Below are 71,512 nucleotides of genomic sequence, written 5' to 3' on the forward strand. Positions count from 1 at the left end.
GGTGTCAGTCCTGCTTGAGTATCTGGCTTTCACTCCGATTTTTCCGGTGCGCATTTCATGCCAGCCTCTCGAGAAAAGTGTTCCACTCACTCAATCGTCTTCTCCAGTGTGTCCTCTTTCCCCGTATGAGCCTCTGGTTGCCCATAGTGGGATATCGTCTGCATATATGACGAGCCCTTGGCCTCGGTCCTCCCCGAGAGCTGGTGCCAATTTCTGCATTCCTATATTGAGGAGGAGTGGGGATAGGACGGCGCCTTGTGGAGGTCCTTTATTGGTTAGTGTGGTGTGTGCGGATCTCTTTGACCCTGTCGTTGCTGTTTTGTGCGATAAGAAAGAGCTCATGATTTGTTTGTTCGTTCTTCACATTGTTTTCTCAAGTTCCTCGAGAATAGTTAGATGGGAGATAGTATCGAAAGCTCTTTTGATGTATAGTGCTAGGAATATACTGACACGTGTACTTGTTTGTCTTTATCGGGCAACACGCTTCGCTGCCTAACAAATGTTAGCGCACAGCGCAGGACGCGCCTACATGTATCGAAAGTTTCTGGAATGTTATCGATGCTTCCATCCGCTGTCTGTGACCGAACCTTGTGTAATCTGATCGCGTGTGTGCGGGACGCGAATAATGTAGTACTTTGTGGAGGGCACGCGGGTCCCAGCGATTACTCTGGAACATTCAACGACTGTTGTATAAAAGCCGACGCGCTTGACCCGCTGATAAGATTTTGACGACCGCCGATCGTGTTCGGCGCTACCGTTGTTCTTTGAGTGTAGCCTGTTTTTGAGGACACAAGTACGCCCAATAAAACGCTAATTTCATTAATCACAGTTTTACTGCCTTCTTAACCGCCACTACCACGTAACAATACTATCCTCGCCTCCGTTTGATGGGTTGAGTGCTTTTTCCTTTAAGAGTAGGAAGACGTCTTGCTCTGAAATGTGTAGTTGAAAGCCGAACATGGAATGTGGAAAGACTCCCCAATCTTTAATATGCCTGCTAAGGCGCGTTTAGATCACCTTCTCGAAAAGCTTTCCTATGCATGAAGTGAGTGATGTAGTCTTAGATTTTGGATGTTTTTGGGTTTTGCTGGTTTCGGTATGAGAATCATGATTTAGCGTTCATGATTTGATCACTACCTGGGGCGCTGTTCTTTTTGAATGACTTCCGCTACATAAACCTCTGCCACCTTTACGGGGCTACCAAGTTTGTCATTTTTGCTGCCCCAATATGTCCGTTACGCGGCGTCCTTGTGTGATGTCCGTTCTGTGAGTCTTCTTGAAGTGTTGTACGAGTTCCCCGTCTGTTCCCTGTAACTTATTGCTTGTTTGTTGGAGGGTGGTGTTCACTACCATTTTGGTGTTTGTGAAGCCCATCCCGCTTCTCAAGAGAGCCCATGTTTTATGGTGTGGAAGGTGCCTTGTATAGAGTCACAGAACTAAAGCAAAAAAACTAGTAAACAGAAAAATATCTGGAGAGTAATCCGAGCTAAAGAAAAGTGTACTTTTGTGTAAACCGCAATTCTTTTCCAACAAATGCAGCTGGTGTAGTTGTCCTCTTCCCTTTTAATGTAAGACCTCCAATATTTTCATTGTGTTCTGGTTGGCTGACTAAATAAAAGCAGTATGTCGCAGTTTAGATGGCATTCACATTTCCTCTTATGCACTGGCAGTTGGCCCAAAAGCATTCAAGGATGATAAGTGCTTCTTTAACTGCGCATTAAAGCAATGACCAATTTGGTCAACATACACAAGTCCACAAGACATTGGCCGCCGTAAAAGATGCCTGTTGAAAATTGCCAAACATGAAAATTGCCTAACCTCTTGGGACACAGAATGAAACCTGTATTAGGACATTGTCTTCTTTGCACGGCAAGACAAATTCGAACCAGAAAGTTTCTTCAGAGAAATTATAACCATATGCACGCTCAGTGCCGTCACTTGGCTTCCCGGCACCCGGTACGGTTGCTCAACCTGCCCCTCCCCTGTTGAAATAGAAATTAAAATCAAATTTATTGCGCAACAAAAAAGAATGTTGCGAGGAGGCCAGGCAAACAGCTGTGAAAACAGCTTGAGGAGTCATGACCTCCCAGCACACAGAGCAACACAGTGGTGTTCGGCGAAGGCGATACAGATTTATACAGTAGTTGGCTCATCTTCAATAAAAAACAGGCCATAGTCATACAAACATGGCAGGCAATCGGGTTGATGAAATTGTGAATATGTCGTAATTTGTTTCTATAAAAGTGTGATTTAGAACCATCGGCAATGAATATTTTAACATTTGTTTCCCGTAGTTTGTTCGGTATTTGGTGACGTACCAGTGTTCTAAATAACGTACGTTATAGGTGGTGGTGTTTTTCTGTAATCGGGCTAGGTTAGCTAATGAATCATTATTTTTTTAATATTCGTGTTTATAAACGCGGCAATGTTTGTAATTGTACAATGATGTAATAAGAACGGTACTGTGTTTTTTGAATAGGTCTGCCGTATGGAAACGATATGGAACTTACGGACAGGGCGTAAGTCTTTTTTCTGCAAAATTCACTATTTGCTAATATTTTCAGCTGTTGTTCTGGACAATACTAAAAGGCATAGTTCAGTGCAGAAGAAAATAAAGAGTTAAGTTATATAAAAGTATATTAACTGGGGTAGGAAAATAACAGTGGCGGCGAATCGTGCCATAAATCCTTGATAACATGTTAACTATATATTTCACGGGTTCATCCCATCTCATATTTTCTGAAAAGTATGCACCTAGTGGTTTAAAGGTCTTTACTGCTTCGATATTGGTGTTGTCTAACACAATGTGCGGCAGTCAGATTTGTCTGTGATGGGGGGCAAATAGGACAGCTTTTGCTTTGTGATGGTTAAGTGCTAAGCAATTTTTTTTAGCTCATGTATATATTTTAGACAACGCACTAGTGGCTTGATTAGCTAAATTTTCGGATGAATTCTTTGAAAAGAATAAACTGGTGTCATCCGCATAGATTATATAGTGCGCACTTTCATCAAGGTGTACTATTTAATTTACATACAGGATAAACAGAAAGGGACTGAGAGTACTACCCTGCGGGGCACCTGTTTTTATTGATTGTACTGAAGAATATTCTCTTCCAATTACTACGAACTGAGAACTATGTTGTAAATAGGATGCGATTAATTCCTGTGCTACACCCCTAATGCCGTAATGTTCAAGTTTTTTAATGCGAATTCTGTGATTGATAAGATCAAAAGCTTTTGAAAAGTCCAGAAAAGTCAGGGCACCATATTTTTGCGCTCGAAATTCTCCAGAATGAATTCCTTTTGAGCCAATAGTGCCAGCTCTGTCAACTTGTTCTTTCGAAACCCATATTAGGCTGAGCATATAAGGTTATGACCGTCAGCTTTCTCTTGCCACTCCCTCATATTTTTAATGCACATATGGTAGAGTAAATATTATTACGTAAATACAACTAACTTAAAAAGGCAACACTCTAATTCTTGCCTGCAATTCAGCATTTATATTTATCTTTTATGCCCCACTGACAATTCAACTTGCGGTTTTACTGCCGACTTTATTGCGGAATTTTTCGTTTTCTGCAGTTTCAGAAATTAAACTGCAACACTGATTAGCACTGCTGCGCATCTTGCTTTGCATATTTCGGTAGGAGCTAAATGATTGGGACCCCTTGCTTTATGGCTTGCCCCTAATTTCCAAGATCTTTTGCACCTGTTGTATGAAACAACTGATAAATTATATTCAGTCATCAATCACGTAGACTTCACTAACTACAGTGAACATTTTCCTTTATACATTATCGTACATTATATGGCCCACTATTTATACCTTTGAGAATGGAGTAGCAATTTTTCAGAACGTTAGTAATGAACAAACCCTTCGAGCTTTCTTGTCTTCAAGACATCTCTCCTCATAGGAGCGCGATGTTGAGCATGTGTGTGCAATAATTAGTGACAGACTGACCAGATTGAAACAGAAAAAAATACATTTGACGGTCAGCGTCGCTTTATTCCAAAAGTAGGTGACAAGAGAGTGTTAGATTTGTAATTTCTGTTTACCAGATGATCTTGTTTATCATAACCTGCCCAGGGTGATGTCATTTTTCAGCGGCAATACTGATGTCACTCAAACTGATTTTCAATATTTTAAACAATAGTGGCCAGCCCAACACAATACAAGAAGAGCGAAATAATAAATGGACAAAATGTGCATATTGGGAAGAGTGGTTGCTTACAATCGGGGGAGGGGGACATCTCTTAAACAAGTTGTGCTCTTGGTCATTTAAAAATTATCTTATAAATTCCAACAAAACTAAAGCCACACTTTTTAGACCTAAAATCACGCTCTTTTTTGAGCACTATATGAGTGGGCATGGAAGTGCAGAGTGGGAATGGAAGTGCAGAGTGGGCATGGAAGTGCAAGGACAATGCAGACCATGCCAACACCTTTCCGTTTTTTGATGCAGATGCTGATTGTTGGATCCATTTGGGATCTATCGTCCGGCTTCGTCAGTGCGCACCTGTGCCAGTCGCAATGCGCAATCCAGGGCGCCGAAAACTGCCACCGCCTGCCGACGGTGAACTCACCTCCTTGTCAAGCGCCAGCGCTGTTTTCGTTTGCGGTACATCAGCCGGAACTCGACGACTTGCTCTCCGCCGCCTCGAAAGCTACATCAGCAACGCACTTTTTAAGCGACCGCTTTCCCGTGGATTTCTTCAGTGGGCATGGAAGTGCAAGGAGAATGTAGACCATGCCAACACCTTTCCGTTTTTTGATGCAGATGCTGATTGTTGGATCCATTTGGGATCTATCGTCCGGCTTCGTCAGTGCGCACCTGTGCCAGTCGCAATGCGCAATCCAGGGCGCCGAAAACTGCCACCGCCTGCCGACGGTGAACTCACCTCCTTGTCAAGCGCCAGCGCTGTTTTCGTTTGCGGTACATCAGCCGGAACTCGACGACTTGCTCTCCGCCGCCTCGAAAGCTACATCAGCAACGCACTTTTTAAGCGACCGCTTTCCCGTGGATTTCTTCAGTGGGCATGGAAGTGCAAGGAGAATGTAGACCATGCCAACACCTTTCCGTTTTTTGATGCAGATGTTGATTGTTGGATCCATTTGGGATCTATCGTCCGGCTTCGTCAGTGCGCACCTGTGCCAGTCGCAATGCGCAATCCAGGGCGCCGAAAACTGCCACCGCCTGCCGACGGTGAACTCACCTCCTTGTCAAGCGCCAGCGCTGTTTTCGTTTGCGGTACATCAGCCGGAACTCGACGACTTGCTCTCCGCCGCCTCGAAAGCTACATCAGCAACGCACTTTTTAAGCGACCGCTTTCCCGTGGATTTCTTCAGTGGGCATGGAAGTGCAAGGAGAATGCAGACCATGCCAACACCTTTCCGTTTTTTGATGCAGATGCTGATTGTTGGATCCATTTGGGATCTATCGTCCGGCTTCGTCAGTGCGCACCTGTGCCAGTCGCAATGCGCAATCCAGGGCGCCGAAAACTGCCACCGCCTGCCGACGGTGAACTCACCTCCTTGTCAAGCGCCAGCGCTGTTTTCGTTTGCGGTACATCAGCCGGAACTCGACGACTTGCTCTCCGCCGCCTCGAAAGCTACATCAGCAACGCACTTTTTAAGCGACCGCTTTCCCGTGGATTTCTTCAGTGGGCATGGAAGTGCAAGGAGAATGTAGACCATGCCAACACCTTTCCGTTTTTTGATGCAGATGCTGATTGTTGGATCCATTTGGGATCTATCGTCCGGCTTCGTCAGTGCGCACCTGTGCCAGTCGCAATGCGCAATCCAGGGCGCCGAAAACTGCCACCGCCTGCCGACGGTGAACTCACCTCCTTGTCAAGCGCCAGCGCTGTTTTCGTTTGCGGTACATCAGCCGGAACTCGACGACTTGCTCTCCGCCGCCTCGAAAGCTACATCAGCAACGCACTTTTTAAGCGACCGCTTTCCCGTGGATTTCTTCAGTGGGCATGGAAGTGCAAGGAGAATGTAGACCATGCCAACACCTTTCCGTTTTTTGATGCAGATGCTGATTGTTGGATCCATTTGGGATCTATCGTCCGGCTTCGTCAGTGCGCACCTGTGCCAGTCGCAATGCGCAATCCAGGGCGCCGAAAACTGCCACCGCCTGCCGACGGTGAACTCACCTCCTTGTCAAGCGCCAGCGCTGTTTTCGTTTGCGGTACATCAGCCGGAACTCGACGACTTGCTCTCCGCCGCCTCGAAAGCTACATCAGCAACGCACTTTTTAAGCGACCGCTTTCCCGTGGATTTCTTCAGTGGGCATGGAAGTGCAAGGAGAATGTAGACCATGCCAACACCTTTCCGTTTTTTGATGCAGATGCTGATTGTTGGATCCATTTGGGATCTATCGTCCGGCTTCGTCAGTGCGCACCTGTGCCAGTCGCAATGCGCAATCCAGGGCGCCGAAAACTGCCACCGCCTGCCGACGGTGAACTCACCTCCTTGTCAAGCGCCAGCGCTGTTTTCGTTTGCGGTACATCAGCCGGAACTCGACGACTTGCTCTCCGCCGCCTCGAAAGCTACATCAGCAACGCACTTTTTAAGCGACCGCTTTCCCGTGGATTTCTTCAGTGGGCATGGAAGTGCAAGGAGAATGTAGACCATGCCAACACCTTTCCGTTTTTTGATGCAGATGCTGATTGTTGGATCCATTTGGGATCTATCGTCCGGTTTCGTCAGTGCGCACCTGTGCCAGTCGCAATGCGCAATCCAGGGCGCCGAAAACTGCCACCGCCTGCCGACGGTGAACTCACCTCCTTGTCAAGCGCCAGCGCTGTTTTCGTTTGCGGTACATCAGCCGGAACTCGACGCCTTGCTCTCCGCCGCCTCGAAAGCTACATCAGCAACGCACTTTTTAAGCGACCGCTTTCCCGTGGATTTCTTCAGTGGGCATGGAAGTGCAAGGACAATGTAGACCATGCCAACACCTTTCCGTTTTTTGATGCAGATGCTGATTGTTGGATCCATTTGGGATCTATCGTCCGGCTTCGTCAGTGCGCACCTGTGCCAGTCGCAATGCGCAATCCAGGGCGCCGAAAACTGCCACCGCCTGCCGACGGTGAACTCACCTCCTTGTCAAGCGCCAGCGCTGTTTTCGTTTGCGGTACATCAGCCGGAACTCGACGCCTTGCTCTCCGCCGCCTCGAAAGCTACATCAGCAACGCACTTTTTAAGCGACCGCTTTCCCGTGGATTTCTTCAGTGGGCATGGAAGTGCAAGGACAATGTAGACAATGCCAACACCTTCCCGCTTTTTGATGCAGATGCTGATTGTTGGATCCATTTGGGATCTATCATCCGGCTTCGTCAGTGCGCACCTGTGCCAGTCGCAATGCGCAATCCAGGGCGCCGAAAACTGCCACCGCCTGCCGACGGTGAACTCACCTCCTTGTCAAGCGCCAGCGCTGTTTTCGTTTGCGGTACATCAGCCGGAACTCGACGCCTTGCTCTCCGCCGCCTCGAAAGCTACATCAGCAACGCGCTTTTTAAGCGACCGCTTTCCCGTGGATTTCTTCAGTGGGCATGGAAGTGCAAGGACAATGTAGACCATGCCAACACCTTTCCGTTTTTTGATGCAGATGCTGATTGTTGGATCCATTTGGGATCTATCGTCCGGCTTCGTCAGTGCGCACCTGTGCCAGTCGCAATGCGCAATCCAGGGCGCCGAAAACTGCCACCGCCTGCCGACGGTGAACTCACCTCCTTGTCAAGCGCCAGCGCTGTTTTCGTTTGCGGTACATCAGCCGGAACTCGACGCCTTGCTCTCCGCCGCCTCGAAAGCTACATCAGCAACGCACTTTTTAAGCGACCGCTTTCCCGTGGATTTCTTCAGTGGGCATGGAAGTGCAAGGACAATGTAGACCATGCCAACACCTTTCCGTTTTTTGATGCAGATGCTGATTGTTGGATCCATTTGGGATCTATCGTCCGGCTTCGTCAGTGCGCACCTGTGCCAGTCGCAATGCGCAATCCAGGGCGCCGAAAACTGCCACCGCCTGCCGACGGTGAACTCACCTCCTTGTCAAGCGCCAGCGCTGTTTTCGTTTGCGGTACATCAGCCGGAACTCGACGCCTTGCTCTCCGCCGCCTCGAAAGCTACATCAGCAACGCGCTTTTTAAGCGACCGCTTTCCCGTGGATTTCTTCAGTGGGCATGGAAGTGCAAGGACAATGTAGACCATGCCAACACCTTTCCATTTTTTTATGCATGTTCGTCGCCCCTTTCACTTTACTGTAGAAAGTCAAACGACCTTTGCTTACTTGTACTTCCATGCCCAAATGTTTTGTTCGCTTTATTCTGCGAGTGCATTCACGTTGCTAAGCTGTTGTTTATGTCTGGTGATATTGAGTTAAATCCAGGGCCACCTAGGGAAGATCCCTCTGGTCAACAATAGAGCCAGCTTGTTGCACTCATGAAATCGCTGCATGAAAAAATGAATACAAAACATGATGAACCCATGAGTGCCCTTAACGAGCTGAAAGAGGCTCAGCAATCACTTGAGGGGCGTCTTCCCAACATAGACAGCAGGCTTCTCGCCGTTAAAACTAGGTTATCATCGGCCGAAACCCCAGTCGGACAAAGCTCAGCAGCCGAAGTAGTCGCTTTTAACCAACGACTTGATGATTTTGAGGACCGCTCCCGCAGGGTTAACCTTATATTTTACGGCATTACTGACACCGGCGCGGAAACATGGGCTCAGTCAGAAGGCAAGATTGTTTCCCTTCTGGATGCCCCTGTGAATCTAAACTTAAATTGCAGTGTCGACCGCCTGTCTTGTGCGCACCGACTCGGCAAATACGTCCCTGGGAAATGCTGACCTGTTATTGTTAAATTTATTTCACTGAAACTTCGGGACAGTATTCTGGCGGCAAAGCGTAATCTGAAGAAATCTGGAGTGGATGTGACTGAAGACTTCTGCAGAGCGACAAGAGCTATAAGGAAAAAATTGTTTGATTATGGCAAATCTTCTCGAAAGCAATTTTCCATCCGGCATAATAAGCTTTAAATCGGGAAAAAGTGCTACGTTTGCTGTTCAGCTACCGACCGTGTTTGAGTCCTTGAATCTGGTAATGGTGCTTCCGTTTTGACAGATGCATCACCTGCATCGACGTCGGCTTCTGACAATCAGTTGTTATCCTAACTGAAAGCCTCGCTACTCACCGTGATGTATATTTTATATTCACCAATATTAGAAGCATTGTCAATAAACGTAAGGCACTGTCATCAGTCTTGGACGCATGCTCCGCCGATGTAGTTCTACTTACTGAAACCTGGTTCTGAAACCTTCTTGATCTTATCTGAACAACAGCACCTGGACTTGTGCACTCGATTTCATACGTGCCTGGTATAAGCGACCACAGCCTTATTCATTTCGTTATGACAACTTGCAACACGCGCCAGCCTTCGACAACAAAAACGTTTAGAAATTACAAAAAGGCAGATTATGTCTCAATAAATACGGAGCTTGAACTATTCTTGGATGGCTACATTCCAACATTTTTCGATCGTACAATGGAAGAAAACTGGATTTCCTTTAAAAAAAGAGTTGCAAGTCTCATTAACAAACACATACCGTTACAAAAAATTTCAGGTAAACAACGGGCACCTTGGTTTAACACAACGTTAAAGAGGCTACTGTACAAAAAAAGCGTCTTTTTCGTTAACGAAGTCTACAAACAGTCTTGCTCGCTGGCGTGTATATCGTGATAGTGTGTTCTCCTATCGCATTGCTATCAAACAGGCAAAAGATTTTTTTTTCTGGAGAGCACACTCCCTTCTCTTCTTTCCACCAACCCTTCGAAATTCTGGAACTTTCTTAAACCTGCACAAAGCCGTGTCATTTCTCTTCTTGACTCTGCCGGGCACCTGCTGCGCAATGAGGAATGTTGTACTGTCCTGAATGACGTCTTCGAGGGTGTGTTTACAAAGGCAACTGCGGTTGTCACGCCGCAGCTGCATAATCGCGATTTCTTTCCCATGGATGCAATTGTAGTCAACTTTCAGAAAATAGCTAAATTCACTGAGAAACTAAAGCTTTCGTCTTCGTGTGGCGATGATGAAATTAATGCGAAGTTTCTGAAGAACACGAAAGCTTACTCTTCAGTTTTCCTATCATACCTCTTCACACCGTCCATTGAATCTAGTACGCTGCCATCAGATCGGAAGGTCGGGAAAGTGGTGCCACTTTTTAAATACGGGAACACGCATTCTCCTCTCAATTATCGATCAATTTCTTTAACCAGTATCCTGTGCAAACTTCTAGAACATGTAATTTACTCTAATCTAGTCTCATGTCTTGAATCAAATGACTTTTTTACCTCCTGCCAACATGGATTCCGGAAAAACTATTCCTGTGAAGCACAGCTTCTGTTATTTACTAATCACATCGCAGCAGCTCTAGACCGAGGCTCCTTTCTGCAGTGTTTTTTCTTGACTTTTCTAAGGCTTTCGACAATGTACCTCATCAACTCCTTCTATAAAAATTAGCACTTTGAAAATTGACCCAAACATCTTCAACTGGATCGAATGCTTTTTATCTAACCGAACCCAATAGGTTATCGCTAACAGTCACGTTTCCTCTGCGTGTCCTGTTGAATCTGGCGTCCCTCAAGGTTCCGGTTTAGGTCCACTACTATTCCTGATCTACATAAATGATCTTTCAGATAACATTAACTCTAGTATAAAGCTATTTGCAGACGACTGCGTTATCTATCGCGAAATAAATAACCCTGATGATACACTTGTCCTTCAATATGACCTAAATAAAGTATCTGACTGGCGCAATAAATGGTTAATGACCCTTAACATCAGTAAATGCAAGCACATGACATTTTCGCGAAGCACTAATGCCTCAATGTCTTCAGAATACAGAATTAATGGCATCGGTCTGGAGCGCGTGTCTGCATACAAGTATCTCGGTGTCTACATATCTGATGACTTGTCATGGGATACTCACATTGACTACATCATAGGTTGTGCAAATCGCACTCGGTTATTTCCGACGCAATTTTTTAAAAGCTCCACAGCGCCTAAAATTATTGCTTTATCAAGCTTTCGATCGTCCGAAACTCGAATACGAGTGTGCAGTTTGGGATCCGGCACACCGCACTCTCATTCAATCCATAGAATCCCTTCAGAATCGATCAGCCGGTTTTATTATGTCGAACTATTCACGTACCGCTAGTGTCTCAGAGATGAAATCGTCACTTACCCTTCTTAACCTTCAAACTCGGCGCAACATCTTGCGCCTTTGTTTATTCCATAAAGTGTTCCATCACCGTTCATTGAATCAGCAACTCATTTCGCAGCCAGTGTACTTATCCTCCCGTATCGATCACAGCAATAAGGTAGCTGTTCCTCTTTGTCGCACTTACGCGTTCCTGCATTCTTTTATGCCGAAAACCTGTTTTGAGTGGAACCGCCTTCCCTCTTCTATCGCCACCTTAGGCGATGCGTCATCATTCAAGACCGCTGTGACACATCTTTTAAAATGACTCGAATTTTGCTGTTTTTTTTTTCCTTTTATTTTGCTGCTCTTACTGTCTGTTTATGTTGTCCTTGTCCGTATAGGCTTGAATGCTTTTTTGTTTTAAACCATGTACCCACCCCCTCTGTAATGCCCATGAAACCCTGAGGGTATGATATAAATAGATAGATAGATTACCTTAGGAGGAAATGCCATAGAAATTACAAGTACAATCAAAATGCTGGGAGCACATTTCAATGAATTTATGTTATGGGATGCTAACACTGAGCACCTGCAATGTGAGCTTGCCCATGTAGTGGGAACCATGCGAAAATTTCAGTATTGATTACCTGTAAAAGCAAAGCTTGCGTTGTACCATGCATTATTTGAACTGCAATTCAAATACTGCATTTTGACATGAGGCAGTACAGCACAGACAAGTATCATGAATGTCTCAGTTATACAGTAGAGTGCGCTTAGATCAATTTCTGCTGTGCCTAACAGAACACGTTCTTAACCATTGTTCCCCACCTATCGCATTGTGCGCTTATCCAGCATGTACTGTTACCATATTTTACAGTTACACAAATCACAAATTGGATACGGCATATTATTTTCATCCGAAGCTGCTAACCTCCAGACCAACGTTCACTACTACCCTACACGACACCATGAATAATGGTCTGTGTCTCACCCACGTATGAACTGCGATTTTCAAACTCTAAAACATATTTTGCCTTCTTTACTAAACAGGTTTGACTTATCTTACACCTCCAGCTATGAAATTTATTGTAATTACCTTTGAGACGTCTTTCGTTAATTTTGTTCTCTTGTGCATTGCCCTACCACTATTTATCTCTTATTTGGATGAAATGTCCACAAGGATATGTTATTGTATCTGTGGTATGGTTCATTTTATGCTGCACCGCGTGTTCATTGTATTTGAGTCTTCCTTGTAAAAATATATGTGCCCTGTGCTGCCTGTTTCGGTGCATACTACTATACCAATGTGCACATGAGGGAAGGGAACAGTGTCAAGCTGTGAATCAGTGGCTTTTTTCCCCTTCTACTCAGCCATGTACCTATGTACGCATGTCTGGAATAAAGGCTTAGACTCTGAGGAAATGACGCGCGAAACAATGCAATAAACATTTTCTTTTTCAAACTTTGTGAGTGCTCGCAACAGCATTCTAGCTACATTATCACCAGGATCAGCAGGTCATCAGCGGCAAATGATAAAGAAATCCTGACATTATAGCAGCAAATAACTCGCTTGCTCAAGGTGAACAACTATTTCATGGTGAGAGTGATTGGAAGCTTACTTCAATACTAACTGAACCAAATGCTATTTTGTTTGAGTGACCTAGAAAGAATTAGCATTAGTGGGCTTTGTCTTTTGGTGAAAACGAGTGTTTTCTGGTAAATTACTGGCGATGCTTTTGCCCATTTAGAATCAAAACAGCGGAAACTAACGGGACATTGAAGAGATACTTCAGCATTATAGTGGTTGTTGCAATTATGATGGGCACGGCAGCTACCCTAGCATTCCTGTGCTGCTTATTGTTTCAAATTTAGCTTGCTGCCTTGGTTTAAACATTTTGCTCTAGCCCCATATTCGACCTCACGTTATGTGTTCTTGATGCCCCTGCTTTGAACACCACTGTTTCCGTGAGTATACTTTGCCACACACAAAATAAATATTAAGTCACAAATCAGTGCCATAAGTTGGATTGTTTTCGTTCTAGAATACCTTGTAGGAACTAAGCCAAGAACAAGAAAGTCTTTTGCAAATACCCTATTATTATTTGTGATGCACAGCCCAGTTTGTCAGTCTACCAAATTTTATAACCTTTTGAACATTCTGCTTAAATGCTTCAATAATTTCGGTATTTTGTGCTCTTCTACAGGTCAGCACCACTACATATTTCATCTGAATAAATGTTACTATGCAGAAAGTGTTCATTGTTCTACTTGAAGACAAAGCAATTTAAGGGATTATGCATGTCCTCACAACGACATGCATATTCACTTAAAGGGCCACTAAAGTGAAAAACGATTTCTTCTGCGTGAGTAAATTACCGTTCTACAACACCAAAAACACCACTCTTACAACGATAGGACGTTTGGTAAGCCAGAAAAAGCGCAAGAATGAAATACGGGTGGTGACGACTACTTAAGTTCCCGCACCTGGTGGCTGTGACGTTTTGAATTTTGATGGCATGTACTAGGGCCTACTAATTATATATAGTGGTACAGATTGACTACATTGTGTTCTAAAGGAACCAAATATTAAGCATGGTAACTTTCGGGAACCTTTACTCAGCCAACGCGGCCCAAATGCGCAAACATACTTTGGAATCCCTGACGTCACGCTGACGTGCCGGCGCTGGGGTTTCGGCTCGAAATTCATATACTGATACTTGGACCTTCATTTTCTCTTCTAATAATCAAACTATTTTTTTGAAATGACTGCCTGCAGGGTTCTCAAACAATCCTTCATTAGTCTAAACTGATTTATTGTTTCGCTTTATTGTCCCTTTAAAGCTACTAAAAATTACTAAAAAAAGTCACTAAAAGTTACTAAGGTTACCTAAAGTTACTAAAAAGTGACTAAACATATTTTTCAAAGAGAGGTTATATATACACACACAATATACTATAGCTAATAACTGCATCAATCTGCGTGCCACTGCTATAGGTCCCATGAGCAATGTGGTTTGCCTTTTCTGAGCACTAGAGGCTGTGTACAATTGTGAAATGAGCCAACCTTTAGTCGGTCGAGTCTGCGTTCCTGTTGCCTTCATGTGTGCAAACCAGAAAGCTTTCTACAGTTTTATGCTGAAGATTATGAAAGGTTGCCCGACACTGGCTTACAATGTTCATAGGCACCTGGCTTACCAGAAGACACCATTTCTGTTAGCAAAAGTAGGTGAAAGGTAAAAAAAAAACACATTCAGACATTGCTTTACAGGCCTTTACCTTCGCTACAATATGCAATATTAGGATGGCTTCCCAAATGGACGTAGCCAGTGCCATGTGCATACGCATTGCTCACCAGCTGCAGTGGTTTCACATTGACACAGGCGATGTGTAAAGACATCTGTGTGCTTGAAGACAGGTGCATGTAAAGCACAACAATCCAATAAAATGGATCTTCCTGTATACATAAATAACATCATTGCAGCCCCTACAAGGGTGATATGATGAGCCGGGATGCCATCATCCATCCCATATATAAATTGTCTGAATTCAAATAGTGCGAGACTTGACATAACTTTGATGTGCTAGCCATTTCCTTGTTTGGATAAGCTGTTCAGTTTGTGCATGTTATAGTGCAAGCATACCACCAATGGGGTTGAGCTTTGTAAAAATAAAATGCACTGCATTGTATATTTAAGCATGCTAACTTATGTGCGAAACTATTTTTTTTTTTGATCGAGAGCTTTTGCTTTATATGGGGACCTGCAGTGTAAAAGTAAGTAAAGGTCTAGGCTTATTCTACGATGTGCAGAAATGCACTTTTCTTCGGTAATGAAGATCGCTAAAGAACGTTGCATCACCCAGAAGGTTACACTTGGTATAGCAGGCAGAGAGTTGGTGCACGCACATTTATTGGTGCGCAAGGGCAGGCGTGACTTTGATGCCGGGAGGGACTAAAATCAGGAACTCGCATGCCAACTTTACTGCTTTGTCTAAGTGCATCAATACAGTGGAAATATGTCATACGTTCCTGGCACAGTGCTGTATGGCATGAAAGGAAGCAATTGTCATCATGTCCTTTTGCTCAAACGAATCTGTGATGCGCCAAGTGTTTGTGCCAACTGTGAGCCTCAAATGAATTGTTCTGGCACTTGCCACTGCACGGGGATACACATACACAGAAACAAGTGCAGTAGCTGCGGGAGAATGGACTAGTAGCAAGAGTGAGCAGAAGCAGGAGTTAAGTGTCTTATAAAAATAGTTGAATTCTCAGTTCCCACCTGCACTGAACCACGTGTATTATCCTGCGATTCTGGAACTGTGTCGGCTACCTTGAGGTGAAATATACCATTAAATCTGATGGAGGACAAAATCTGGCGCACATGCATTCTGCCAAATATTCGAGATTTAGAAAAGACAATGACCAGGGGAAAGCTTGCAAAAGTACAAAATGGCAACCTTTGATAAATCAAAGGTTTTTTTCTAGTAAAGAAGCACCTGCACCGACAAAAGATGTAAGCTGCAGTAAACGTTAGACTAAAGAAAGGGAGTGCACTGACGTTACACACATAATAAACGCGATTTCACTACACAGAGTAAGGCAGTGCTTCATCATCTTAAACCATCGTTCTCACCTTCTGCTCTCCCATTCACCACATAAGCGCTGTGCATTAAGACATCGTGTCAAAGTTTAGTGCGATGCCTTTGTCACTGGATAACTAATAAAGATATGTATATACCAGCATTAGAGTGTCCTTTTGAGCTCCTACTTTCAGACTCATGAGCCCACTCTGTTTCCGTAGGGCCGGATCGAGCTCCGCAGGGTTACCACTGAACTGCATAAATAAATTTTTTTACACACTGCAGGTGCCCAGAGTTCTTATCAATCTTTTACTCACGGACGCATGCGTACGTTATCCTTTTCATTCAATAAAGATCGACGAAGAGCTATCGAATGTGTTTGTGTTTGCGATCCGCAATCACTGAGAAGGCTTGAGCGCTGCACTGTGCCAGTTCCCTACTGTTAGCTTTTCCGCATCACATTTGTGTTACGCGGTCAAGCATACGCAAGTACTGCGGTGAAGTATACCAATAGTGTAACAGGGCCACTGTCACTGGATATAGTGTGATACTGGTGGCGCTCGCCGTCACGTCTCCTGTCACGGCAAAAACACAGCGGCGCCTAATAAATGTACTGGTAGGCTTTGAGAGATATTTTGGACCTAGCTGTGGTGATTTGAGCCCTTGTTTCGCAAACTTAGCGTGCTCTGTATACAAGATTTTAACGGAAATTCGGTACGCACTCCTTAATTATATAGGAGCGCGTACCTTAATTATATATTATATATAGGCACACACGGGCCTCAGAGTAACTACGAATCTGTACGACGTACACGATCAGTGTTGCTGTACAGCTTTGACAAGAATCTATATGCAGCTATGAAACATTGCATGGCGACGTCTGTTTTTCGCACTTCAACGTACAGGATACGAAATGTGCTCCTATTCATCAAAGCCACGGCGCGGCTTAATGCTTTGCCAGTGTTGCTGAACAGCTGTCACAATTATCTAGGGCTAATAAAGTAGTTCGCGACATTCATTTTTTTTTTCTTTTTTACTTTCCCATACAAACAGTTGAACTCATCAACTGTTTCCCTTCGGGCGCAAATCTCCTTAAGTGTGCGGTACCCTCAACAACACAATGAACAATGCATCGGCACGATGCAATGCTTTGCCATTAAAGTCACCCGCGAAGACTCCTGACTTACAAACGTGCCCCCTGCGGCTATCAGAATTTAATGTACTACCGTCGCAAAAAAAACGCAGCAAATCACTTCTGGCACGGCTTCCTTGCCACGCATTCGGTTGATTCTGTGCTGCTAGGCCGGCTATGGACGAACGGAGCACACAACGTTCTTCCTCGTCGTCCCTAGGAGAAGACAAATCTCAATGTTCGAAAGTCCCCATATTTCCCTCTCGCAACCAGTGGTCCTCACGCATGCGCAGAAAGAGCGGTTAATTTGAATTTTGATGTGCTCCTGGCTGAAACGTTCGGAATTTCTCGCGGGCTCCCGAGGTATCTCGAAAGAGGGCGAGAACTCTCGCCAGCCCGCCGCTCTCCGCGACAGCGAACACGTAGTGGTGTGGTCTTATGCCCCACTGGCACGCGTCGGAAATCTTCGGCACGCGCCGAAGCGTCAAAAGCGTCATAGACGACTGCACGCCAAGTTTCATCCTAGACGCCAGCGCTCGTTTCTCCCTGGCGGAACGATTTCATCTCCAACGGGTGTAGGTTTCCGCCGCCGCTTCCCTTAGCGGTCGCGCCCGCGTTCAGTTCGCGCTGCGCGCGAAACGTCTCTTGTTTGCGAGGGCGCCTCTTCGGATGACCGGAAATTATTATTGTGTTGTTAACTGTCACGACAGCAATGTAAACACGAAATGGTTGATGCCACCAGTGAAATTCTGCCGATTCACAAGAAAATGGTACGAAAAAAGCAGACGACACACAAGGATTACTGCGGTGCGCCGAGCGAACTAAACAACTGGCAAACGAAGCGAGCACGTTCATTGATCACTCCTGAGTGTATGACGGTTTTTATATGTAACCCACATGAGTTTAATTATTACTCGGTACATAATCCTTTTATTCATATAAAAACTTTTGTTCGACGAGCGCTTGTCCTGTCTTCTTTCTCGTGTTTCGTTTATGTGTGCGCTGCCCAAGAATGGAAACCATTTCTGTTGTATGCGCTAGCAGTGGCCAAAGTTCACGCGTGCCGAGAAAGTGAATATGTGCACGATGCATTGAACATGACCGGAGTTCATTCCCGCTTCACCACTGCACCGATCGATCGAGTTACTGGACGATACACGGCCCGCGTCTTGGTCGCGCCGACATTGCTGAAGCAGGAATGATTAGTAATACGTTCAACTTCCGTCTCTTGAGCACTGTTAAAAAATGGCCGAGCTGTCTACATTGCTGCTTCTATTCCATATTGTAGGGGACGCACTAGTTAAAGTTGTGTGCGCATGTCGTACTTGTGCTATGCAGCGATATATATTGTTTATTTCCGCACAGTGTCGATGGAAGACCGTTGTCGCCATCAGAGACAACACGGATTTGTAGCAAACATATTGTGAGAAACTGCAAAAATGACTTTAGCTCGTATGTGCCGTATGTATGTGCCGCATCGTATGTGCTGACGATTTTTCCGGCGGTACATACGATGTCGTTTCCAATCACCTGCTCAGCGTCACTTACATGGTTAAGCAGCCGCTGCCCTTTCGCCGCATTGCAGCCATAAAAATAATCGTCAAGCCTACCGATCTTCTTAAAGGCAAATAGAAGCGTGTACAGTCTGTTTCACACTTAGGGGAAAACTGGGAACGTATTGCATCGCGATGCGGCAAGCAATGCAGTCGTGCGGTGGCAGCAGCTCGAGCAGGCGCAGACGCTCGAGGGGTGGAGTCGTGATCTGCGTCGTCTGCTACGGCGGCGCGCGCTAGCCGCATTGTCGGGAAGCGTGCTACTGTCAGGGGCAGTGTACGTATATTTCTTCACTGTGTGTGCTACCGTAATAAGCAGCGACAAGACGCACCAAGATGTGCGCGCAACGTGTTCAGTCTTTGTTTGACTCGAAAGGAAAACAAAGCACTCAACAATGATAACTATGGGAGTCGAACACGATGAAACAAACGGATACGATTAAATGAATGTTTTAGGTTCAGACAATGAGCTGGAAATGGTTTTTCTCGACAATCATTCGCTACACCAGACAGACTCTGCCCGCCGGCGGGGAATTGGACACGTCACGCTCGGAACTTCAGTCAGTTAAGCAGCTTAGCGGAGCGGGAACGCGCATGCGCCGTCCGCTTAGCCGTAAGCGGGATAGCGGAGCGAGGAACACGGTCCGCTTAGAAGCTGCCTTAGCGGAGCGCGGAGCGTCGTTCCGCTATCACAGCTAGGGCGCCGCTGTTAAGCCACATCGGCGTCAACAGCGCCAGTCTAGTCATGGTCTAGTGAACGCGATTTCAAATGCAAGATGGCTCCGTACAGTGTGAACGTGGTGTCTACGCTGCCCTGTTCGGCTTCTTCTGCAGCGCAGCGCAGGCCCCGTAAGCGGTTCCGCATTGACGAGGACTTGTGTTTGCTGCGCGAAGTAGCAGCTGCCGACCCCTACCAAAACCCCGCAGCATGGGAGGAAGTACTTAGAAATTTAATGCTCGCCGTGATGAGAGAGTTCACCATTCGTGCTATCAAGGAGCGCGTGGATCTCCTCGTGGGGTATTTTCGCCAGCAAGATAACGTCAACCTAAGGAGGTGATTCCCCACTTTTCACAGTCATGTTTGCGCACTTTGTCAGTGTATGTGAAACGCACAGTCGCAACGTCACCTGATCTTGTTCTCCGTAGGTCTGGCACCGAGGAGCAGTATGGAGCGAGGGAGCAATTATTGCAAGAAATCTCCGATTTGATGAACAACGCCGGCTATGTGCCGAGAACTTTGCCGAGAACGAGCAATGGTACAGGGCCGCGGCGGCATACATCGGCGCGGTCGGCAACAGTCCGACAGCGCCTGGCGCGACAAATCAGAGACGCGGCCACGTCATCGATGAACGTGTCAGACGGTGGCGAGACACATGGCAAGTGAAATACAGTTTGCATTTGAGCCCTTATTTCGCCCACCTTGCGCGCCCGGTGTACGAGAGCGTAACGGGTCGCAGTGCACGTTCCTTAAATGTACACTTAAATGTACACGCGCGCCCGCGCCGTCTGTGATCACAGTGCGAGCACTGAGACGTCTAGTATTTGTCCATGGCTCCAGCCTAGTTTACTGAGCTGTTATGTAGCACTTCTGAGACTCTTGCAAATACTGAGCCCGCCTATTGTTCTGCACCATGCAGCCAAAATGTTGCGCCCATCAGTTATTTCCTGTCAACAGAGGGAGCAAGAATACGATTATATTGTCACGAGACACTCAATTTTAGCTGCTGCTTCTCCTGCCCTTTTGCCTCGGACCAATTTCAGCATATATGTTAACTTCACTCATGTTTGCAAACACAAGACTATGGAAAGCGAAGGTAACTGGCAGGGCCGAAAAAATAAAATTGTACTCCTTTTGAATGTGTATTTGCAATATTATTCTTAAAACCAATAAAAACGTTTGGTGCCATCCTTGTGCTTTGTTTGTTTCCCCTTGTATGCAGGTGAGGGTTGTGCATCAGACTTGTTGCTGTCAATGTACGCCAGCCGCGACGAAAACACAGAAGAGCCTTCATTGGATCGGGTGTGCTACACTGAAGAAGGCAATGGGGATGAAGGCAGCACGACCAGGCCAAGTCGGCAAGTGTCGGCTGCTGACCCATCACGTAGGTGCAAAGGAAGTGATAGTAAATAGTTTATTCAGTAATTCACAATTTGTACTGCAGGCTCCTTAAAGCACGGTGTTTTTCTTTGTCTGAGCGGGGGTCAAACACACACGGCAGAAGTGCAATCTGAATTCCCTGTTTAATTACACTCATGAAGAAGGGGCGTATTTGTAGAGACATGGCATTGACATATCAGTGTTTATTCAGGTGCACAAAGAATTACCACTGTGTACCACAAGTTAAACCATGTCATCATTCCCGTGCAATGCCAAGCACTGTGCAACATGTTCAAATATCAAATAAAAGGAAACAAACAAAATGTACAATGACGCACTAACTAATGCAAGTGATAAGAATGTATGCTATAAATTTGATTCCCTTGTAGCACTGGACACCACCCAAGCAGAGCAGGCTACTGAAGAGAGTGAAGTGGACGAACAAGCACAAGGGCCCATTCACACTCGGAAAAGACAGCGACAAGCACTCGCTCCTCAAACAGGTACGGCAAAGCAAACTACATTGTTCGAAAACAGATGACAAGTGGCATTGCAGCTGCACAAGACTAATATTGTGTTCATTAAGCCGAAGTACCTGCGGTTAACATTTTCTGAGCCATTGAATTGTTTTTAGTAATAACTGCTGCGTGATTTCGTGGTTTCCTGTCTGACTGTTATGCACATGTAACAATTAAAGTCTTATCTAGCCAAAGTAAGTGGTACCTTATGCCAGCAGTGTTATTATTGTTGTCTATTGAATTAATTCAACTATGTTTCTTCGCACCTTCTGCACTTGTGTATGGTGCACAGCACCTCGGTCCTAGATTGTCCTAGGCACAACAGTGCACGCTACATGCCCTGTCGTCAACTGCACGAGGTCCAAGGCAAGGTACTGCCACAGTGCTGGCACACTTTAAGGGGACACTAAAGCGAAACAATAAATCAGTTTAGACTAATGAAGCATTGTTTGAGAACCCTGCCGGCAGTCATGTAAAAAAATAGTTTGATTATGAGATGAGAAAACGAAGGTCCAAGTATCAGTATTTGAATTTCACGCCGAAACTCCAGCGCCGGTACATCAGCATGACATCAGGGATTCCAAAGTACGTTTTCACATTTGGGCCGCGTTGGCTGAATAAAGGTTCCCGAAACTTGCCATGTTTATCATTTGGTTCCTTTAGAATACAATGTAGTCAATCTGTACCGCTATATATAATTAGTAGGCCCTGAAAGATGCCATCAAAATCCAAGATGTCACAGCCACCAGGTGCGGGAACTTAAGTAGGCATCGCCACCCGTATTTCGTTCTTGCGTTTTTTCTGGCTTACCAAACGTCTTATCGTCGTAAGAGTGGTGTTTTTGGTGTTGTAGAACGGTAATTTACTGATGCAGAAGAAATCGTTTTGCACTTTAGTGTCCCTTTAATATTCCATAGAATGGGAGCAGCAGAAGTCATGCCATTGCGGAAATACTATAGAACCTTAATAACATTCAAGGGTTACAAGTGTGATTAACAAGAAGGCATTTGCAAGGTAATGTGGACAGACAGGCCACAAACCAGTTAAGTCAATGGTGAACACTTCAAATAAATAAAAAGCAATGAAGCACAGAACAGATTTCGCGACATGCGTCTTAAGGTGTGAGGCCAGTGGGTAACTGATGGCTAAAAATAGGCCATGTAAAAAGAAAGTACAAAAGAGGTAGTTCAAGCAAATAACAGTTCAGCAGATAGAACACATTGTTTTAGCACATACAGTAATGTAAAAACAAAATAAAAGTAAAGAAGTCAACCTAATGACTGCATTTGCATTTGTGATTGATGCGAGTAAAAACAATGGGGATGTCTTGAGATGAACGTACTTTGATATTCCTTCACTACTTTTCAGGAATTAGAGGCCTGCAAGCTATGGGGCTGGAGCTCCTGAGAAGGAGAGAGGAGAATGATTTCATCCTTCGTCAAAAGGAAATTGAACTCCAGCACCGGAGGTTGGAGTATGATGAGAGGCGTCTGGCATTGGAAGAAAAAAAGGTCGCTCTGTTTGAGGAGAGACTTGAAAGACTGGAAACCCAGTGTAAGAACAATAATGAATGTATGCTTAAAAACATCAAAAATATGCTCGAGCAGCATGAAAACAAAATGCTGAGCCTCCTCCAACAGCACAGCTCATAAGTTCATCTAGTAGGTGTGCATTCATCTTTTAATAGGGCTCTACAGAGAGACACGCACGAGTGTCTTGAAAAATGTATGAAATAAAGTGCTTCTGCTGTGTTGAAGAAACCCGAGTCAGTGTTGTGGCCTCAAATATTCATCCAGCTGCGGGGATTCCACTCCAAAATATTCTGAGACCTGCGAACCGTACATGCAGGTGTGACAGTTCGCAAGAATAGCACCAACTTTATACATACGCGAGACATTTTGCTGGCGCAACTTCTGATTTTTTCTAAAATCTAGAAAAGCAAACAACCCTGCTATTTTTCCGAAGCCCCACTCAACTGCCTGCCTCACCGTACTCATCCTTTTGTTAAAGGGAAGCTGCTGCATGGTGAGGCTAGACCCGCCATAAGGCTTTAGTAGCAAAGGTCGTAAGGGGTAGGCCGGATCACCGTAGAGGCAAAAACTTCGTCCTTTCACAAGCTGCTCAAGTTTCTGGTACGTCTTGCTCCTTCGGAGGATACCTGTAATGATAGCACACAGAAACATTTTACTAATTGGAATCACATCTGATAGCTTTTAGTAAATTTTTGCAAAGTGCGTGTGTAGCTTGGTTACCATTAAGTGCACACACATGCTGAGGAAACTGCTTTCTGCATAGTATTTTGATGCACATTTATTTATGCAACAAGACTAGGTTTAAGATATTCCATCTAAATAATTTAACAGGGTTCTACCACAGTATCTGACAATCAGACTTAGATATTTCCACTGTTCCTTCGTGAATGAATGCTCTTTCATGGCTATTATTCCTCATGTAAATGTGCGATTCTCTGTAAACATGTGTGCTTACAAAGAAAACCAGTTTATGGCACAAGTGTTAATTGGGACATGCCATTATTTTAACATGTTCACCTTGCTAGGATTGATATACCTATTTATTTCACTGACCACCTGTACATACAACACCTAACCATTAGAATACTCGCATTCAATTACAATATTATAACAGCAGCTGAGCCTCTTCGGTGTGTCACAGCATTAGTGTACCATCAGTTACTCACCTGTTGAAATATAACCTTGGAACTATGCTGTTCGTATCATTGAATCATCTTCACACCACGATGCATATTTTTCATTGTTCTTGACATCAGTCCCACTACATTGTCAGAAAATTTTGAATGCTCTACCATCTCACCATAAACACTGGTCATAAGGTAGTACACTTGAAAACATTGTTTAAAATTTCTTTTATGATACGGTTGTTTTTGCAATTTTTGCTTATTTTGTCCCTGTGATACAAGTTCACAGCTACTTCACAATTACTCTAAAATTTGACAACAGTTCCCAGACAGCCTTGTGCTCTCAGACCTGTTTTAGTACATTTATTATACTGTTGTTTCCCGCTCCGAATCTAAAAAAAACTTGCGTTAGGTCTGCACTTAGATATTACACACAAGCGGATCGTTTGCTGTTTCTTCCAAACAACATGGAAAGCTTGCACCTTGTCTGGTATACGTGTGACTGTATGCGTGTTAGTCTGAGTCACCTTATGCAGCAATTAGCTGCATATACTGACGATCATCAGTACCGTGAACTTGCCTGCATCGTGACGACTGCCCACGTATGGGCCGTTCAACTGGCAGATGATGCCATTGGGGCACATGATGGCCTGATATTTCAAAGCATGAAATCGTTTGTGCCCAGAGAAAAAGAGCTTTTGGTCCCTTGATGGTCGGCAAATGGCCCGTGCAGTACCATCGATGAAGCCCCAACAGTTCTGTAGCGGCGCCTCTTTGGAATACACGGCCTGCAAATAAACATCGCGTGAGTAGACCGCACACTGACACAGTACCGAGAGCGTACCTGAGAAAAGTCTTCCAATTTGGCGAGATCCAACCAGGAGTGATTATTTGCATCTTGAAGAAGATATCCAAAAGTACTCTCAATGTGGGCGAGCACCGCATTTGTCGCCGACGAAATCACAGAGTAATGTCGTCCGAAGAGCGACTCCAGTTCGCGCAGCCTGTTTGGATATGCCAGACGCCGCAGAGTTAAGCAAAGACTCTCGTCTCCTGGAATTTTGACGCACTGCGGTGTAGACAAAACTTCTGGCAGTCGTAGTACACTCTGCAGTCTTCGCAAATCATCTTGCTCGAAACGAAAATATGTCCGAAATTGTCCGCTGTCCATCCTGTCAATGTTCAGGTAGCCGTGGGCTGACAGTGGTTCTCGCCGCGTGTATTGAAGCACTTCGAGGCACAGCAAATCTTCTATTTCGGACCACTTCAACGTGGACATGAGGAAAGGGTCCTCTAATATACATGGGTTGCACGTGACGTCAGTTCCGGCTTGCAAATCGCGCGTGCGCCATCTTTGAGAACGACCGCGTCAGGACGCACGCTTATACCGCCTACCGCCGCGCCTGAGCTTGATGTCGTTCGGTTTATCTTTGCGACATGACGAAAGAAAATTTGCACGCGCTTTGTCCATCATACTCTGAAGAGCTCGTAGGACCGACTCGGGCACGTTACAGAGCGAAGATCGAAATGTGTGACGGCATCGACCCTTATGAACTGTGCATCGGCAAGGACGCTACGCCGAACGTCGACTTGCTGCCCACCGTCACGCACGCCGACATCGTCAATTACTTGGTGCTTTCAACAAGTCACGTTACTTTGCAACAGATGAAGGCGTACAAATCCTTAGAAGGCCACAATTATTTTACGAGCGGATGGGTCAAGAGCATCGCAGCAAAGCAGCTGGCATCAGAGCGCGTCATCGTTTTGAGCGAGGTTAGTAAATTATCGATCGTTAAGCTCCGCATTTTTTTATTTCTCCAAATTTACGCTTTGTGTTCCTGTAGACTGTCTGATTTGTTTCTTTTTTGTTGTTGAGCGTAACCATTTTGTTGCCTAGCACGCGTACAGCGGCAACTTGAGAACAAGTGGTTAGAAAATGGTGCACAAGTTGTTAACATATGACCAAGCAAAGCATCACAACTGTCACAACTGTTAGAAAAATTACTTTCTCAACTGCTTGCTATAGAGCGAGCTTTTCTGAACCTTGTAAAGCGCAAGTGAAACCATGGTGCTCCTGCCACATTTTGTGGATAAAGTGGCGTACAACCACACAACAAACTGTTGCTGGTGCTCAGCAAAGTGGTCGTATGAAAAAGAATATTTTCTGAGGTCATTTTATTCGAAAACAGTATTGGTGGAAATCAGTTTATTTGACATTTCACATTTCAAAAACTGTATTTGCTGAAATCATGTTGTTTGACATTTCAGGTCAACCACTCTCAGCGCCTACGGGAGGTACCCCTTAAAGTGTGGATTCTTGCCAAAGCAGATGGAACTGTCGGGACAGCGCATTGCACGTGCATGGCAGGTGTAGGCGAAGCATGCTCGCATGTTGCTGCTACACTTTTTGCCATAGAGACAGCTGTGAGGCTGAGGGACTCCGTTACTTGTACTGAAAAGAAAAATACATGGCTGCCAGCTCATAGCCGGAATGTTGAATTCCGAAGGCTAAGGGAAATCGACTTTTCTTCGTCAAAAGCAAAGAAGAAAAAGATGGACAACATTATAAACAGTACTATTACTGCACATGTAACCCCTTCATCACATAGGCTACTGCCAATCCCAGCTGCGACAGATGCAGAGCTTGAGCAGTGCTTTTCAGCAATAGCAGATGCAGGAGTGACGCCAGCGTTGTTTACTCTGCATGAAAAATATAGCTCTCTTTTTCATCCACCACGAGCAAAAGAGCCTTTACTTCTTCGAACCCTAATGTGTGAAGAGGCCGCTTCTGAGGATTTGCCTGCTCTGGTGAGCCGAGCCGAAGAGTTTTTGAAAGAAATGGTGATAACAGAAGATATGGTGCAGCATGTCGAAGCCGTAACAAGAGAGCAGTCAAAATGTGCAAAGTGGTTTGCATTTAGAGCTGGACGAGTAACAGCTTCAGTTATGAAGAGTGTGTGTAGGACAAACGTGGACTACCCGTCAATAAGCTTGTTGAGAAGAATCTGCTACCCAGAGAAAAACAAGTTTTCATCTGAAGCCACAGACTGGGGACTCAAGCATGAAAGTGCTGCCCTCTCCAAGTACCAAGCAAATGCAGTGCAATGCCACAACAATGTGACACTAAGGAGGGCCGGCGTTTGTTTAAGTGCCAAATATCCCCACCTTGCAGCATCCCCAGATGCTATTGTCAGCTGTCTATGCTGCGGTGAAGGCATTGTTGAAGTAAAATGCCCTTATTCACTTGCAGTACAAGGACTAGAAGCAGCATTGAGCAACAAAGATTTCTGCCTGGAAGATAGTCCAGAAGGACCTCGCTTAAAGAGGACGCACGAGTATTTCTACCAAGTCCAAACACAGCTGGCAATGTGTGCGGTGAAATACTGCGACTTTGTCGTTTGGACGCCAACTTCTGTACATATTGAAAGAATAGTGGAAGATTGTGCATTCTTTCAAGGAATTCTGGAATTGGCAACACGATTTTTCACACATGTTGTGCTACCTGAAATGTTTTCACAATACTTCACCCGAAAAGATACACCAAAGGCTGGCACTAGTGCTAAAAGATCTGTGTACTGTTACTGTCGAGGCCCAGAAACAGGAAGAATGGTGGCATGTGATGGGGAACACTGCCCATACAAATGGTTCCACTACTCGTGCATTGGAATGAAGCGGGCACCAAAGCAGAAGCACTGGTATTGTGCAGACTGTGCTCAACTGAAGAAATCTTAGCAGAGTCCCTGGAACAAAAGCCCCAAGCTTTCACAAATATGTTACCATGAGTTCTGTGTCAGCAATTGCAGAAGATACTTCAAATCAGACTTGTAGCTAATGAAGGATTTATGGATTTAGCATGGCGACAAGCTCTCATCAGCTACATACAAATGGTATGGGAAAGATCACATGTGGAAAAGGAAGAAACTCCTAAAGAAGTTTGGCCACATAACCAGCCACTGCTACAATGCTCTACTCGAGTGGCGCTATGCATTCCGAGATGGTGTCTTGTGATCTGCTGTGCAATGTCTCTTGGAACACACACCGAAACAGAAGGTCATACTCATCCGTCACACATGTGGGGACCAATCAAACTATTCTATGCCCGAGTACAAGCTAGGCGAACGACAGAAGGGTTGAAAGACAACTGTAACTCTCAATGTACATGGACTTTCCCCTTCAAGTTGCAACGGTGGTTTCAATTGCATTTGTCTTTGATGTGATGCAGATTTCAGAGCTCACTAGGCAAGACTGCTTTGTCAGTGCGGTATGAAGAGAAAGCTTCAATCAGTATATCACACTGCCAACAATAAAGAGATTGGGTAGTTAGCACCCGTCCTGTGGTATGTTTCTTTTGTGTCCTTGTTCCTTAGTGCTGAATGAATGTTATTTATTCATACTGTCAGCACTGCCAAGACAGGAGTTGCGATTACAGAGCAATATAAAATAGAAATACAAGGTGGAATGTTAGAGGCTCGTGTACTGTACGCTGTCAGTGCACGTTAAAAAACCCCAGGTGGACGAAGTTTCCTGAGCCCTCCACTACGGCGTCTCTCATACCCCGAGTCATTTTGGGACGTAAAACCCCATAAACAAACAAATAGTGTAAAATCAGACATTTGATAATTCAGGTCACAGAATTTAGGTTAAAAAAAGTACAACTTAACAAAACATCTGAACAAAATTGGTTTCCTAGATACCATTCACAAAGCAAGCCATACTTTAACCAGAAGTAAGATCCAAAACATCAACGTATCATTGCATCAGCAGGAATACAAATAATGTTTCAAGCAAAGCAACTAGAAACAGTATAGTGCTCCCAGACAGGTGCAAACAGCAAACAATTGCAAGATAGATTCGAACAAAATTGCATATTATATGGGTCACAAACATACAAATTCAAAACAGACAAAAATATTACGCAAGGGCGTTTTCAAAACTTCTAGGTCGGAACACTGAACAATCGCTTTTGATAATTTCAGTCATTGATAGTACGAACCAGAAAAAAATTTTTGATAGTCTGCTCTAAAATCAAGCAGTGCGATGTTTGGGATGTTTTGTTCTGCTAAGAGAGAACTGGCAGCCTCTATGCTGAGTACAGTAAAAAAATTACAGGTAAAAATTTGTTACAGGTAAATTGCACAGTGTATGCAACAATCATGATCGTCAGCCTGGTTACGCCCACTGCAGGGCAAAGGCCTCCCCCATACTTCTCCAATTACCCCGGTCATGTGCTAATTGTGGCCATCTTATCCCTGCAAACTTCTTAATCTCATTCAACCACCTAACTTTCTGCCGCCCCCTGCTACGCTTCCCATCCCTTGGAATCTGCTCTTTTCTTATCCCTTAACGTTACTCCTATCATTCTTCTTTCCATAGCTCGTTGCGTCGTCCTCAATTTAAGTAGAACCCTTTTCGTAAGCCTCCAGGTTTCTGCCCCGTACGTGAGTACTGGTAAGACACAGCAATTATATACTTTTCTCTTGAGGGATAATGGCAACCTGCTGTTCATGATCTGCAAATGCCTGCCTAACGCACCCCAGCCCATTCTTATTCTTCTGATTATTTAATTCTCATGATCCGGATCAGCAGTCACTACCTGCCCTAAGTAGGTGTATTCCCTTACCACTTCCAGTGCCTTGCTACCTATTGTAAATTGCAGTTCTCTTCCGAGACTGTTAGACATTCCTTTAGTTTTCTGCAGATTAATTTTTTGACCCACTCTTCTGCTTTGCCTCTCCAGGTCAGTGAGCATACATTGCAATTGGTCCCCTGAGTTACTAAGCAAGGCAATATCATCAGCGAATCGAAAGTTACTGAGGTATTCTCCATTAACTCTTATCCCCAATTCTTCCCAATCCAGGTCTCTCAATCCCTCCTGTAAACACGCTGTGAATAGCATTGGAGAGATCGTATCTCCTTGCCTGATACCTTTTTTTATTGGGATTTTGTTGCTTTCTTTATGGAGGACTACGGTGGCTGTGGAGCCGCTATATATCTCAGTATATTTACATACGGCTCGTCTATGCCCCGAGTCCATGATGTCTGCATGACTGCTGAGGTTTCGACTGAATCAAACGCTTTCTCGTAATCAATGAAAGCTATATATAAGGGTTGGTTATCTTCCGCACATTTCTCTATCACCTGATTGATAGTGTGAATATGGTCTATTGAGTAGCCTTTATGGAATCCTGCCTGGTAACGGACAGTAAGCTGATCGGTCTATAATTTTTCAAGTCTTTGGTGTCCCCTTTCTTATGGATTAGGATTATGTTAGTGTTCTTCCAAGATTCCGGTACGCTCGAGGTCATGAGGCATTGTGTATACAGGGTGGCCAGTTTTTCTAGAACAATGTGCGCACCATCCTTCAACAAATCTGCTGTTACCTGATACTCCCCAGCTGGTTTCCCCCTTTGCATAGCTCCCAAGGCGTTCTTTACTTCTTCCGGCATTACTTGTGGGAGTTCAAATTCCTCTAGACTATTCTCTCTCACATTATCGTGCAAGAATAGCCTTTTCCAAATACCACGCATACTCGGCAAGCTTAGCTACATGGCTCTGGATTTGCAGGAACAACAGATTGACAGAAATTTGTCAGTGCACAGCAAACGTTGACGATTTTATCTAGAGGTGTGAACTGGTGTCCCTGTTTGAGAGTCGCATACTCTAGTGACAGAACGGATTTCATTATGACATACTTGTTACGAACCAAGCCGATCACCCTCTCAACGTGAATTCTGACATTTGCAATATTTCTCGTTGCCTCGACATCCACTGCTGACAATTGTCTTTTGCCTTTGGTGAATGCAGGTATGTGGAGCTTTGCACAGTACAAGCCTACACTGTCGGCAATATCAAAGCCTCTGTCAGCCAGTACCACATCACCATGAGATAAATGGTCAAGAATGCCGCAGTGTTCAGTAATATGTTTGTCAGGGGTCCTGCCTCCCCAACCATCGGAAATAAAGGTGATCACTCCCTGAGGACATATTCCGATAAGGTACTTGGCTGTATTGCTAGATTTGTACTGGGACCAAGTCTGACATCTTGGTTGCAGGGATGACGGCCGTTCAAGCTTGATCTCAAAGCAGTCGACTATGACCGCTACCTTTTCTCCGAATGATTCAAAAAAGGCTTGAGGCATTGTCCTCCTTATTGCTTGCCTTGAGGGCCATGACATCAGAGGCTTCAGTCTGCAAAATGCAACGTGTAGCCATTTGTCAAATATCCGACATACTGTCGATTCCGATATATTAAAGCGGTAAGCAAGGTCTTGGTATGGCAGGTTCAACTTAAGCTTCATTAAGAACACTAAAAATTCTTGAAACTTTACCAATGAGTTTTGTGGTGTGTGTTTAACAAACTTCTCTAGCAGGTTGAACACAGCCATTAAAACTACAAAATTTGGAAGGCCTGTGTAGAATGACACTTTGTTGGGGTCTTCACGCAGGGACGCCTCCGACATTTCCATTTCCTCTTTTTGCTGTTTCAACGTGGCCAGCTCAACGGATAGTTTGCGGTAATCTTCTTCTAGCAATTGGAGGTCTCTGCACGTGAGCTCAGTTTGGACTTCTGCCTCTGGAAAAAGAAACAGATCAACAGAATTGCCTGTCAGTGTGAAACTCAGGACATAATAAAATTGAGAAACCTTTAGACTAACATGCTTGGGAATCATATGCACACGAACCTGTCGTTGTAGTAGACTCCAGAATGGGGCCCATTGGAGTGAGCTCATCAGGCTCTAGTTCCGAGCCTATGGCGTGCTCAGGTGGCGTTACAGGCCTCACGGGCTGCTTGCACACTGCAGCAGCACGTGGCTTGTTCTGCTGTCGCCGTTTACACCGCATGTAACGCGCGGATGAAACCACAGTAGTGCGGTCATAACGGCCGTGGCCCAGCCGCAGACTCGGTGCCCAGTCCGGATTTCCATCGTCCATCAAACAGGCAGGCTTCCCTTTAAAAGAACACACATGCAAATGCATTAACTGCACATGTACCGTGTATTAATTGCAATTTAAAGCGCACAGTTGGCAATCTACAGAGCTTTGACTAGCGCTTTCAGAAAAAGCTCGTGTGAACGCCGCGGGTAAACAAACAATTTCGGCAGCAGTTTCCATCGTCCATCAAATTGGCAGGCTTCCCTTTAAAAGGACACACATGCAAATGCATTAACTACACATGTACCGTGTATAAATTGCAATTTAAAGCGCACAGTTGGCAATCTACAGAGCTTTGACTAGCGCTTTCAGAAAAAGCTCGTGTGAACGCCGCGGGTAAACAAACAATTTCGGCAGCAGGAAAGAGAAGCGGCCAGGCGAGTTAGTGTTATAAAAGGCGTAATCTGAAAATTCCTTTACCTTTGACGAAGTGAAGACCGCAAACACGGACATACTTGTCATTCTTCAAGTCCTTTCTATTTATCCTTGCCAGCCAAACGCTCCGGCGCTGCTCAGACAAGAGCCTCGTTCGTTCACACTGGTTCTTAATAACCGCGGGCAAACTAAACAGTCCGATGTGTGGCTGTGCCTTGTCCTTGATAGCAGAAGAATCGCTTCTCGTTCTGCAGCCAAAAATGGCACAAATTGTCATCGTGAATCTGGAGTTGTCGGTCTTCTACTACTGCAGAGTACACGACCCAGCACGATCTCCGCAGCAAGTGTTCTCAAACATGGCGGTTTCCGGTTTCCTGGCTTGCGGATGTGACGTTGGTGCAACCCATGTATACTCTTCTGTGACATTGCTTGTCGTGCGAACGCGAACCACTTAACGAGGCAGCCCAGATTCCACAAAAACTTCGCCACCGCATGTGCACCTGTCAACAAGGCTGTCAACAAGGCTTGGACTGGATCCGCAACACACTCGATGACTCTCACGAAGTCGACGCATTATTTTTCACTCTGAAAACTGCACCACTTACGTCTTAAAAAGACATGCATACATGCTTTATAAACAAATATGTTATATACATATGTTTTGATTTGTAAAATTCACATAAAGTGATGTCATTTTTTTTTTCACTACGCCGTATTTGGTCGGAGGGCGCTGCAATCGGGAAGGGCCCGCTCCGCTATGCTAAACGCATAGCTAAAACGTGAAAAGCGCCCTCCGCTCCGCTGTGGCTTAGCGGGGCAAACCGTAGCGGAGCGGACCGTAAACACGCTCAACCAAAACACTCTAGTATCTCGTCATGTCCCCAGCGGCAGCGATGACAGCGCTCATCCTGGAAGGCAGTGAAGTGCAGAATGACTTGATCAGGGATGTGTTCATTCGCAGCACGTCTCAGTCAGTGACGATGGTGGATCGAAGCCTATCCTCGGGCGACTGATAGAGGGGACGGTGCGCCAGCGATATTTTCAACGAGCCCCAGACATTTTAAATGATGTTGGCGCCCGGGGATTGAGGCGGCCACTCCAAGAGAGTGACTGCTCGCTCTTCTAGCAGTTGTTGCACCACACGAACAGTGTGGATCGGCGACCTATCGCGTCAGAATCTATAGTCGCCTTCCAGAAACGGGCCGTCAAGAATGTATGGAATCAGTACGTCGTCTATGACTGCCCTGCAGCGATGAACTTACCTCGAGGCGTATCAGTTGGCGTCGCACAACGCATAGTAAAGAATACCGGCTCATTTCACGCCGTAGCGATGAGAAACCGACAATGCGGTCAGCGCGCGCCGCCGTAGCAGACGACGCCGTTCAAGATCCCGCCCCTCGAGCACCTGCGCGAGCTGCTGCCGCCTCCGGACTCAAGCGCTCGCCGCATCGCGATGCAATGCGCTGCGAGTTTTCCCCTAAATGTGAAACAGACTGTACACCGCCCTTCGAACGAAATCTCCACGCGCACACACGTAGGCACACACCGCGCGCGGCGCGAAACGTGCCCAAACACGCGCAGTGCAGGAGGCAATCAAGGCGGCGCGAACGAGAGATGGGAGAGGGGTACCACCCGCTAATAGAATTTTGCTTCGCATGCGGCGCTCTCAACGCCGGCGCAGCAGCGCCGCTCTCGGTGCCGTTCTTGTCTATGAGCGTCGGTCGGGAACACGGCGAAGCGTGACGACGCGCAGCCATTACATCTACTGCCGATGCTAGAAGTTTGCCGACGCGAGGCGAAGCTACGCCGGCGTGCACCAATGAGAGGCTGCGACGCGTCGCCAGCGTCAACCAATCGGAGGCTGCGAATCCTCTGGCTGCTACGCCTATGATGGCCGCCCATTTGAAGGCGCCAGCACCAACGATAGTCCGAGTTCTTTGGACGCACGATGCGCGCGACAGTGTTCCTGAAAGACAGTGTTGTAATAGTAAGCCGACAACGACACGACCGACCGACCGACGACCGTGGGTTGTGGCAGTGCGACGTGGACCCGAAGTGACTTCGAACGACGCCCACTAATCCAACCTGCCCACTGGGTTCCGCCGGGCTCGTTACGATCGTCTGCTAAAACAGCCAACCGAATCACGATGGCCGCAACGTCTGTGCTTGTTGCATGTGTATTTTGTTGTGCTCAAAACGAATGGAAAGATGTTTACGAGCTCTGAAGTCTGGATAATCAGCACTCGCCTATCGCCGATGTTCTTTACGTTACGCGTAGGCCTAGCGCATCCGTCGACTTCGTAACTGGCGAGTGAACGAACCCAGCTGAGAAACAATGTCGAAGGAAATGAATTTTCAGGTACGTTTGGTGCTGCAGTGATTTAAAATATGGCACTGCTGACTTCGTGTGGTGTGTGATGTAGTGAATGAACCGTGTGAAACTTGGGGTGGTCAACCGCGGCGTGTTTTGTGTGGTGTCGGGTGACTCAAGTTTAGCGGGCAAGCTCTGCGCTGTTTCCAGTGGCAAAGATAACTTCCGAAAGCGAAAGACACTAGTAGCCGAACTATGGGAAGTACTTACATAATCATGGTCTTGGCTTGTAGCGTGAAGTTAACACGGACACAGAAAGGAGCAGACAGGACGAGCCTGTCCTGTCTCGTCCTGCCGTCCTGTCTGCTCCTTTCTGTATCCGTGTTAACTTCGCGCTACAAGCCAAGACCATGTTACCGTACCAACTCGCCCAACTGCCTATCCTTTTGCATTACATAATCAGCCGTGCCGCCCGTTTCAGCTGACACTGCGATCTTCTATTCGGCAAGTCAATCCAGTTCAGTAGAAGTTCACTGTGCTCCTTCACTCACTTCTTTCAGCTGCATCCGTCTTTTGGGCTAGTTGGAGATAAATCGCTCGTGTAGCAATCAAGAACACTGACGCACTGAAGCATACGTGACAACGCAGTCATGTTTGAGTCAGTGAGTCCTTATACTTGAGCACTGCAAAACGAAATCTGTTTGCAACGTATGCCCCATGTGCAGTCCATAGCAGGACCTGCATCATGCTAGACCTATGCATGTAGCAGCGTATACCATGATTGCTTCAATGCTTTCTTCAGAAGCAGCAAGTACTGAGTCAATGAAACTGTAATTGATTTTTTATCTCACTTTTTGTTTATGGAAAGTGTAGATGGCGTGAGGGCATTGTGTGAGTGCAGTCGGTGCTCTTAAACTGCTGGAATCCCTTCAGCTTCTATTGGAATGTTTCTTGCTGCGATACTATAAATTGTAGTCAGGACAAAGATCTACTCAAAACCAAGTTACTAATGCATCTGCGCAGAATGTGTTTGATTACAAAGTTAACACTTCCACAACAACAATATGTCGATGCACAGGATATGTGCTTGCAATAAATACATTCCGTAAAGGTGAACGACTGGGTGTGCAATAACAAACTTTGTAGTAGCACTGCAAAAAGTGCTGCCATGCGTATCAGTCACAACAAAACTGCTATACGTCCAACCTACTTCCTTGGAGGCACCTCTATGAAGACCGTTCGGGCCCTTCCCATTCTGGGTGCAACATTTAGCTCATCTCAACTTTTCCGCTTATGTCACCAGCACTGTATCTAAGCATCGGCCCATTCTTGGGTTTGTGTCCTGTGTCTCCCTTCCCTGATGACGTAAGGTTTTCCGAGCACTCTACGCTTCTATCGTTCTGTCACGACTTGAGTACAGCTCATCAGTATAGTTCTCGTACCAAACTCGCGACGCTAACAAACTTAAGCTTGTTCAGCGCCGGACAACACGCACCCTCTACTCCCATCTTTTCGGTTGTCGCAAGCTCATGTCAGCTTACGAGGATTGCCTCAAACTCCTCAAGTAGCACACCCTGCAATACCAGCGCAACATTGCACTAGTCTATACTGCAGCATGCTTGACGGTTCTCTGAACAACAGTAATCTTTCTTCAGTTCGCCTAAACAAGTGGTCAGCACAGCCCGAGACCTCATCGCGCCTCTATGGCCCGACACCACAACTCCATGATTATATCTGGCATACAGAGCTTTCTCTTCACCCCCCTTGGCCATTTGGATTCTCCTTCCTTGGAACCAGACTGAATTGGCACTCCTGTATGTTGCGCACCCATCGAATGTGTGCGTGTGTGCCGTGCTGTGTTATTGACCTAGTGCGTGTGTGTGCATGTGGAGGGGAAGGAGGTGTCTTCTGCATCCTGCAAATTCCTGCTCTAGATGGCTGATTATCAGACGCTCTAACACACAGGCATCAGCCTTTTTTTCAGTCTAGAGTGTCAAGTTACCACTAAGATTATTATTATTAGAAGTAGTAGTACTATTATTATTACAATCATCACTACGACCACATTGATTGTGTTGAAGCCAGCGTGACGCATAATTCAAAATATTTCTGGAGCTTTGTGCGCTCTGACTTTTCTAAAAAGAGTGCCAAAGATGTACGTCTTCTTCATGAAATAGTGGTGTTGTCTCGAACGCTGCTGATGCCTTTCCAGAACATTTAAGTTTGCTATATGGTGTGAAATATGCTTCAGGTAACCTTCCTTCTCAGTCTGGCAGAGTGTGTACGCTATCAGTCAATGAAAACCTTGTTTTCAAGTGTATGAAGTGCCTTAAGCCTTCCCTTTCTTGGGGTGTTGATGGTACTTCTTCCGCAGAGCTTAACCTTTTGAGTCGCTGTCTACAAAATTGTGCACAGCAAAAGAGTGCATCAATAGCAAAAGCATTGATCAAAGTAATGGTATTTAAAATGTTTTTCATAGATCTTGAAACACTTATTATTGGAACTGTGCTGCAATTTTGAAAAAAGTGCAGAATGTTTTAGCAAAATGAGTTGGCAGATAGACGGCTGGGTGTTTTTACTCTGTGTCAGAATGTTGCATGTAGCGTGTTAACTTCTTTCATTGTTTTTTAGAATTTCATGCACCAGGCATAATTTTCAATTGGCTGGATAAGTGCTTTTCAAGCTTTCCGAAACATGAAATAGTACATGTTCTCATATTTTGTGTTCCTGTTGTGAGTTATCGCATGAAGTCGACATTTTGTAAACTTGACCAAATTCGCTAAACAGTTGAAAATTCTTCATATGATTACGATATCATCGAGCGATGCTCAAGGGACGAGCCACCGCGAGAACGACGACGAAGTGGTTCTGTGCCCTTGGCGCGAGTGAACGTCGGCCTGGCGCTCTGGCTCCAGTCCAATGTAAATAGCCTGTAAATAGCCTCTTTCGTCTGTGTCTTTCTACACGTAACATTCTGGTGGAGGCCAGCGATCCCCATCCTCGCCACGGAACTCCGGAGTGGTCAGTACATCGAGCTTGTCACCATGCCTCCCGGTGACGAGCCCGCCTCTGCAACGGCTTCGGCTGGTCCGACTGCTCCAATCGTCACGGTTGCCCAACATCGCGACCTTGGTGTGTTTTCTGGTCTGGAGGGACAGGACGTTGACGAATGGATCAAATTATATGAACATGCCAGCGCTAATAACAGGTGGCACCCAACCATTATGCTCGCCAATGTCATCTTTTATCTCGGCGGCACCCCACGCGTGTGGCACCAGACGCATGACGACGAGATAATCAGTTGGGACAATTTCAAGGAAAAGCTCAGAGAACTGTTCGGCGACCCCATTCGCCGCAAGGTTGCCGCGAGAAAGGCTCTTGCAGAGCCGTACGTTTCATACATCTTCGACGTCTTGGCTCTATGCCGCAAAGCTGAATCAGATAAAGTGGCACATGCTCTAAAAGGCATCGCTGACGACGCATTCAATTTGCTTGTTTTCGGCAACGTCTCGACAATCGACGCCATCATTAAAAAATGCCGTCGCCTTGAACAAGCCAAGAGCCGCCATATCACACACCACATCACGCGGCTACTCAACACCGCTGCTACGTCGACATGTGAGGGTCGACGGCGTCAGGCCCCCACCTGTGACGACGTCACCCGTATTGTTCGCCGCGAGCTCGAGGCCGCCTGTCCGCCAGCTTTCTCCACGACGCCTCCCGATCCGCCAGCAATCACGATTGCCATGATTCAGGCCGTAGTCAGACAGGAATTTGAGAACATGGCTCTGAACTCCGTGTGTTCAACATCTCAACCCAGTGTTCCCCAGTTCTCCACCGACCCTCCTCGTTCCCGACAGTCCTTTTCTACCACATTTCGCCGCAACACGTCCGAATGGCGTACCCCTGATGACAGACCAATCTGCTTCCACTGCCGTCGCATCGGCCACGTCGCTCGTCACTGCCGCAAGCGATGGCCGCCACCTCCTCGGACATACGCCGCCACTTATTTCCGCACCTTTGGACCTTCTGTTCCCTATGCCACCCGCCATGAACCCACTGCCGCTGATGCCCCTGCTCCGAACCTTCGCTACAGCCACTCGCCCTCACCTCGACGCCATCGGTCTCGTTCGCCCCAACTCCGCCGCTTCTCTTGGCCGCCTATCGCCTCCCGGACCCAGCCGGAAAACTAGGCACGGCAGCTTCTGGAGGTGAGGCTGCATTGTCGACACTGCCCTCAAATCCTCTGCTCACGTTAAACACGAACCAAAACGTTGACGTTGATGGCTATCATGTCACGGCACTCATCGATACAGGGGCACATCTTTCTATTATGAGTGCTGCCTTCCGACGACGACTGAACAAGCTCCTCACCCCAGCGTCGACACGCGTCGCCCGCGTTGCGGATGGCGGTACTGTGCCTATCATCGGCATGTGTACGGCACGTGTTAGCATCGCCGGCCGCCACACTCCTGTCATCTTCACCGTGATTGCTCATTGCCCCCACGACCTCCTTCTCGGCCTCGATTTTCTCTGCGCGCATTCTGGTCTTATTGACTGCTCTGCCAGTACCCTTCGCCTTGAGTTGCCGATTCTCGCAGCACCTTCTGACGCACCCCAGTGCCGCCTACGCCCCACCAGCTTTATTCGCCTGCCGCCAAAAACAATAGCCTATATTGAACTCTTGTCTTCCCCACAAGTCCCTGATGGCGAGTACCTCTTCACTCCTCTGCCCGACATTCCACTACAGTACGACGTTACCGTGCCTCACAGTATACCTACTATTACTGCGAACCGCACTTTCATGCCTATCTTTAACTGTGGATTGGCAAAGCAAATTCTACCGCAATGTATTTCCCTTGCCAACGTTGATTGTCTCAGCGACCATCACGTGGCAACTTTATCGACCGATGCTTCTTGCGAGCTTAGCAGGTCCATCGTGCCAGCGTCAGCCGCCGATACCAAGATACAGAAAATGGTTGCGACGGACCTGTCTTCTGCGCAGGCTGAAGACCATTACCAAGTATTATCGTCCTATAGAGATATTTTCTACTTCGACGATCGCCCTTTATGCGAGACGCTCGCGGTCAGCCATCGCATTCTTACTGGCGATGCTACTGATATTCACCGATGACCGTATCGAGTTTCTGCCTCGGAACGCCAAGTAATTCAAAGGGAAGTGAACAAAATGCTAGACAAAAGCATCATTGAGCCTTCTTCGAGTCCCTGGGCGTCATCTGTAGTGTTGGTTAAGAAGGATGGCACGTGGCGCTTCTGTGTAGTCTACCGTCATCTGAACAACATTACTAAGAAAGACGTCTACCCGCTCCCACGCATAGACGACGACCTTGACCGCCTCCATGGTTCCAGCTATTTCTTTTCTATTGACCTTCATTCTGGATACTGACAGATTGCTGTTGACAATATGGACAGAGAAAAAACCGCGTTCATCACACTTGATGGCCTATACCAATTTAAAGTAATGCCGTTTGGATTATGCAACGCCCCTGCCACCTTTGAGCATATGATGGACTCCTTGCTCCGAGGTTTCAAATGGTCCACGTACCTCGACGACGTCATCGTCTTCTCCCCCACGTTCGACACTCACCTTGAGCGTCTAACAGCTATACTTGATATATTTCGAAAGGCGAAGCTGCAACTTAACTCGTCCAAATGTCGTTTCGGCCGCCACCAAATTACTGTTCTGGGCCACCTCGTTCACGCTTCCGGAGTACAGCCTGATCCCGACAAGACTCGCGCTGTCCGAGACTTTCCGGTTCCGAAGACAGCCGCAGACGTTCGAAGTTTTGTAGGGCTATGCTCGTACTTTCGTCGTTTTATTCAAGATTTTGCGGCAATTGCTAGACTCCTCAGTAATCTTTTGAAGATAGGCGTACAGGCCGGCTTGGTCGATGGGCTTTGAGGTACAAGAATTTTCATATTCCGTTGTCTACAAGTCTGGCCGCCTGCACCAAGACGCTGACAGCTAGTCGCGTTACCCTGTTGACGACCCTGACTCCTCCAATATTACTAGTGCTGCTTGCGTATTCTCTGTGTCGCAGCTGCTTCATTTCGCCGACGAGCAACGTCGTGACGCCTACATCAGAGCACTCATCGACCGTTTTGAACACTCTCCGGCCGACGCCACTCTACGCCTCTTTGTCCTCCGCGACGGTACTCTGTACCGTCGTAACCTTCATCCGGACGGCTCTGAGTTCCTACTTGTCATACTTAAACACCTTCGCTCAACCGTTCTAGAAGAGCTTGACGACGCACCAATGGCACGACACCTCGGCGTATCTCGAACCTATGACCGTGTACATCGTCGTTTGTTCTGGCCGGGCCTTGCCCGTTCCGTACGACGTTACGTCTCCACCTGTGAACTTTGCCAACGACGCATGAAGCCTTCCCAGCTCCCCGCTGGTTACCTGCAGCCGCTCGACATCCCTGCCGAGCCCTTCCATCGTGTCGGCGTAGACCTTCTCGGCCCATTTCCGGAATCTACATCAGGAAACAAGTGGGTTGCAGTCGCGGCGGACTACGCTATTCGCTACGCCGTAACCCGCGCTCTTCCGACCAGTTGCGCAACTGATGTTGCGGACTTCCTCCTGCATGATATCATTTTGATTCATGGTGCTCCGCGTCAATTGCTAACAGACTGTGGCCGTACGTTATTAGCCAAAGTCATTGACCACATCATGCGTGCCTGCTCAATACAGCATAAATTTATCACCTCCTACCACCCTTAAACGAACGGCCTCACTGAGCGTTTGAACCGCACCCTTACAGACATGCTATCCAAATACGTTTCAGACGACCACCGTGACTGGGACGAGGCTCTACTTTACATCACCTTTGCGTACAACCCTTCCCGTCTCAACACTGCTGGCTTTTCTCCTTTTTACCTCTTGTATGACCGTGAACCGATGCTACCACTGGACACTGTGCTTACGTCCACCACAGCGTCAACTAGCGCTTATGCCCGTGATGCTATCGACCATGCTGACCATGCTCGCCAACTTGCGCGCGCTCGTCTACAAATCTCTCAAGACAAACAAAAGCAACGCTACGACCTCCGTCACCGTGATGTCTATTTTGTGCCCGGTACCTTCGTGTTGCTTTGGTCACCATCGCGTAAAGTTGGCCTTTGTGAAAAACTGCTTTCCTGCTACACGGGCCCATATCGCGTGCTTCGCCAAGTGACCGAAATCGTTCCAGCCACGCCCACAACGTCCTCTGCTGTGACAACCAGTGACATTGTCCACGTCGCCCGACTCAAACCCTACAGCTCTCCACGCCCCTTGGATATTTAACAGCACCGTGACGGCGCTTTTGCCGCCGTGGGGAAGTATTACGACATCATCGAGCGATGCTCAAGGGACGTGCCACCGCGAGAACGACGACGAAGTGGATCTGTGTCCTTGACGCGAGTGAATGTCGGCCTGGCACTCTGGATCCAGTCCAGTGTAAATAGCCTGTAAATAGCCTCTTTCGTCTATGTCTTTCTACACGTAACAATATTTTCTGCAGCTGTACACTTTCTATGATTCTGAAGAGGCAAGAGATGTGGTGAAAGAAACTTTTCAATCAACGGGATAAAATTGCATCTGAAAAGGTTAAGACGTATGGAAGCATACTTGTTTCCTGTTGTCACATACATCTTCAATAGTTCCCTAAAATCTAGCACCTTTTCTAGCACTCGGAATGTAGCATGGACATTGCCCATGCACAAATTAGGTGCTAGATGTGCAGTTACTAACTGCCGACCTATATCTATCCTCTGCAGTGCATCGAAAGTGCTTCGAAAGCATTTTAATAAATGAACAGCATGACTTTGTGTGCCGACAACTTAAAACTATTTGAGACTGTGAGCAGTGTTCACCACTGCATCGACTTCCAAAAAGACATTTTTTCACTCTCAAACTGATGCAGAAACCATAAGTACTCTGAATTGCGTCCAATACTATGGCATTGGGTTATATGCGGAAAACGCACCATGGATGGATGGATGCAAAACTTTAATGAAGGTCCTGAGGTGCGCGACTCAGCGCGCTGCGGGCCGCTCCCACGTTGGGACAGTCAGGCCATGCCCGACCGCCGCATCGTGGGCCCTCTGGACAGCCCATAGTTGCGGCCCGGCATCGGGGCTCTTGATAGCGGAGAGCCACTTCTCCTCATTGATTTGTTCTGTGCCCCGTAACGAGGGGCAACGCCAGAGCATATGGTTTAGGCTAGCGATGTCATTGCAGTGCCTGCAAGAATCAGTGGCATAGGTGTCGGGATAAAGCTTGTGAAATAAAGCTGGGCTGGGATACGAGTCTGTTTGCAATAATCTGAGGGTCAATGCCTGCGCTCTATTTAACTTCTTGTCTGGAAGGGGAAAGTCTCTCCTGCCGAGATAAAAGTGCTGCGCAATTTCATTGTATGTGATCGGTTGATCTCTGTTCTCCACCACTGCGGGCCGGCGTTGGAGTTCTCCATGGTCGCGGAAAGCGAGACCTCGCGCCTTGGAGTGGGCCAGCTCGTTGAGGTTTGTGTGGCCTCCCATGATGGATCCCATGTGAGCGGGGAACCACGTGAGGGTGTGGGTAGCGATGTTTTTGCCGTCGAGGATGCGAGAGGCTTCCTTACTCTCAGCGCCAACGCTGAAGGCGCGGATGGCTGCCCTGGAGTCGCTGAATATATGGGCATGTTTGTCGTCCAAGAGGGCCAAGGCAATGGCCACTTGCTCGGCCGCACGCGACGACGTGCTTCGTACCGAAGCGGCGTTAACGGTCGAACCCCTGTGGTTGATCGACACTACCGTGAAATTGTTGCTGTTGTCATACTGGGCCGCGTCAACGAAGCAGCTGCCGCCAGGGAGTTCGGTCGCGCGGCGTAGGAGCGCCACCGCCCTGGCCTTCCTTCTTTCGACGTTGCGCTGGGGATGCATATTGCGCGGGGCAGGCGATATGAGGATGCTATCTTTCTGCTCTTTCGGAAGGCCCTGATAGGCGTCTTCGACAGTGGCCGGGGGGACGCCCATCTCTGTTAGGAGTCGTCTGCCTGCCCTGGTGCCGGAGAGCCTGAGAATCTGTGCCCTTTCTTGTGCTTCTGCAATTTCTTCCAGGGTATTATGAATACCCAACTGCAGGAGTCGGTCGGTGCGTGTGTAGTTTGGTAGTCCGAGCGCGCTCTTGATCCCCCTCCTTATCATGGCATTTAGCTTGTCTCGCTCGGCCTTCTTCCAGACGTGCATGGCCGCTACGTACGTGAAATGGCATAACAAGAAAGCGTGGACTAGCCTTATCAGATTCTCTTCGCTCAGGCCTCTCTTTCTGTTAGCCACCCGCCTGATTAGACCGATGAAGCTATCCGTCTTCTTTGCTAGTTTATAATAATATTTGGGGTTTTACGTGCCAAAACCACTTTCTGATTATGAGGCACGCCGTAGTGGAGGACTCCGGAAATTTTGACCACCTGGGGTTCTTTAACGTGCACCTAAATCTAAGCACACGAGTGTTTTCGCATTTCGCCCCCATCGAAATGCGGCCGCCGTGGCCGGGATTCGATCCCGCGACCTCGTGCTCAGCAGCCCAACACCATAGCCACTGAGCAACCACGGCGGGTACTCTTTGCTAGTTTGTGTATGGTGATGCTATTCGTGCCCGCCCCTTCGAGTGTCATTCCCAAGATTCGAATGGACGCGACTTTGGGAATGGGATCTCCGCACTTGGTGTAGAGATTAATGTCAATTTCAGTGGGGGGTTTCCAGTTATGTGGCTTGCGGCCCTTTCTAGTTGGGCTGTAGAGAAGGAGCTCCGATTTGTTTGGGGAGCACCGGAGTCCCGTGTCGGTTAGAAAGCGCTCTGTAGTGTCGACAGCTTCCTGGAGAGCGGCTTCGACTTGTCCGTCACTGCCACCCGCGCACCAGACAGTGATGTCGTCTGCGTAGATCGTGTGACCGATGCCCTGGACCTTGCCTAGGTACCTTGAGAGGTCGACCATTGCGATGTTAAAGAGGAGCGCTGAGATGACTGACCCCTGAGGGGTGCCTCTTCTGCTCAGCTCCATTTTCTCTGATTCCAAATCTCCAGCCTTGAGGATGGCGCATCGTTTGCTCAAGAAAGATCTGACGAAGGCATGGAAGGACGAGCCTAGGTCAAGTTTGGAGATGGCATCGAGAACGAACTCGTGACGGATGTTATCAAAGGCCTTCTCCAGGTCCAAACCAAGGATGGCTCTCGTGTCCCGAGTGCAGCGTTCCAGGATTTGTATCTTGATAAGCTTCATGGCGTCCTGGGTGGAGAGGCCTGGCCTGAAGCCTATCATGTTATGAGGGAAAAGGTCGTTGGTCTCGATATACTCGGCAATTCTGTTATGGATGGCGTGCTCGGCCACCTTCCCTACACATGACGTCAGTGAGATGGGGCGGAGGTTGTCCAAGCTCGGCGGTTTACCGGGCTTTGGGATTAGTATGACCTTCGCCAACTTCCATTCTTCAGGTACAATTCCCTCCTCCCAAATCCGATTTATCTCATCTGTGAGAAACTCGATCGATGCGTCCTCTAGGTTTCTGAGAGCCTTGTTGTTAATGTGGTCCGGGCCGGGCGCTGACCTGCCATTGAGGTCGTGTAGGGCACGACGGATTTCACTGGCTTTGAAAGGCTCGTCCAGCGCGGAGTTCGGCTTCCCTTTGTATACTGGGTATGCCGCATCATCGGCCACAGTTTTGAGCGGCAGGTACTTCTTAGCTAGCATCTCCAGCACGTCCTTTTCCGAAGACGACTTCTTGGCTTCGTGGAGTGCTTTAGCGAGGACACTTCTCTGGTTTGACTTGGTGCCGGAGTCGTCGAGCAAGTGTTTGAGAAGATTCCACTTGCCTCCCGTGCGCGTCTGCCCGTCGATTGAATTGCAAATTTCGTCCCATTGCTGCCTAGACAGGGCTTGGCAGTGCTCGTCGATCTGCTTGTTGATCTCGGCTATCTTTTTTCTGAGCTTGCGATTTAAGCATTGGCTTTTCCACCTCTCGAGAAGTGATTGCTTGGCCTCGAGAAGGTGTGCTAGCCTGCTATCCATTTTGTCTGTCTGTAGATCCGTCTCAATAGTTTTGGTGGTGGAGCAGACATCTTGCAGAATTAATGCGCACCACTGGACGAGACTCTCCGGCTTTTCTCCACGGCCGGCGCGGGCCCTGCGAACCTCACGGCATTTGTCCCAGTCAGGGACAACGCACCATGTGAAATTTTTATACACCCTACGTGATGCTCCACTCCTTGTGGTCGATGAAAGCTTCTCTTCACATAGATAATTACACAACATGCCCTTCGCACTCTTGGAATTGCATGCCGTATATTGCATGATTTTCACTCACCTATTGTGTTTCTGAAATTCTGCTAGAGTATGCTAGAGTATGCCTCTGTAGGAGGAGGTGCAACGAGCAAATCTAATTCTGACCTCATTGAACGCATCCAGAATAAATTGATATCTATCTTAAAGCACCACTTTTGCCATTCTGGCGACCACAGTTGAGCCTTCTCAAATATACTTCAACTCGCACCTCTAGATTCAAGATTTAATTAATCACACCTTTCGTTCCTGTATAAGGGGGCTCATGACATTAAACATTCCCTAAAGCTTCTTGATCATATGCATTTGTTTGTGCCGCAACAGTATACCAGGTAGCATTCCAGATTCGCTGCCTGGCATTGTTGCAAGATTGTGCTGTATAAGACTCGACTCCAAAACATACTACAGAGTTCATTTTCTGCGTTTTGTGTATCCGTAGATAATCACGTAGGATTAACTCCCTTTTACTTTTTCTCGTTTCCTTTTTTCCTTATTTGTTTCTCTATCTTGCATTTTTTTGTCTACCACATTCATGTTTTCTGTACATTTTGTCTCGCATTGTGCTAGTTAAGTGCACCAGTACAAAGGCTCTCTAGCTGTTCCTGGGCACTACAATAAACATTTGAATGATTGATTATTATTGTAGTATAAAACCGTGCTTTGTAAATATGTACTAGTATACTATTTCAGTGCAGTAGCTTTTGTGCAAATAAAAAAGGTCATGAATTAAGAAAGTGCAATAATAATATGCTATGTGCCTGATCATATGCATTATGTTATTAATTTCTTCTGAGTTTTAATAATGGCTGGCTACTGTATCCAGTATTGTGCAATAAAATAATATACCACAGCAATCAATGCGTAAAAAAAGAGAAGTGAGGCGTGCAGACAGGGCACAAGAGTAGAGAAGTAGACAACACGAACGCCGTTGGGTGTTCATGTTGTCCACTTCTCTACTCTTGTGTCCTGTCTGCACGCCTCACTTTTCTTTTTTTTGCATAATGAGCGCATAATGAATCCTTACCAACTAGCTGAGCTTTCTGTCGATCTAAAATTAATGCGTACCTCGCCAAACAAATTGAATGCGAATGAGCTCCTCCCATACATTCGAATAAGCGCTTCAATAGTACGACTTGGCAAAGGGCAACGAAAGACCCCTATTAAAACCCTCCACTTATCAAGCTTGTATTATCTGAGGGTATGTCAATTCATTAACGTAAAGAAAGACAAACTTGACATGTGGAAACCAGTTACATAAGAACATGGCCCTTACACTGTGAAAATGTTTTGTAGCAATACACTCAATGTGAAGGCCTCCGGATGCAGTGTCGATACATCAAAACAACCTAGAATAATATAGGTGCTCCATGGGCTAGATTTGAAGAAATCAAGAATCGGTGGGAGACAAGCTATGAATTACATAAATTTTAGCTATTCTAGATTTTTTTTTCTGAGTGCTACAGGTGTTTGAATTCCTTTTTGCTGATTTTCTTAGAACCCACTTTTTCACGTTTCTTTCTTGCACCAACGAGCATAATTACATTGACACGGATGCTTTATCTGTATGTGGTTACCGTATTTCAGCAGCTAAAAAATGTTAAACGTTATCGCTCGGTGCAGGATGTGCCTGAACGCATCGGGAGTTTCGCGAATGTTATCGATGGTTCTGTCTGTTGTCGACGAACCGTGTTAATCTGAATGCATACGTGACCCGAATTGTGTTGTAATTCTTGGAAGGCGCGCGGGCACCAGCGAATAGGCTGTAACTTTCGACGACTGACGTATGCAAACCGACGCGCTTGACCCGCAGATCAGATTTTCGACGATTGCCGAGATTGCTCGCCGCTATCGTTGCGATTGAGTCTGCACTATTTATTTACCGTCACTACTACATGACAACATTTCCAAGACAGATTTTTTCAGTGATAATTTCCACGCCTAATTCTTACATAGTTGGCTGTGCAATGAGCTACCAAAAAATGAAATGGTACAACAGTTTTCGATATAATATGGCATCGTCGTGCAGGTGTTTGCAAAGCGATCTTGCAGGCAGACGACTCGCGAGCGCTGATGTCGACATTTTGTGCACTATTTTTACTTCAAAAATAAAAACAAACTGTTACGGCAGGCGTATATTCATTATTCAAACGTGTTTTTTATATCTAAAAGCGCATACAGATCACTAACTTATTGTTTCAAGCTTAGTTTACAGCAGGCTGTTTTAGGCCGGGTTTTGACGGATGAAGACAAAATAGTCCGGCAATAGTGCGCCGCAGCCGAGGAGCGAGCTTCGGCGCGCGTCAGTGGTTGCGTGTGGTTGCGTCCAGTGCTTGCGTGCCCTTTTCCTCCGACCAACGCGAAGCCAAGCGTTCGCTTGTCGGCGCGCGCCGAAGCTTGCCGACGCGTGCCAGTGGTTGGGGCATTAGAACGCGGCGCGCGTTTTGAAGCGCGCCGCCTTGCGCGCGCTTATTCCGCAAGTGAGGACGCACCTTAACACGCCAGAGTTGACAGGTTCTACAATAGTGCTGCTGGGTACAAGGGACCACCAAGCTGCATTGCACGATATGAATTTACAGCACGTGAGAGCTGCCAACGCTGATACATGGCGCATCTACAGCAATTGAAAAGCACGTGTCGGTGATATGTCCCTGCCTCTAGATCGCTTCTTTGATGTGTTTGAGACGCAAGCTGAATTCATGAATATGGAAGAGCTATGGAAAATATATAGGAACAAGTTGCTCGAGATGTGTGAAAGACATGAACTATCGTGAGAAATATGAGCGAGAAGACGCGAACGCGTGTCAAATAGCCTCGAAGCCGTTTTAGAGCGATACGCGGATGGCGCCGTCGAAAACACAGGAGAAAGTGAGACGCTCTTCCGCTGCTGTTGGCACTCCCACCGTGCCTGCGCTTGTCAAAAAAAAAAAAAAACACGGCAGCTTACGGCATTTCACTGGCCACCGATAGCCGACGAGACGGTTACGTGCACTTACATTGAGTCATTTGTTTTCAGTCATTCTCATTTTTAATTTTTTTAGAGCGGAGCTCTTAGGCACCCGTTCCTGCGTTTAACGTAATCTACTTCAGATTTCCAGAAGAATAAGAATGGGCTGGTGTGTCTTTGGCAGGTATTATCAGATCATGAACAGCAGGTTGCATTATCCATCAAAAGAATAGTGTATAACAGCTGTGTCTTACCAGTACTCACTTACGGGGCCCAAACCTGGAGGCTTACGAAAAGGGTTCTACTTAAATTGAGGACGACGCAACTAGCTATGGAAAGAAGAATGATGGGTGTAACGTTAAGGGGTAAGAAGAGAGCAGATTGGGTGAGGGGACAAACACGGTTAATGTCATCTTAGTTGAAATCAAGAAAAAGGAATGGGCATGGGCAGGGCATGTAATGAAGAGGGAAGATAACCGATGGGTAATTAAGGGTTACGGACTGGATTTCAAGAGAAGGGAAGCGTAGCAGGGGGCGGCAGGAAGTTAGGTGGGCGGATGAGATTAAGAAGTTTGCAGGGACTACATGGCCACGATTAAATTAAAATAAATTATGGGGTTTTACGTCCCAAAACCACTTTCTGATTATGAGGCACGCCGTAGTGGAGGACTCCGGAAATTTCGACCACCTGGGGTTCTTGAACATGCTCCTAAATCTAAGTACACGGGCGTTTTCGCAATTCGGCCCCATCGAAATGCGGTGCCGTGGCCGGGATTCGTGGCCGGGATTCTGCAGCCCAACACTATAGCCACTGAGCAACCACGGCGTGTTACATCGCCACAATTAGCACATGACCGGCGTAGTTGGATAAGTATGGGAGAGGCCTTTGCCCTGCAGTGGGCGTAGCCAGGCTGATGATGATGATCTTCAAGTACACCCCCATACGACTTGATTTATATATTTTAAGGAGCGCATTGCGTCACGCGTTCCATAAAGACGAACAGATTTACTAGTGAAATAGCTCTCGAATTGCAGAAGCGTACGCATTTGGGCTGGTTGGTTCATGATTACGAGCAACATTGCCGATGGGAAAACCGCGCGAACATGTAACCTTCATGTATAGGCATGATACGGTTTGTCTGTGTCCCTTCACTCGTCCTGCCGTTTAGCGCTGTTTTTATAGCTCTCGAAAGTTTACGCTTCAAAGCAGTGCTGCTATTGGCCACGTTTCGGTGCACAAAGTTATCAGTAACCGCGATATCAAACAGCTTTGCGCTGGCGATGCGAAGCTCCGCACTTTGTATTAAGCGACGCTTGATGGGAGGGCCAACAGCTATTAGAAGAGCGTCCTCCTTTGCACTTTGTTTCCGACGGCGGCCACCAATTATCGCCCATAGCAGGGTTTGAGGCTATTACACGCGCTGCTGTGTCCGCTGTGTCCACGCGCTGACACGCGCTGCTGTGTCCCGCCTCGGAAAGTCCGCCGCTTCGGTGGCAGAGGAAATTGGTGCCATCCATTAGGAGGGCGGGAAAGTTAATCCGCTTCCCTTGCATAACCTCCTAGATCGGCGCGCGCGGGCGTGCGCCAATCTAGGAGGCAGTGTTTTTTGGTCCTCCTCTCAACTCCCTGACCTTCGACTGTCTCCACGCGCGCCCGCCAGCCCGGCGCCAGCTTCGCCAGCTGCATGAAGTTTCATATTTAGTTATCTGTGGTTATCGGGAAGCCTGCGCGCGTGTGATGCTCTGCCTGGGCTGGAGTGGGCAGTTTCGTCAGTTTCGTGGTCTTCGATAGCTATGTGCTTGCAATCCGCGATGTTTCACCCGTTTCACGACGTTTACCGCTCGTGCATCGTGCAGTGATGCAAGAGTATCTCAAAAACAAGCCCTGCAAGGTTCTTCCTGGTGCTTAAAGACAGCAGGTGAGCGCGCAGAGCCATCAGAAGGCGCACGAACACGGCACCGTGCATGTGTGTCCTCCATGAGTCTCCGGACGTCGTTGCTCCTTGATTGAGCTACATTGATTGAGCTACATTGATTGAGCTACATTGAGCTACTCCTTGATTGAGCCTCTGACCGGTAGAGAAAGCTGACAAATAGATGTTCCTCCTGGTTGTAACCTGGTCTGTGACTTGTGTTTTCCTGTGCCATGTCTCCTTCTGCAACTTCAGCAGCTTGCTCCGTTTTCCATTCCGCTCTCAGTGATTTTTGTGTTTGTCAACGCTCTTCAAACGTACTAAGAGCTGGAAAATTACTGTTGGTGTTGATGTATTATCTCTGTAATTGCCGATGGGAAAACAGCGCGAACATGTAACCTTCATGTGTAGGCATGATATGGTTTTTTTCTTTGACAGCATGCACATTGTAGTGTCTGTCCTACATGCAGATTTTTGCAGTTCGTGTTTATTACACAAATAAGTGCCCAGTAGGTATGACTTAGTGCCTTAAGTGACGTAATTTTACTGCCAAGCATTGCATTCGTGGTGAAAGAAAAGTCGTGTCGTGGGCTCATTTCACCTGGTCTTTGATTGAGGAATAGGCCTTTCTGCGAATGTTTTCTATGTGCTGCTGCGAAAGCTGACTACCTTCTGCTCCTTCTTGCCACCGTTACTGAAGTTGTGGCCACTTGCAAATAATGTGATACTGTGTATTTCCGTTTTTAGTGCAATGATATTTTTGTTCTGCCATGTCTTTCTCATTTTGTTCAGTAGTAATAAACATGTCACGCATTTCACATACTTTTGTGCAGGTATATAAGTAAGTTCTTGTTCTTTTTTTTTTAGTATGGCTGGCAATAAAACACTCTTAATTTATCCAATTTTTTAGTTATTTAGCGTGTCATTGTTTTTGCCATTTCCAGTGAATTTTTCTTTTCTTTAGTTGTCATGACTATGTCATACACGTCGTCCAGTTTTGTGTAGTATCTCAGTTAATATATCAGAAGCTCTTCTACACTGTTGTCGTTTGGGCATTATATAATTTTTCTGTATGTGCGTACATGAAACTGCCTTCACGTTTTCTTGAGTTCTTTTTGTTGTTATTATTTCACTGTCAGTGAACATTTGTGTTCTTTAGTAGTCATGTACATGTCATGCATTTGGCACTTTTGTTCATTTTCTGAGCGTGCATGATATACCAAGTTATGCGAAAATCTTTGCTTCGGGAAGCGGAAGTCAATAAAACGAGGCCAAAGATCCGTTGTGTTGGAAGTGGAATTTACATATGTCCTGGCATATGCTGGCATGCTGAAATTACGGACAAGTCTGCGTGCGTGCTAACCCATAAAGAAACCAAGGCGCACCACGCGCCAGTTCAGAATGCCAATACCTGGCGTAGCGCGTGCGCGATAAAAGAAAATATACGCGCCGCCAAAAAGAAAGCAAAATGAAAGGTGCGTGAGGCATGAGGAAAGGTAGAAAGGAAGCGGACAGGTCGTAATAATAAAAACAAAAAGAAAAAAACAAAGAGCGCTAGGGTTAGGAGGCGCCACGTGGCTGCTGTTCCTGTTGCCATGACAACGTAAACAATCGTGCGCGCCGCCATATTACCAAAGTATCGCCCTCCTGCTAGGACCTTGACTGAAAGGGACCTTGGCGCTAGCGTCGAAAGAGCGTCTGCTTAAAAACAGCCTATGGCAGCCATGCGGAGATTCACCCCTGGGGTTGTGTTCCTGCTCATATTGCTTACTATCAAGGGTTATGACTGCGCGGCGCAGCAAAAGTAAGCCGTGGTCGCGAGATGTCAAACGCAAGGCCAGGTAGAGAGAGAACGTTTACACTGCTTATAAGAAAACACTTCGTTGAAGCTTGAAGGTCAGCTGAAGTGGAAAAAAAAAACTCAAGCGATGAAGGCAGCTTTGAAGACAGCCAAAGATCAGTCAGTCAGTCAACAAACTTTATTAAGGTCCTAAGGAACTACTTAGTCGTAGCTGCGGGCCGCTCCCACGTTGGGGCCGGATGGTCCTCCGCCCGTTCGCGGGCTCTTTGGACAGCCCTTAGTTGGTCCTGGGGATCGCCGCTTTTAAGGGCCTCTTCCCAGTCCTCTTGTTTATTAAATGATGCGTTTTGTAACGCAGAGCATTGCCAGAGCATGTGTGCTAACGAGCAATACCCTTCATTGCACTCGGGGTAGTGTGGGTTGATGTCCGGAGCAAAGCGGCTAAACTTTCCTCTCGAAGGGAAAGATCCCGTTTGTAACATTCTCAATGTGGAAGATTGAGGTCTAGTTAGCTGTGGGTGCGGCAGCGGGAATTGCCTGCGCCTAAGCTGATAGTGTTTAACTATTTCATTAAAAGAGAGTAAAGGATCAGAGTTATGCTCACAATCCCGACTGCTTAGCGTATCAGGACCATTGCGGAATGTTAGACCTCGCGCCTGGTCGTGAACTAGCTCATTCGGGTTGGGTTTGGTTGGATGTACATTACATGGTTCCCATGTGTATCGGGAACCATGCGATAGTGTGAACAGCATCAGGCGGTCTTTGCTCGATAATAGCCGCCGCTTCTTTCGAGATTAGGCCAGATAGGAAGACTCGTATGGCTGATCTCGAGTAAGTGTAGAAGTAAGACCGCGAGGGGCATTCATAGCTAGCGCGATGGCAGCTTGTTCAGCCGCCGCTACCGTGGTGTGTCTTACCGAAACTGCATTAAGAATTTTCCCGTGAGGATCAGCTACATCAGCTACAAACGAATCTGTGCGCCCATACTGTGCATCATCTACATAGGTAGTTAATTGCAGGCTTTTGTGAGTAAAGTCAATAAGAAAGCGGGCTCGTGCCTTGCGTCTAGCTGCATTATATTGGGGGTGTACATTCCGAGGGAAAGGGCTAACTTGAAAGGTTGCCTTCACGGTGTGAGAGAGCATGATGGCATTCTCGTCGACCGCCAAGGGGGCTAGACCTGCAGACATTAATATGCTTCTGCCTGCCTTCGAAGACGAGAGGTGGACGGTTTGTGCCGTTCTTTGTGCTTCGATTACCTCCGTCAGGGTATTGTGAACCCCTAATTGTAGGAGCTTCTCCGTGCTGGTGATAGTGGGAATTCCCAGTATGTGTTTAATGCTTTTTCTCATCAGCGCATCAACTTCGGCCTCCTCCGAGCGCCACCAGTTAAGCGCCAATGCTACGTAGTTTATGTGACTCGTGAGGACCGCATGATACAGCCTAAGGAGATTGTTCTCACTGAGGCCGCTTCTGCTCTTCGAGATTCTTGTGATGATTAATCGGAGCATGTTTTCCGTTCTTGCCTTGACGCAGACGACAGTTTGATTGTTGCTTCCCTTTGCATTTAGGATCAGACCTAGAATCCTGACCGATTCTACTCTAGGGATCATGTGACCAGATTTTGCGTATAGGCTAATAGGAATCAGTTCGAGAGGGGTAGAGTGCCTCTAGCCCCTGCGATCCGGTCTATGAAGCAGTAGTCCTGACTTTTAGGGTGATAGACAGAGTCCCGTCCCTTTTAAGCACTCTTCCGTAATATCTAACGCCTCCTGAAGGGCACGCTCCACGGCCCCCTCGGACCCCCCCACCGCTCCAAACGGTGATGTCGCCCGCAAATAGCGCATGATTCGCACCCTTGACCCTAGCCAGTCTTTCCGAGAGGCCTTTCGTCGCTATGTTGAAAAGCAAGGGCGATATTACTGCACTCTGCGGAGTTCCCTTAGCCCCTAACTTGAACTCGTCGGATCTTAGTTCACCGATTTTCACGTAAGCGTGAAAGCGTTTCCCTAAGTGTAGGTGCGAGATGGATTCCAGAATGAATCTGTGTGTAATGGTGTCAAAGGCGTTGGCGAGATCTAACGCCAAAATGCCTCTGACATCCCTGGTGTTCACGTCGATTATCTGCCTTTTGATGAGAAGCATGATATCTTGCGCGGATAGAGAGGGCCTAAAGCCTACCATGTTATACGGGAACAGTTCTCGTTCTTCGATGTATCTCGTTACTCTCTCGTGGAAGACGTGCTCAGCTACCTTGCCCACGCAGGACGTGAGCGAGATTCCTCTAAGGTTCTCGGATGTGAGTGTCTTACCTGATTTCGGGATAAGGACAACAGAGGCCGTTTTCCAGTCCTCTGGGACCCAGCCAGTTTCCCACGTGCGGTTCATCTGTTCCGTAAACTTCTCAATTGATTTCTCATCGAGGTTATACGCAGGAGTCTGTTGGAGATGCCATCCGGCCCGGGCGCCGAGCGGCCGTTTAGCTCGTGTAGCACCTTTCTGACTTCCGCTTTAGTCACCCGGGCATCAAGCTCATCCATGGGTTCGCCTGTGTACTCTGGGTAGTCCTCGTTCCCCGTGGGGCCTACGGGGAGGTACCTGTCTACTAGGCTCTGAAGTATGTCTACATCTGTTAGCCCCTTTCCTTTAAGATCGTGAATTATTCTATCAATAGCGAGGCCCTGATTGCTTTTGGATTGTGAGTCATCTAACAGTTGCTTCAGGAGGTTCCATTTGCCGCCCGTACGCATCTATCCTTCAACTGCCGAGCAAACCTCGTTCCATTGCTGCTTGCCCAACTCTTTCACGATTTCACGATTTAACATCGCTACTTTTTTAGGCAGCCTCCGATTGAGCCTCTGCGTTTGCCATATGGCGAGTAAGGAGTTTTTGGCCTCTACCAGGTGGACCAAGTGTGCATCCATCCTGTTTACTTTTGAATCAGTTTCGACTGTTTTAATAACAGCCTTGACGTCCTCTTTGATTCTCCTTAAGAGGTCTTCGAAGGACTCGTACTCCTCCAAGTCATCTCCCCGGCGTTTACGGAAGGCGTCCCAGTCGACTACAGTGAACGCATTAAGGGGGGCTGCGGCAACTTCCTGAGAAATCTCCACAGTAAAATGGCCACTTCCCAGGTTTTCTTGCTTATTGTACCAACGGTGTCCCGCGAGACTTAATTACCGATACCCGCCGTGGTTGCTCAGTGGCTATGGTGTTAGGCTGCTGAGCACGAGGTCGCGGGATCGAATCCCGGCCACGGCGGCCGCATTTCGATGGGGGCGAAATGCGAAAACACCGTGTACTTAGATTTAGGTGCACGTTAAAGAACCCCAGGTGGTCGAAATTTCCGGAGTCCTCCACTACGGCGTGCCTCATAATCATAAAGTGGTTTTGGCACGTAAAACGCCATAATGTTTAATTACCGATGCGCGTGGGAAACTGTGGGTCCGTAACTAGCTCTAATGAGCAGTTTGTAACCGCCTGAAGTAGATTTATTCCTTTAGGGGAGTGTCTCACATAACCCCACGCCTGATGTGCCGCGTTAAAGTCTCCAGCTACCACAAGTGGAGAATCCCTTGCTTTCGCCGCCGCCTTGGCAATAATCGACAAGAATGCCTGGTGACGGTCTCTCTGGGAACTGTAAATGTTTAAAATGAAAACGCTATTCTTAAGCCAGCTGCTGGGAATGATTTCGATAAGCATTACCTCCGCCCTCGTGTTGCCCACCTGCAATTTTTGCTCTTGAAAGGAACACGTCTTTGCAACGAGGACCACCACGCCAAGTTTGCCCTCTCCGGTTGCCGAGATAGCTCGGTAACCTGGAAATGACGAAATTTCAGTTCTAGTTTCCTGTAGTAAAATAGCATGTGGTTTGTTCGACTGTGTCACAATAAATTGCTGCAGTGGGGCCTTTCGCCTGTCAAAACTGGCGCAGTTCTACTGCCATATGATAAATTCTTTAGTGTGGCCCGCCATTGTTAAGGCTTGAGAGGGCCTCTAGGACGCTACCTGTAGCTTCTCTAGCTGCCGCTGAAGCGACTTCCATACTCACTGGTTCAGCGCGCTTAGTTTGCACGTTTTCTAGAACTTGGACTCTAAAAAGCAGCATTTGATTGCCCTTGATCAATTCATTCACAGATTTTTGTAAACGGTCCAGCGAGCGTTGCATCGCTGGCTCCGTCGTGGCAGTTTCTTCGGCTGCCTCCTGTTCGGCTGCTCTGACCTGACGGCCCAACGGGCCTTGGTCGAGCGGGCCCGGGCGGCGGCCGACGCCAATGGGCTCCCGTAAGGGGGAGCCCACCTAGTGTTGATGCAAAACCTATCTAAATAAATGTTTTTCAGACAGACAGCCTCCTGTGAGGACGTGGCCCTACGTTTAGCAGTACGCTCCTGCGCTTCTCCATTTGCCGAAGAGGACTCTTGCCTTTGCTGTAGGTTTGCTTGCCGAAAGACCTCAAAATCGGCCGTCATCGTTTGGATTTCTGCCTTGAGGTTAGCATTTTCTTGCAATAGCTGTGTTACTCGGGGGTTTTCCCTATTTTCTGGCAGTTGTTACCTGCGTTACTTTTGGCGCCTTGTCAGTCTTGGGCTTGACTCGGTCCGCCAATGAGGGTCCAGGTCCTTCCTGGATGCGCGCCCGGGATTGGTAACGCCCCTTGGATCGGGAAGGTCCTCTGGAGTGGGAGCGGTCCCTGAAGCGAGACCAGGGGCGCCCTCTGGAGAGGATGCGTTGGCGATCCGCTGCCGTCAGCGAGCGCGCACGTCCAGGCGCGCTTGTAAGACTGGAGTCACGTGAACGAACTTCCTGGGCCGCCTGTGACATATTGGCGCGCCTGCGCCGTCGTCGTCTTTGTCGTGCTATGTAGGGCAGCTGGAATCGCTGCTTGTACTTGCGGTGCGCAGTGAGGTGAGGACCCCCGCAGATGGAACACTTTGGCGTGCACTGATGATCTTCGGCTGGGGAGGCTACACCGCATCCCATGCATTTCTTCCTGCTTGGGTTCGGGCACACATCAGCTCGAAGTCCCAAATCGCCACAGTTGTAACACACTTCCACTTGTCTTTTGTATAGCGTGCAGGGCAGCATGCCCGTGCCACACATGCGTAGCTCGGCACTCTCATACCTTCGAAGAGCACCGCCACCGTCGTAGTAGTCTCGATGCGTCTCACCTCGAGCGCTTTCGGGTTCCGTTAGTTGGCAATCATTGACCACAGCTGAACATTGCTGAACAATTTGCTTCGGCGGGGTCGATCTCGACCCCTTCCATTATCTCAACGTCAGGCATTTCGCCCCAGAACGCCGAGTAGGCCGTGGCTTACCACGGATGCCGCGCCGACGCTAGGCTGCGTCGGTAGGGTGAGCCAACGAACACCTCGGTCGGTAGTTCAAAGTCTCTCAAATTTTTGAACAGCTCACCTATCGACAAGAGTCCGGTATGGGCTGGTTCCTTGCTACATACTGCGTCTAATTATGCACAACTTTCCAGGATTTGGCAAAAAAATTCACCAAAATTATTTGAAAAAGCAGGAGCCGATGTTTGCGCGTCCGCACTACTCGGCGCTCCCTGGCGTCCCCTCAGCCAAAGATGTCTTTGTTTTAGCACCCTCCACCTGCGTATAAGGAAAAGACCGAAAAAGATGTGGCAATTCTTTAAAACGAACAGTCAAGATGTATTATAAATACCTGCCCTCGATAGCAACGGCACTACCGTCCATAACGACAACGAAAAGCCGAGTGCTTTATATCGTTTTTTTTTTTAGTTCTGTGTACTCTGCTCGTGTTGACTATCAAAACACTGGCGCGACTCGCCCCCGCGTTGGGTGAGCCCATGAGCGATAATGTGATCGACAAACAAGGAATAGAGGTTGGTCTTAAAACAATGAATACGTCTAAAGCAACTGGGCCCCATGCTTTATCACCTGCGCTGCTTTCTTTATGCCCACGGGAAATATCCAAATATCTGTGCGTTATCTTCACCAAATGTTTACAAGAAATTTCTTTACCGGATGATTGAAAATATGCGAATGTCATCCCCTGTGCATAAGGGTGGACCGCGAAGTAGTGTTTAGAATTACCGGCCTTTTTCACTTACCAGCGTTGCATGTAAGATACATGAGCATGTGATTTACAGTAATGTTATCAGCCACATCAACGTGCGCTCCTTGCTCAGCCCCCAACAGCATGGATTTCGTAGTGGGTTTTTCTTTACAACACAGCTGCTTGAGTTGACGCATAATTTAGGAGGTGCTTTGGATAAGCGTTTCTCGGCTGACTGTTTCTAGATTTTAAGAAGGCATTCGATGCAGTCCCTGACTCTTCACCTATAGAAAATTAGAAATGAATAATGTAAACAGTATGGTTGTTAACTGGATAAAAGAATAGCTAAATTTAAGAAAACAAAGTTGTGCTCAAGGGCAAGGCATACCGTGAAGTTGATGTGTCCTCTGGCGTGCCCCAAGGATCAGTCATACGACCGCTTTTCTTCGTCATCTATATAAATGATATCTGCTCGGGTATTTCATCATAAATCAGGCTATTTGCTGATGATTGTGTTTTGTAGATTTATTATTCATATTACGCATGAACGCAGTGGTCTACAATAGGACCAGTGCAAAGAAACTCAGCAGCTTAGTTTCTTGGCTTTGTTGGTGCAGGATTTGAATAGCAACGTATAGCGCGCAGAAGACGAGGAAGTTAAATATACACGAATTAACAGTACGAGCGCTAACTTCCAAAAAATTATTTTTCACATACAACCCTTTTATTCGCCCGAAGATCATATCCCATAGACAACCGGTATCAGCGTCTCAGGAACGCTAGCCCTTTATTGCAGAGGAAAATAGGTGTACTCACACATGTTCGATGAGCCACTTATGGGGGCAAAGGTTCGTGTACTCAATGTTCTAACGGTTCTCTTAGGCGGAGCCTCCGAGAACCCAATTGAGGACAAAGCCGTTGGTTTGAACACACACACAAAGACTTTTAATCAAACTAAAAAGAGGAAGTAAATAGAAGGAAACAGAAAGCATGCCTAAAATAAACACTCAAGAAGACATTGCGGTAAAGAACACACATGGGGCTTGCATGTGGTTAACGAGGGCGCGAGTCTGGGCTTGCCGCGAGGGCGGGGACGCGTCGCAGTCTCGACGCGGCGACGCGGCGACAAGCTGGCAGAAGGAGTGGCGTCGGTCTCACCATAGGTCGAGGTGTAAGCTGACCGACCGGGCGACCGGAGCGCTCCAGCTCTGGCTAGGCGAGGTAAAGTGGGCGGCTTAGTGGCACGAGCAGACGGCGGCGCGTTCTGGCCGGGCAGCTGGGTGTAGAGCTCGGGCCCGTAGCCCGACTGCTCTTGTCCTGCCCACGGCGCGGAAGCTCGAACGCCGGCCTCGGGCAGCAGGCGGCACGGCAGACGGGGGTGGCGTTCTGGCCGGGCAGCTGGCGTAGAACTCGGGCCCGTAGCCCGACTGTTCTCGTCCTGCCCACTGGCGCAGAAGCTCACCGGCGTTGAGCAGCTGACGGCACGCTCGGGTAGACGGTCGACGCACAGGAACAGGTTGGCAGGAGGCCCCGGGCGGGTGAAGTCCTGGTGGGCTCGGGTCCGGAACCCGACGGCCCGTCTTCAACGCCCGCTCCGGTGGTTGACCTCCTCCTGCCGTTGCTTCCTGGGACTCCCCTGGCGTCTCCCCGGCGTCTGCCTGCGTGTCTTCTTGCGTGTCCCCTTACGTGTCCCCCCTTCTGCCAGCGCACCACGCGTTTTCTCCTGATCTGGCCGATTTGGCATTCTTGGATTGCCTGCCTGACGCCCCGTGGTCTTTCTTGATTGGTGAGGCTTTTCTTCTTTTAGTTGCTTTTCATGCGCCGCGCGTTCACGTGCCGGACGCTCTTCGGCGTCGTTGTTTTCCTTCTTCCACCTCGGCCCGCGTGCACTCAGCGTCGTCTGCTCTCGACCGTCCCGATCACCGCAACATGTCGCGCACCACACATCACATCCTGTGGAACCGTGTTTGGTTGCCACAAAAAGTATTGAGGGGTCGTTACTGCGTCCCTCGAATCAGACAAAAACTATTCGTGACACTATGTGTGTGTTCCTTACCGCAATGTCTTCTTGAGTGTTTATTTTAGGCATGCTTTCTGTTTCCTTCTATTTACTTCCTCTTTTTAGTTTGATTAAAAGTCCTTGTGTGCGTGTTCAAACCAACGGCTTTGTCCTCAATTGGGTTCTCGGAGGCTCCGCCTAAGAGAACCGTTAGAACATTGAGTACACGAACCTTTGCCCCCATAAGTGGCTCATCACAAATTGGCGTCCGCGACAGGACGAAGCCGTTCGTTCGTATTTTTTTTTTCTGAAGGCTAGGAATTGTGGCGGCTAGCACACGAGACTTGTTAGCGCTAGCCGAACGCATGGGCCTAGAAGGTGCGGAGTTGAGGGCATGGTTGAACGAACAGGAGGCGCGTGCGCGAGAAGAGCGGGCAGTGGAGCGCAATGCTAGGAGGGAGCAACTTGCATTAGAGGAAAAGAATTTACAACTGCGGCTAAACGTCGCAGAGGCGGAAGGCGCATATGTGGCAAGAAACAGCCAGAAATTAGTCTGTTTGAATTAGCCACCGTGGCCCAGCGATTGGGTTTGCATGGGGCAGACTTGCACAGGTGGGTGCAAGACAGGTGGCTGTTAATATGCGCGAAAGCTCGGAGGGAGTGCGAAAGCCGAGTGGCAGAACAGGCGGCTGAGAGGGCACGCCTGGAGGAAGAGCTTCGCAGGGTGCGTGTTCGCATCGAGGCACTCACGGATGCTTGCCCCGAAGGGATAAGATCCGCGGTTGAGGATGCAGCACAGCAGTGCAGCGGCAACCCGAGGGTTCCCTCCGACATGACGTCAGGCCTTGGCGACCAAAAAGTGTCTCAAGGAGAGACACCTTGTAATGATGCCATTGTAGGCAATGATACTGAGGTATGGTCACAAGACAAGGAGCGTAGTGCTTCCGTACCTCAACTAGTGCCGCGTGAGCACAGCGCAGGCGATGACTGGTTTGTGCAAGGTTCAGAGCTACCATGCATAAGCATGGTTGAGAATGAAGTTAGAACTGAACACCTCCAACAGGCTAAATATAGTACGTCGGAGTGTTTGCGCCAGGGTCAAGATGGACCTGAAGATATCAGGGCTCCTGAGGAACCAGGGTTAGCTTCAATAAAAAGTATTGAGTTGTCCTTACTGCGTTCTTTCAACTCAACAAAAGCAACTGCTTATGACCCTATGTGCACTGGGGAGGGCTCAGGCATGTATACCCCACCAACTTATGGCTTTAAGGACTCAGAACGTTCTTTGTGTTCTCACGCACTCGTGTGTGGTTCGACCATTGATATTGATGCTGCAACCACTCATTACACCGTTGACTACTTTAGAACGCAGGCAGTGACTTGGTTGACACCAAGCAGAGACATCAATGCCTGGAGCGTTATGGCCACAGACGGGCCAGTGTACCCTAAACGAGAAGACAGATGTCTAGTCCGCTTAATGTGGGAGAGGGTCACCTGAAGGAGCCGATGCTTCGCTTATGGCTCTTCACGGACTTTTGACCTCGGACTTGGTGACTTCAACTTGATTGTATTTGAGTGTGTTGTGATAGCCTTTGGTGCTACAGTTTTTATTATTCAGTTATTGTAGTGTCTTTTCCATTAATGGTCTTTGATCTGTACGCTCAGTGAATTGTGCAACTGTGTAAATTGTGCATGAAACATTACAGTGCGTTCTTGTGAACGGACCATGACTGTAGTGTTGTGAACTATGTCGCGCACTGAGCGGCAGTTTTTCCTCAGAAAAACTTGTTTAAAAAAGGGGATTATGTGATGTGTGGTGCGCGACATGTTGCGGTGATCGGGACGGTCGAGAGCAGACGACGCTGAGTGCACGCGGGCCGAGGTGGAAGAAGGAAAACAACGACGCCGAAGAGCGTCCGGCACGTGAACGCGCGGCGCATGAAAAGCAACTAAAAGAAGAAAAGCCTCACCAATCAAGAAAGACCACGGGGCGTCAGGCAGCCAATCCAAGAATGCCAAATCGGCCAGATCACGAGAAAAAGCGTGGTGCGCTGGCAGAAGGGGGGGACACGCAAGGGGACACGCAAGAAGACACGCAGGGAGACGCCGGGGAGACGCCAGGGGAGTCCCAGGAAGCAACGGCAGGAGGAGGTCAACCACCGGAGCGGGCGTTGAAGACGGGCCGTCGGGTTCCGGACCCGAGCCCACCAGGACTTCACCCGCCCGGGGCCTCCTGCAAACTTGTTCCCGTGCGTCGCCCGTCTACCCGAGCGTGCCGTCAGCTCCTCAACGCCGGTGAGGTTCTGCGCCAGTGGGCAGGACGAGAACAGTCGGGCTACGGGGCCCGAGTTCTACGCCAGCTGCCCGGCCAGAACGCCGCCCCCGTCTGCCGTGCCGCCTGCTGCTCGAGGCTGGCGTTCGAGCTTCTGCGTACGTGGGCGAGACAGGAGCAGTCGGGCTACGGGCCCGAGCTCTACATCCAGCTGCCCGGCCAGAACGCTGCCGCCGTCCACTCCTGCCACCAAGCCGCCCACTTTACCTCGCCTAGCCAGAGCTGGCGCGCTCCGGTCGCCCGGTCGGTCAGCTTACACCGCGACCTATGGTGAGACCGACGCCACTCCTTCTGCCAGCTCGTCGCCGCGTCGCCGCGTCGCCGCGTCGAGACTGTGACGCGTCCCCGCCCTCGTGGCAAGCCCAGACTCGCGCCCTCGTTAACCACATGCAAGCCCCATGTGTGTTCCTTACCGCAATGTGTTCTTGAGTGTTTATTTTAGGCATGCTTTCTGTTTCCTTCTATTTACTTCCTCTTTTTAGTTTGATTAAAAGTCTTTGTGTGTGTGTTCAAACCAACGCCTTTGTCCTCAACTGGGTTCTCGGAGGCTCCACCTAAGAGAACCGTTAAAACATTGAGTACACGAACCTTTGCCCACATAAGTGGGTCATCACAACATGTGCGTCCTGCTCTGCTTTTTGGCTTTAATGATCCCTCGAGTTACCCTGTCTTTGCTGCTTCCTATGACAACACATTTATATATTATTACGATATCATTGAGCGATGCTCAAGAGACGAGCCACCGCGAGAACGACGCAGAAGTTGGTCGGTGCCCTGGGCACGAGCGAGTGTCAGCCTGGCTGCCTGGCTCCAGTGTAAATAGCGTGTAAATAGCATCTTTCGCCTCTGTCTTTCCACAGGTAACATTTCTGGTGGAGGTCAGCGATCCTCGTCCTCATCACGGAACTCCGAAGTGGTCGGCACACCGAGCTTGTCACCATGCCTCTCGGTGACTGGCCCGCCTCTGCAACGGCTTCGGCTTGTCCGACCGCTCCAATCGTCACGGTTGCCCCACATCGTCACCCAGGTGTGTTCTCTGGCCTGGAGGGACAGGATGTCGACGACTGGATCAAGCTCTATGAACATGCCAGCGCTAATAACAGGTGGGACCCACCGATTATGCTTGCCAATGTCATCTTTTATCTCGGCGGCACCCCACGTGTGTGGCACCAAACGCATGACGACGAGATAACCAGTTGGGACAGTTTTAAAGAGAAGCTACGGGAACTGTTCGGCAACCCCATTGGGCGCAAGGCTGCCGCGAGAAAGGCTCTTGCGTCTGGTGTTCAGTCATCTACAGAGCCATACGTTTCCTACATCCTCGACGTCTTGGCTCTATGCTGTAAAGCTGACTATCATACGTCCGAAGCAGATAAAGTGGCACACGTGCTAAAAGGCATCGCCGACGACGCTTTCAATTTGCTTGTTTTCGGCAACGTCTCGACTATCAACGCCATTATAAAAGAATGCCGTCACCTTGAACAGGCTGAGCCGCCGTATCTCACACCACATTGCGCGGCTACCCAACACTGCTGCTACGTCGACATGTGAGGGTCGACCGCGTCAGACCACCACCTGTGACGACGTCACCCGTATTGTTCGCCGCGAACTCGAGGCCGCCTGTTCGCCAGCCTTCTCCACGACGCCTCTCGATCCACCAGCAACCAGCATTGCGATGATTCAGGCCGTCGTCAGACACAAATTTGAAAACATGGGTCTGAACACCGTGTGTTGCACGTCTCGACCCAGCGTTCCCCAGTTATCTAGCAGCCCTCCTCGTCCCCGCCAGTCCTATTCTGCCACATCTCGCCGCAACCCGTCCGAATGACGTACCCTTGATGACAGGCCGATCTGCTTCCACTGCTGTCGCATCGGCCACGTCGCCCGTCACTGCCGCAACCGATGGCCAACACCTCCTCGGACTTACGCCGCCACTTATTCCCGCACCTTTGGACCTTCTGTACCCTATGCCACCCGCCATGAACCCACTACCGCCGATGCCCTTGCTCCGAACCTCGACGCCACCAGTCTCGTTCGCCCCAACCCCGCCGCTTCTCTTCGCCGCCTATCGCCTCCCGGACCCAGCCGGAAAACTAGGCACGGCAGCTTCTGGAGTTGAAGCTGCGTTGTCGACCCTGCCCTCAAATCATCTGCTCACGCTACCTACTAACCGAAACCTTGTTGACGTCGACGCTGACGGCTATCCTGTCACGGCACTCATCGATACAGGAGCACATCTTTCTATTACGAGTGCTGCCTTCCGACGACGACTGAACATGCTCCTCACCCCAGCGTCGGCACGCGTCGTTCGCGTTGCGGATGGTGGTACTGTGCCTATCATCGGCATGTGTACGGCACGTGTCAGCATCGCCGGCCGCCACACTCCTGTCCTCTTCACCGTAATTGTTCATTGCCCCCACGACCTTATTCTCAGCCTCGATTTTCTCACCTCGGCGCCTGTGTCGACTAAGAAACGAGCACCGTTATTGCCGTCGGTAAAAAAAAATACCGAGGGACGACTTGAAAGCAACGTAGAAGCACTTGTTGCCCTCAGTGCTTGCCGCGGTCGTTTCCAGAGCGCGTGCAGGGTGGAGCACAGTTACGCGCAGCATTTCCGAACCGCCGATGATACCAGCATATTTTCTCCCACTGAGGTTGCGATAGCGTTGTGTTTGGCTCGCTTAAATGTTATGCTTTCCTGCTTGTGCGCAAAGCTGATGACGTCTCAGTGAGTCGAGAAATATCTTCACGCATTTGCTGAAGTTCATCCTGAGCCTGTTCTGCTCGCACGGCAGCCAGTGATGTGCGCGTTGTGATCGCCATCAGCCGATCTGCAAGCTCGGCGACCGCAGGTAGGTCTTTCTGCTATTAAGCAGCGACAACCAAGTGGACACTTGACGGCAGCTTTTGCAAAAAGAGTTCTCGGAATAATGCTCCGTCTACAGTGTTAGTTGTTTTGCCGTGCAATAGTTGCATGTGCCGCAACAGCTGACTGGGAGTACGGTCGCCGAGGTCCGTGTCGCGAAGAATTGTTGTAGTCGCTGTGACTCGGGGGGCGTGACACGGCGGATGAGGGTTTCTTTTAGCGTTGCATATGCTTTTTCAGCAGGTGGGTCGAGTAAGAGATCCCGTATTTCACTGGCTATAGGCGGCGGGAGACTGCTTACGACGTAATGGTATTTGGTAAGGTCTGCTGTGATGCGTCGTGCTGCGAACTGCGCTTCTACTTGGATAAACCAGAGTGCGGGGTCCGCGGTTCAAAAGGGAGACAGCTTACTGTCGACTGAAGATACTGTCGGCGAAGCGTCCGTCGTGGACGTCGAAGTCATAGTCGTGGAGTCCGTCCTCGACGTCGAAGTCATAGCGACGTTGATGCTCAACCGCGGTGGCTGCTGATCACGATCGGGTAACCAAAGTTGGAACGCGCTGATAGACTGAGCTAAACGAGTATAAGTAACCACGCATCCCAAACAACAACTGAACTTTTATTCACTCCGAAGCTATCGAGGAAAAGTCACGTGGTTCCTCGCGCATGTGCTCTTGGCACTGCGCACGGAAGCGCCTTGTCGCGGCGCTACACAGGGTTCTCTAAGAATATTTCATCAGTTCAAACTGATTTAGTTTTTCTCGTTAGTGTACCTTTACTGCATCACCCAAGGTGCTCCGATTTACAAGACACCACGACAGAATACACTGTGACCACTCTGCTTCTCCACAACCTAACACGATGGGCTCAAGCTGCATTTAAAACGTCGAAGGTGTCTACGATGTTGTTGCGTGTGGAAAGCCACAGACTAAAGAGACTGTTTGCACTGCATCTACAATAGCAGCGCAGCCAGGGAACAAGATGGGAACCAGTTCATGCCAAGACCAGATGCTAATTCATTTGCACCGTGTCTATTGAGCGTCTGCTGTATCGCAACGTAACCCCAAATCGGCGACAGGACCATCCCGGTGCTGTTATATATCTGTGGCAAGCAAGGAGCTGTAAGGCTTGATCCTGGTGACATGGACGATATCACTAGTGGTCGTAGCGGAGGTCGTTGCGAGGCTGGCGCGAGCGATGGCATCACGGGCGTATTCACTTGTCGAGGTCGTTATAGATGGTAGCAAGGTGTCTACTGGTAGCGTGGGTTCACAGCCATACAAGAGGTAGAACGGGGAATAGCCGGCAGTGTCAAGGCGAAAGAAATTATAGGTGAAGGTAATGTAAAGTAGAGTGATGGTCCCAATTGCGGTGATCGGGTGAAACGTATTTCGCCAGCATATCTGCAAGGGTCCGGTTCAATCAATCAGTCAGGCCGTTCGTTTGTGGGTGATATGGGGTGGTCAGCTGATACTTAACAGAGCAGACGCGCATGATCTCATCTAGGACCTTGAACAAGAAGGTATGGTCTCGGTCTGTGAGCACTTGAGGTGGAGCTCCATGCATCACGATGACGTCATGTAGCAGAAAATCTGACACATTACTTGCACAGCTAATTAGCAGCTAGAGCGCGTTTAATGGTGTATCGATCTGGTCGCGTAGTCAGCAGCGATAGCAATCAACGAACCTATTCCCCGCGAAGATAGCGGAAAAGGGCCTAGGAGGTGAAAGCCAACACGACCAAATGGCTCTACCGGAATTTCAAGTAGATGCAGGCAACCAGCGGGAAGGAGGCGTGGCTTCTTGCGGCCTTCACACGGCTGTTGTGCCTGACGATCCCTCGGAACAAAGCATGCATCACCGGCAGGCGTGAAGCTGCAGAGTGCTATTCACTCTTAGTCGTTTACTCAAGGCGACTAAATCAACGGCATCTCAGACTAACGGACAAGCGATTATGTTCCGTATCATTGGCTTTTCGATCGCTCAGGGCTGACAGGCGAGACAAGTGCCTGGCCAGACTTGGACTGGACCTGTCACCGGCGGTGACGCGTAAACAATGTCAGCTCACTTCAAGAGGATAACGCCTCCCTCCGACTACCACGAAGGCCAGTCTCCCAATCGACAGAGTGACAGTCACGAAGAGGCCAATAATGAAAGGAGCCATTCTCGAAGACTCTCGCGGGAACGGCGTCGACATCAGTTTCACAGTTTGCCACGTGGTTGCCTCGTATACGGGGGAGATTGTACAAAGCTGGAGTCAGGAGTCCAGTGGGAAGGTGCGACATTGGGGGCGAGATATTGTGAATGGTTCCATTTGTACTTGAGCATGGAGAAGAAGAGTGAATTCCCTCACCGAGTGAAAAGGGAAAATAAGCGGGATAGAAAGCGGATCTGGACTGCTGTGAGAAGAGGCTCGGACGTGTAAAGACTTTAACATGTAGTGTGCTCCGAATCATGGAGTCGTTGTAAAACTCGATCATGTACATTTAGATATAATCCTTTTTCTCATATCTTAAACGTTACTAAGGACCTTTCTTTCTCCCGGCACCTACCACGGCACCATCTATGGAACCTTCTTGGCTGCACGGACCCCCGACTTGAAAACATGGCTCACAAGCTGCGACGTAACGTCGCATTGAACGTGCAAGACCGGGCTAGCAGAAGTGGTGGTGTACTCTGTCGTAAGTTCTACACTCGCCGAGATGTCCAGTGGTGGGCGCCTCGTGAAGTTCCTGTAGAACGATCGAAGGCAGGTGCCATGGGATGACCAGGAGGATATCCGGGTCTTCAGGATGGACATTACGACGGTACAAAGCGCCAGCGCGGAGAGGCGTAAGGAAGCATCGTCTGACGCGGACTCAAAACGATCGATGATCGCTTTGAGGGAGGCATCGCGACCATCGGCGATACGGAGGAGCTGTGACACGAAGAAAAAGCGAGTAGCATTTTCGATGTCAGAGACTATCCGCGTCTTGGTGTAGGCGTCCGGACTTGTGAATCACAGAGCGAAAACTCTTGGAGCCTCAAAGACAACGGCCAAGCCGGCCCGTGGGATCCTTTAGGGAGGAAAGCCGGCAGGCTGGCAGTAATCTTGAAATAAATAAATAATACTACGGAATAGGGACGGCCTGTAAAGCTAAGGACAGAACTTGGCAACCGCCCCGACAAGAGTAAGGGATCCCGGTTCTGTAATACGATAGTAGCGCTCTGATGGTGAGAGGAGGCGGCAGGCATAAGTGATAATGCGATCGTGGGCACGCTGACGCTGGGCCTGCATAGTGCCTACACCATGACCAGGGGTGCTAAGCAGGATGCGCCGAGTTTCTCGTTCACCCGAGTTTTAGCCAAGTTTGTTCGACGGCAGTCAGTGAACGGAGATAGCGCGCAACGCGCAAAAGCTACAGGCAAAAAAATATGTAGACAAAAAGCCGCGTATGACAACGTCAGCGCACCCTGCGTGGCATGCTGCTTACACGTTTCAAGCTCAGAAGGCTGCACAACGAAACGCGCCAGCGCCGCGTATTGTTATCAACGGATTATCGCAACTTTGCAATACCGTGACTGTCCCGCTGTCTGTCTGCACACTTGCCGTGAGCCGCTTGCCACGCCTTTCCCGGGCACGTCAATGACGTGCCTCCTCTTTCGGGCACTATCTTTCTACCCTCCATCGAATGCGAACAGGGTACATGCGGCGCATTCTTGCACCTACACTTTCACTCAAACGAATACGTTAAAATACAACAAATAAAATAACGAACATTTTTATTTCTTTAAGTACCTGTTTTTCGTTTTGAATGCTAGAAATTTCTGAAGACAAACGGAGATCGAGCAAATTATTAAGTTTTGCACTTCTTGCCGCGAGTGGCGAAAGTGAGGCGAAAGCTTAAAAGCAGATACATTGAAGAGGGTCGCACGCACGAGGGAGTTCATACGGTGAGAAGTCGCCTAGGGGCGCTGCAGTGCTATTCTCAATGAAGTCAGGCATGACCCATGGAGGGTAATGACCACTCTTTCTCTATTAAGGGAATAGAAACGCAGCGCCGCAGTATGGCTGTTCATCGCAGGTGCTTCACTAGGCTATTAAGGGCCCCGCTTTAGCAACTAAAAACGACATGTTAGTCATAGATACGGGAGCAACGGCTGTCGCTGCAAAATGGCGGTACCTTATTTTAGGGTCCGTAGTAACGCAGTTCAGTGACAATGTACCAGTTTATCGTTGTGCGCGGAGCCTCTGCGATACATTGCGAAGAAGCGCGTGCTTCCCAGAGACACAATTCATCGCTTGTCATTGTTTGCCCAGTGAAGGTGCCTCTGAGCGCATGTACGCAGTATTTGAGTGTGTTGTGCAGTCCAAGGTGCTTGCGTATTACCTCTGCTGGAGCCAGCAGCGATTGCAGATGGATATCGTAACGACACCGCAGCAATCGCATTTTGGCAGGTGAGGGTTCTTGTGTGCAGTTATGAAATGAGACTTCGAATGGAGAAAGGTGTTGGAACTGTTGAGTGCGCAGTACTTGTGATGAAGAAATTCCATTGCACTGGGTGTAGAAGCGCGAGCGATTCTCGGACGCTGGTCGTGTTTACGACGCTGTGGCTCCGATACATCACCGATGACAGAGCAGCCATCTCAAACGACAGCTGCGATACGCACTCCTCAGCATCGTCGTCCCCCTCGGCGCATCGACGCCTTGCAAGCAGCTACAGTGACGTGCCGATAATTATTTACTGTACGCTACGTCGCCACAATGCAGGCAATGAAGCCGTGTTGTGGGGTCATCTCAGCCCGAGAAGGTACATGCATAAGCCAGCGACAGTCAACGCTTTGTTTTTTATTGCGAAAGCAATACTGCTCGCACTTTTGGCCCATCGGTGGTCGTGGCGCCTCCTTACACAGCTGCGCGTCACGTGACCGTGTGACGTCACGCCAGACCAAGAGACGGGGCCCCAGCTCGCGGCATCGATGGTGGAGGCGAAGACTTGCGCGCCGCCACTGCGGCGCTACCGAGAGGGGGCGCTCGCTGGTGTGACGTCAGGTCAGACCGAGAGACGGGGCCCCAGCCAACACCACCTAGATTAGAGTGTTTTAGAATAGGGGCCCCAATATTTTGGGACCCCAAAGAGCTTTGCGGGTGTTAGCGTTGGGGCACGCAGGAGTGAAGAGATTTAGAATAGGGCTTTGCGTTTGCATATAGCGTCTTGCGCTGACAGCGCCACTACGGCGTCTAAGAAAAACGATTAAAAATAATTAAATAAAATATACCATCTTATGATATGAATAGTAATTTTGACTTGCGTGTATTCGCGTTTAATTACAATTTAGAGGTTATTCTTCAAGCAGCAAACAATTAGTTGTGCTTAGTTTGAAGCAACAAAACCAACTTTACGTGCCTTCACCAGCCAAGCTTAGCCGTGTTAGGCCTACGAGCCATAAAATCCACACTCGAATTCGGAATCAGCGGCGTCTAATGAATCAATCTTCATAACACACGCTAGTTAAGAGAAAGCGATAGCTGCAGTCACTTCTCCTAGCTTGCGAACTTCACGCATTACCGCGAATCGAACCTACTTTGGTGCTAGGTTAGAGCCGTCGCTTCGATGGGTGCCGCCATGTTTGTTGACGCAAAGCTTTTGGGAACGCTATTTGAGCTCCCGCTAAATCGGTGAAATAGCGTTCCCAACGCAAAACCCAAACGCAGTTTGCGTCTCGCGCATGCGCAGTGGCTTCGACGCTATTTCTTTGGGGCCCCAAAACGTTTGGGGCCCCTATTCTAAAACTTTATTATCTAGGTGGTGTTGCCCCAGCTCGCGGCATCGATGGTGGAGGCGAAGCCTTGCGCGCCGCTGCTGCGGCGCTACCGAGAGAGGGCGCTCGCTGGTGTGACGTCACGCTAGGAGGATAAATGGGGCTACAGCTCGGCTCCTCGCAGTGGTCAGCAC

The 71,512-nt window shown here is 48.1% G+C and overlaps 3 protein-coding genes across 3 annotated transcripts; 1 reads left to right on the forward strand and 2 right to left on the reverse strand.

The window, feature by feature from the left end:
* Positions 1-22,848: 22,848 nt before the first annotated feature.
* On the reverse strand, positions 22,849-25,017 carry LOC140217292 (uncharacterized). Its single transcript, XM_072287710.1, has 3 exons — positions 24,583-25,017; positions 24,319-24,526; positions 22,849-23,240 (listed from the first exon to the last, which is right to left on the reverse strand). Exons 1-3 carry the CDS (start codon positions 25,015-25,017, stop codon positions 22,849-22,851), a joined length of 1,035 nt encoding a protein of 344 aa, XP_072143811.1.
* A 60-nt stretch (positions 25,018-25,077) lies between these two features.
* On the forward strand, positions 25,078-28,061 carry LOC126548381 (uncharacterized). Its single transcript, XM_055063358.2, has 2 exons — positions 25,078-25,511; positions 26,007-28,061. Exons 1-2 carry the CDS (start codon positions 25,176-25,178, stop codon positions 27,468-27,470), a joined length of 1,800 nt encoding a protein of 599 aa, XP_054919333.2. The 5' UTR covers positions 25,078-25,175; the 3' UTR covers positions 27,471-28,061.
* A 90-nt stretch (positions 28,062-28,151) lies between these two features.
* Positions 28,152-32,427, reverse strand: LOC126547600 (uncharacterized). Its single transcript, XM_050195488.3, has 3 exons — positions 32,090-32,427; positions 31,420-31,686; positions 28,152-31,310 (listed from the first exon to the last, which is right to left on the reverse strand). Exons 1-3 carry the CDS (start codon positions 32,319-32,321, stop codon positions 30,277-30,279), a joined length of 1,533 nt encoding a protein of 510 aa, XP_050051445.1. The 5' UTR covers positions 32,322-32,427; the 3' UTR covers positions 28,152-30,276.
* Between the last annotated feature and the right edge of the window lie 39,085 nt (positions 32,428-71,512).

The sequence above is a fragment of the Dermacentor andersoni genome, chromosome 4, assembly GCF_023375885.2.
Source record: "Dermacentor andersoni chromosome 4, qqDerAnde1_hic_scaffold, whole genome shotgun sequence".
NCBI classification, from domain to species: domain Eukaryota; kingdom Metazoa; phylum Arthropoda; class Arachnida; order Ixodida; family Ixodidae; genus Dermacentor; species Dermacentor andersoni.

Coding starts and splice junctions, on each gene's coding strand:
- LOC126548381 (XM_055063358.2), top strand. CDS start 25,176: ATGACGAAAGAAAATTTGCACGCGCTTTGTCCATCATACTCTGAAGAG. Junction 25,512..26,006: donor GCGTCATCGTTTTGAGCGAG/GTTAGTAAATTA, acceptor TTGACATTTCAG/GTCAACCACTCTCAGCGCCT.
- LOC140217292 (XM_072287710.1), bottom strand. CDS start 25,017: ATGTCCACGTTGAAGTGGTCCGAAATAGAAGATTTGCTGTGCCTCGAA. Junction 24,527..24,582: donor AATTGGAAGACTTTTCTCAG/GTACGCTCTCGG, acceptor GTTTATTTGCAG/GCCGTGTATTCCAAAGAGGC. Junction 23,241..24,318: donor GGGCAGTCGTCACGATGCAG/GCAAGTTCACGG, acceptor CTATCATTACAG/GTATCCTCCGAAGGAGCAAG.
- LOC126547600 (XM_050195488.3), bottom strand. CDS start 32,321: ATGACAATTTGTGCCATTTTTGGCTGCAGAACGAGAAGCGATTCTTCT. Junction 31,687..32,089: donor CGGTCTTCACTTCGTCAAAG/GTAAAGGAATTT, acceptor GTTCTTTTAAAG/GGAAGCCTGCCTGTTTGATG. Junction 31,311..31,419: donor GGAGTCTACTACAACGACAG/GTTCGTGTGCAT, acceptor TTCTTTTTCCAG/AGGCAGAAGTCCAAACTGAG.